General features: G+C 40.9%; 1 protein-coding gene across 1 annotated transcript; it reads left to right on the top strand.

Annotated features, from left to right (window-relative positions):
* Positions 1-16,706: 16,706 nt before the first annotated feature.
* Positions 16,707-46,368, top strand: LOC136882116 (apolipoprotein D). Its single transcript, XM_067154640.2, has 5 exons — positions 16,707-16,845; positions 28,683-28,813; positions 39,704-39,792; positions 43,958-44,050; positions 46,191-46,368. The coding sequence occupies exons 1-5, from the start codon at positions 16,714-16,716 to the stop codon at positions 46,322-46,324; spliced, it is 579 nt and encodes a 192-aa protein (XP_067010741.1). The 5' UTR covers positions 16,707-16,713; the 3' UTR covers positions 46,325-46,368.
* Positions 46,369-72,089: the final 25,721 nt, after the last annotated feature.

The following is a 72,089-nucleotide window of genomic DNA, read 5'->3' on the forward strand; positions in this document are numbered from 1 at the left end:
CTCCTCATTTACCTAGTACGCCTCTTCTGTGACGCCTAGGCTATTTATGACAGCTGTTGGCGTAGGTGCAGAGGATCAAACCAGCCTTCGGTCTGTCAGCGGAGAGATGACGTGGAATGACATTAGTAGACGAATAAGTTTGAGTGGCGTTTATAAAAGTAGGAAAGACAACAATATGAGGATAAAGTTGGAATTCAAGAGGACAAACTGGAGCAAATATTCATTTATAGGAAGGGGAGTTAGGGATTGGAATAACTTACCAAGGGAGACGTTCAATAAATTTCCAATTTCTTTGAAATCATTAAGGAAAAGGGTAGGAAAACAACAGATAGGGAATCTGCCACCTGGGCGACTGGCCTAAATGCAGATCAGTATTGATTGATTGATACCCAACACACAACATACATGGTTTTATCATTCCAAAACTTTAACATTTCTGTCAGAATGTTTGAATTTTATGCCAGCAAGACCACATTGTCGGAAAATGTAATATTGTGAATAATTGTAAGTCGATCTTTCACACCCATATTGGTTTTGTTGCAGCAGGATCAACTCGATAAGAACAATGAAAAATCCTTATTTTTGTTTTGACAGCATATTTTTTATACACTTCATTGTTGGTACTTGCATTATCAATTTACTTACAATGCAAAATTTTCCGTGAAAATTCTATCTACGGTTGTGGCTGGTTTGTGGTTATCGGCTGCATTCCTAAAGGAGACATATCGTAAAATCAGTTTACAGGACATGAAGTAAAGTACACAGTGTTGATGACTACACTATCTCTGCCATGTGAAGAGAGTCAAGGACAGAAGTGTGTGACGTTGAGCAGCGCGCAAAAGACTCAAGGTAATGAAACTTCAGCCACAGTATATAAAGGCTGAAGGCAGGCGAGTGCTTAAACACTTCTCCTGGAGCAACGCGCGGTAACACAGGTGAGTGAACAACAGCATTCTAGCGTATTCAAATGATCCGGAATGTAAGAAAATCCTTTTTCTTCAAAAATATGCAGGGACTTAGTGGTATTTCACGGAATATGAGTAAAGAAGTGGAATCAGAGATGAGGCTTTTTGCGGATGATGTTATTCTTAACAGAGTAATAAATGAGTTACAAGATTGTGAGCAACTACAAAATGACCTCGATAATGTAGTGAGATGGACAGCAGGCAAAGCTATGATGATAAAAGGGGTTAAAAGTCAGGTTGTGTGTTTCACAAATAGGAAAAGTCCTCTCAGTTTTAATTACTGCGTTGATGGGTTGAAAGTTCCTTTCGGGGATCATTATATGTACCTAGGTGTTAATATAACGAAAGATCTTCATTAGGGTAACCACATAAACAGTATTGTAAATAGAGGGTACAGATCTCTGCACATGGTTATGAGGGTCTTTAGGGGTTGCAGTAAGGATGTAAAGGAGAGAGCATATTTGTCTCTGGTAAGACCCCAACCAGAGTATGGTTCCAGTGTACGAGACCCTCACCAGGATTACTTGATACGAGAAGTGGAAAAAATCAACAAAAAAAGCTCAATGTGTTCTGTGTGATTTCCGACAAAAGAGTAACATTACAAAAAAGTTGCAAAGTTTGGGCTGGGACGACTTGGGAATAGGAGACGAGCTGCTCGACTAAGTGGTATGTTCCGAGCTGTCAGTGGAGAGATGGCGTGGAATGACATCAGTCAACGAATATGTTTGAGTGGTGTCTTTAAAAGTAGGAAAGATCACAATATGAAGATAAAGCTGGAATTCAAAAGTCTAATTGGGACAAATATTCGTTTATGGGAAAGGAAGTGAGGGAGTTGAATAACTTACCAAGGGATTTGTTCAATACATTTCCAATTTCGTTCCAATTGTTTAAGGAAAGGCTAGGAACACAACAGATAGGGAATCCACCCCCTGAGCGACTGCCCTAAATGGAGATCAGGATTGATTGATTGATTGATTGATTGATTGATTGATTGATTGATTGATTGATTGATTGATTGATTGATTGATTGATTGATTGATTGATTGATTGATTGATTGATTGATTGATTGATTGATTGATTGATTGATTGATTGATTGAAGGCATACTCGGTTCACCCGGAAAACGTTGGTTCGATTCCCGGTCAGGAAGTCCAGAAACTACATTAGCTCCGCAGGTTAGAGCTGACTTGATGAGAAAAGCACCTCAATGTGTCACCAATTCATTGGACACACACAGCTCAGAACACGGAAATGTTCCTGCAAAGAGGGACTGTAATCGAGGTTGCAACGCTATCAATAATGTAACTTCGGTGCAGGGACGTAACCTCACAAGTGAGCTGACAACAGTTTGCGTCTTAAAACATCATAACATCGGTTCAATTGTAGAAAAAGTAATTCGTACGATTTGTAAATTAATTAGCGTTGAGACTGAAAACAACAGATAAGAACACGGTCATCAGATTCTAAATATAAGCGGCCCTTTCTTTTTCGGCATATCGTTTATTTCAGCACATTTTTACTTACCTGCGAAAAAATCCGAATTGTTACACTTATACCACGCGTTTGCTTCAGGAATCAGTGGTTTTTCACGAGATGGTCATCAAATTCTGAACATATCCAGCTAAGTGTGTTTTAACAATTAATACAACCTTTACAGTTTCTGCCTCAAGAGGTCGTTTTGTTTTTCCTGGTCCAGTAAATATTCATAAGACTGAAAATGAGGTCAGCAGATGCAGTTGTTTCGGGAACAACCCAACTGAAAGAGACATTTTGGAAATATTGTCTACATTTATGTGAGATTTTCTTTTAGGAATGTGTACTTGGAGTTTAAAGAAACAAACAAAATTCGCTGGTAGCCAGATACAAAGTTGGAATTAGGAATGGCAATCGCACGCCAAGGACAAAGAACCCAACACAGACCACCAACTATATATTCCTGGTTTCTTGCTAAAATACCGGTAGTCATTCTTAAATACATGTCCAGAAAATCTTTCCCGGCACTTCCGACAGACGGGATTCGAACCGGCTAAACATTCCTAGGCTATGGATAACTTTTAACCATTCACATTATTGACGATCTATTACGTTTTCACTTAAATAGGAACTATATAAAAAAATAACCGCAACTCTTTGCGCAATAAACATTGCATGTCATCTGCTGCAAGGCGGTTATCGAAAGTTAACTGAGAATTATCGTTCTAATTCATAGCGATAAATGATAAAAACACATCCAGTTTGATTTTCAACAACACATTTTTGTTCAACACAAGCTATAATTTTTAAAAAATATATTCTTCCCAATGTTATGCTTTATCACGGTACCTGGAAATGAATTATGCTCAATGAGGATTGTGAGGATTGTGAGAGAGCCTTTTAGAGCTATTTCTTGTCTTATTTTCTCTTATGGGCACAAAATTCACAAAACAATATAGTAATAGTGCCCTGTTACCGGGAGGTCGTAGTACAGGTGTACTTTATTGCTGCCAATGGCCAAAAGAAATTTACATTCATAACACATTAGTCATCTCTGCTATTAGCGGTTCGTGCCGACAAGTACAACGTTCACAGCTCTTACCACAAAGTTCACATACGCAGTCTCTGTCTGCTTGATGGAATTTCTTAGTTTTACCCAACTTATAATGAAATCCATAGCAAATCGTGTAACCAAAGTGTCTGAGCTCATATTCCCCTCCTTGCCACTCTTTGTAAATCATTTCGTCCATCGAGTAAAATTCATTCCATATCTCTCTCTTCCTTGCTCTTAATTTCTCGATGAACCGGAGATGTGTTATCCAGGAATTAGGTTGAGGCAGATGTTGAGGAAAGTAGAAGAGAGGGACGAGGGGAAGGAGAAGGTGGTAGTGTTTCATGTTGGTACCAACAACGTAAGGCAAGCTGACATAAGTACCAACATAGTTGGAGATGTGTGGGATCTGGTAAATGCAGCACGGGTGAAGTTTAAGAAAGCGGAGATTGTTATTAGTGGAATACTGTGTCGAAGGGATACTGACTGGAGGGTGATTGGGGATTTAAATGAGACTATAGAGTGGGTATGTGGGAAACTGGGAGTGAAATTTCTAGATCCTAATGGGTGGGTAGGAGATACGGATCTGCGCTCAGATGGCCTTCATTTGAACCGCAGTGGTACGTATAAGTTAGGAAATTTGTTTGGAAGGGTAATAGGGAGGTGCATTCAGGGAAACGGGATGGCCTAGGGAGCGGTGATAAGGGAACAGGGAACTGGAAATCAAGTAGGGATGACATAAAATTGTTAGTGTTGAACTGTAGAAGTATTGTAAGGAAAGGAATAGAATTAAGTACGGTAATTTAATAGATATATATATATATATTTACCAGATATTGTAATAGGAGTTGAATCATGACTGAGAAATTATACAATGGATGCAGAAATTTTCTCACGGCACTGGAGTGTGTATCGTAGAGATAGGATAGGAAGGGTGGGAGGGGGAGTATTCATTCTGGTGAAAGAAGAATTTGTAAGCTACGAAAAAGTTAAAGATGAGACACATGAAATTCTAGGTGTAAGGCTCATTTCTAAAGATAATAGGCAACTTCATATATTTGGAGTGTACAGATCGGAAAAGGGTAGCACTGACGCGGATTCGGAATTATTTGATAGGATAGTCAGCTATGTGGGAAACGACATGGAAAGAAATGTGATTGTAGCGGGAGATCTGAATTTGCCAGATGTCAATTGGGAAGGAAATGCGAACGACAGGAAGCATGACCAACAAATGGCAAATAAGTTAATATGGGAAGGACAGCTGATTCAGAAAGTGATGGAACCAAACAGAGGGAAAAATATCCTGGATGTCGTGCTGATAAAACCAGATGAGCTCTATAGGGAAACTGAAGTAATAGATGGTATTAGTGATCATGAAGCAGTTTTTGTGATAGTTAAAAATAAATGTGATAGAAAGGAAGGTCTTAAAAGTAGGACTGTTGGGCAGTACCATATGGCTGATAAAGCAGGCATGAGGCAGTTTCTAAAAAGTAACTATGATCGGTGGAAAACGGTAAATAAAAATGTAAACAGACTCTGGGATGGGTTTAAAGAAATTGTTGAGGAATGCGAAAACAGGTTTGTACCATTAAGGGTGCTAAGGAATGGTAAAGACCCACCTTATTATAATAGAGAAATAAAGAGACTAAGAAGGAGGTGCAGACTGGAAAGAAATAGAGTTAGAAATGGCTGTGGAAGTAAGGAGAAATTGAAGGAACTTACTAGAAAATTGAATCTAGCAAAGAAGGCAGCTAAGGATAACATGATGGCAAGCATAATTGGCAGTCATACGAATTTTAGTGAAAAATGGAAGGGTATGTATAGGTATTTTAAGGCAGAAACAGGTTCCAAGAAGGGCATTCCAGGAATAATTAATGAACAGGGGGAGTGTGTATGTGAGGATCTTCAAAAGGCAGAAGTATTCAGTCAGCAGTATGTATAGATTGTTGGTTACAAGGATAATGTCGAGATAGAGGAGGAGACTAAGGCCAAAGAAGTAATAAAATTTACATATGATAACAATGACATTTACAATAAGATACAAAAGTTGAAAACTAGAAAAGCGGCTGGAATTGATCAGATTTCTGGGGATATACTAAAGACAATGGGTTGGGATATAGTACCATATCTGAAGTACTTATTTGATTATTGTTTGGTCGGAGGAACTACACCAGATGAATGGAGAGTTGCTATAGTAACCCCTGTGTATAAAGGAAAGGGTGATAGACATAAAGCTGAAAATTACAGGCCAGTAAGTTTGACATGCATTGTATGTAAGCTTTTGGAAGGCATTCTTTCTGATTATATTAGACATGTTTGCGAAATTAATAACTGGTTCGATAGAAGGCAATTCGGTTTTAGGAAGGGTTATTCCACTGAAGCTCAACTTGTAGGATTCCAGCAAGATATAGCAGATATCTTGGATTCTGGAGGTCAAATGGACTGTATCGCGATTGACCTGTCTAAAGCATTTGATAGGGTGGATCATGGGAGACTACTGGCAAAAATGAGTGCAATTGGACTAGACAAAAGAATGACTGAATGGGTTGCTGTATTTCTAGAAAATAGATCTCAGAGAATTAGAGTAGGTGAAGCTTTATCTGACCCTGTAATAATTAAGAGGGGAATTCCTTAAGGCAGTATTATCGGACCTTTATGTTTTCTTATATATATAAGTGATATGAGTAAAGGAGTGGAATCGGAGGTAAGGCTTTTTGCGGATGATGTTATTCTGTATGGAGAAATAAATAAGTTACAAGATTGTGAGCAACTGCAACGTGACCTCGAAAATGTTGTGAGATGGACAGTAGGCAATGGTATGTTGATAAACGGGGTTAAAAGTCAGGTTGTGAGTTTCACAAATAGGAAATGTCCTCTCAGTTTTAATTACTGCGTTGATGAGGTGAAAGTTCGCCTTTGGGGATCATTGTAAGTATCTAGGTGTTAATATAAGGAAAGATCTTCATTGGGGTAATCACATAAATGGGATTGTAAATAAAGGGTACAGATCTCTGCACATGGTTATGAGGGTGTTTAGGGGTTGTAGTAAGGATGTAAAGGAGAGTGCATATAAGTCTCTGGTAAGAACCCAACTAGAGTATGGTTCCAGTGTATGGGACCCTCACCAGGATTACCTGATTCAAGAACTGGAAAAAATCCAAAGAAAAGCAGCTCGATTTGTTCTGGGTGATTTCCGACAAAAGAGTAGCGTTAAAAAAATGTTGCAATGTTTGGGTTGGGAAGAATTGAGAGAAAGAAGAAGAGCTGCTCGACTAAGTGGTATGTTCCGAGCTGTCAGCGGAGAGATGGCGTGGAATGACATTAGTAGACGAATACGTTTGAATGGCGTTTATAAAAGTAGGAAAGATCACAATATGAAGATAAAGTTGGAATTCAAGAGGACAAACTGGGGCAAATATTCATTTATAGGAAGGGGAGTGAGGGATTGAAATAACTTACCAAGTGTGATGTTCAATAAATTTCAAATTTCTTTGAAATCATTTAGGAAAAGGCTAGGAAAGCAACAGATAGGGAATCTGCCACCTGGGCGACTGCCCTAAATGCAGATCAGTATTGATTGATTGATTGATTGATTGATTGATTGATTGATTGATTGATTGATTGATTGATTGATTGATGTGTTGGTGTACTGTAGTTGATAACGGAGATCCTCTACGTGAAAGGATCACGGGTTAACTCATACACAAGCCTTGAAGGCGTATGCTTCGAGACACATAGTACTTTTTTCAGAGAAGTAGCTTTCACTTTTTCTAGTTGCTCGAACTGATTCATTTTTATATGTGGCTATACAATTTCTAAACCGTAGGTGATCACGGCTGAGAATTTAGGGTCAAATAGTTTCAGGGCTATTTTGATAGACAACTTATTCAAATTCTGTATGTCGTCGATGGCTCTGATTGCTGCAATTGTCCTGTCGTTGAGGTCTCACAGCATGGCGTCCTCACTGCTTGCATTGTACAACTGGATTTTGAGACAGATTGCTGAAGCCTCTTCAGATGTCGACCTCTCGAGGATGTTACAAGCATTAAAATATTATCGTAAATTGTTTAAATCAGGGGTTTCCAAATGGCAGTCCGCGAGGACTCCAAAATTATTTAAAGAATTGTGAAGTCAATTTACAGTATATATTTCATAGCTCGTTCATGCATTTTTATACCCTTTAGAGACCGAACTCAGAAGTAATTCATTCTTTAATATTATTTCCTTTTTTTTAAGTGTTGACTTGGGCTGAAATGGATATTCTAATTTATAAAATTAAAACCCAAAAATGAGCCCCCCACAAATGCCACTGCCAGGTCTTTACCATTATAAAAATGGCTTAGGATCCAAACCAACTCTTGAACGGGATGCCAACCTCACCACGGATAGCATGCAATACTTTAATTGCCAGAAGCGGTTCTTCTCTCATTGTCTGGTACACACGCCAAGAAGTACATTGCATTGTTCCCTTCACACTACTCCAACTAAACTGTCCTTCTTTAACTCTTGTTCGAATACATTATTAATTTCAGTTTGTTTTTAGGTATTTTATTAAACTCTCTGTGATTTGTCAAATGTCAATTCAAATGAACTGAAATTGTTGGGTACTTTTCTTCCCAATTCAATTGTCTTGGGTATAATAGAGTTTACTTTTAATTTCCCTCTTTTGTGTAAGTGTAAAATAGTGTTTTAAGCAATTAAACCTGCATTTCAATTCAACTATGCATTCTGGTACCTCTGTTCTAATTGCTAAATTTTACAAAAATTGGCCTGTTATTAAAGTTTGGCCACTCGGGTCCTCACAAATTCGAAGCCCCTGGTTTAGATGTATGTAACTGGGCATCCGGCGTGTCAATTGGAAGCAGTAGAATGTTTTTACAGATGTGTTTTAATATTTCATGAAAATTCTTCACAAACGTTTTATTTATTTTAAGTGTGTAAACAGTAAAAGAACAGGTGTGTGCTTCCCTCTCGCCACGACGATACGGCAGCTGCCAACACAAGGCGCTGAACAAAAGTTCTTTGTTTCTGTCGAAAAGGAACAAGAGGCACAGTAACTGAGTGCTTTAGAAAAACAACAATTCGAACGGTATGGAGAAGTAACCCACACGTCAAGAGAACGAGCGGGCAAAGGCGCCATTATCGATCTAACTAGATTGTAGCACGATGGAAAGCACAAAAGAAGAGACACTATTAGCCTTCCTTTCTTGGCTTGGGACACAACTGTAAAATTAACAGCTTACTGGGAATTATTGGTATGTTGTTAGGGGCAGGCAGAACCATTACACACTTCTCCGCAAATATTTGCAAACAATTTGGACTACAACGGAATGTTTTAAAAAATAATCAGTTGTTATCTTGAAAGATTCTCTCCAAATTATATTTTAAAAAAACTGTATGACATATCTACGGGATACCTGCCCGAAAATAATGATTATCAACTTTCTTCAAGTGCAAGTGAAAATGGCTTAAGTGTATTTTTTTAATTGTTATTTTCTCAGAAGGCTGAACCTGCGCATTTCACTATCCTAAAAATCAAATTTTCCCTATAACACTAAATGTGAGAGATCACTTGTACCGCAGTGGAGCAGGAGCTCCATTAGTCCGACTTCGCTTAATCCATAATGCAATCACAGTATAAATATGAGTTTCGAGCACAGACAAGGAGATGGTTGGAAGTCTGATCGCTGCAGAAAGCTGTGAATCGGATCAATATGAGCAGTTTGATACCAGTGAGAACGCAGCAAGCTGAGGAGATATGAAGTACTCGAGACTGAATTTAAAGCAAAATACAGAAAAAGGAATGCTTAAATTCGTATGGGTGAAAGATGAAGTGGTTTCAGACAAGAGCAACATAAGTAGTTTCCATCCGCGTTTTGTCTCAGTGTTTTCCAAATTCGTACGTTCCTCGTCGCCAGATGTTTCATTCCAGGCTTATGTCATGCCAAACACCTGTCAATGCCATATGTTACGTAAACCCGTTATGTGAACCGCTTAGACTGTTTCTGATGGTTCGGTCAGCTTCCGCTTCGAACGCTAGCGCTGTGCCACGTCCTGGGAGCCATCTGGTGGCGAATGAACGTACCATTTCCAATTCTATAATAACGTCTAAATTTTAAAGAGTCATCATTCAAAAACCCTTGTCGTGGACAGTCAAGATTTCTTCTGAGGACACATTAAACATGTTGATGAACAAAATGGCGTAATTCGGGAATAATAATATTAATAATAATAATAATAATAATAATAATAATAATAATAATAATAATAATAATAATAATAGTCGCCAGGAGGCGGAGTCGTGTCACCAACGCAACTTTTACCGCCCTTCAAAACACCGACTTCCCCTACTTCAGCACCTACTTATCGTAGAACCTCTTCCCTATCCGCCCACACTTATTCCCGTCCTACCATGACGACGCGTACCGAGTTCCTCATTTTCACGCAAATCGCACCCCTCCCTCTCTTCTGCCGTTAATTTAATTCTTCAAAGTACCGATAACCTTCCAATTCTTCTTAAGAATAGTGTAAATACAGGCTGGTGGTACAGTAATACTATCTCTTAACACAATAATTACCACCACAATTAGCGTAATAAGAGGATGTTCTATTTCCCCTTGAAACAATAATCACCACCACAACCAGTGTTAATAGAGGATGGTTGTACAGTTCTACTTCCCCTTCAAACAATAATCACCACCACCATTAGTGGTATTAGGGAATGCTGTACTTCCTCTTCAAACAATAATCACCACCACCATTAGTGGTATTAGGGCATGCTGTACTTCTTCTTGAAACAATAATCACCACCACCATTAGTGGTATTAGGGAATGCTGTACTTCCTCTTAAAATAATTATCACCAACACAATTAGTGTTATTGGAGGACGCTGCACTTCCTCTTGAAACAATAATCACCACCACCATTAGTGGTATTAGGGAATGCTGTACTTCCTCTTAAAATAATTATCACCAACACAATTAGTGTTATTGGAGGACGCAGCACTTCCTCTTGAAACAATAATCACCACCACCATTAGTGGTATTAGGGAATGCTGTACTTCCTCTTGAAACAATAATCACCAACACAATTTGTGTTAATAAGGGACGCTGCACTTCCTCTTGAAACAATAATCACCAACACAATTTGTGTTAATAGGGTACGCAGCACTTCCTCTTGAAACAATAATCACCACCACCATTAGTGGTATTAGGGAATGCTGTACTTCCTCTTGAAACAATAATCACCAACACAATTTGTGTTAATAAGGGACGCTGCACTTCCTCTTGAAACAATAATCACCAACACAATTTGTGTTAATAAGGGACGCTGCACTTCCTCTTGAAACAATAATCACCAACACAATTTGTGTTAATAGGGTACGCAGCACTTCCTCTTGAAACAATAATCACCACCACCTTTAGTGGTATTAGGGAATGCTGTACTTCCTCTTGAAACAATAATCACCAACACAATTTGTGTTATTGGAGGACGCAGCACTTCCTCTTGAAACAATAATCACCACCACCATTAGTGGTATTAGGAAATGCTGTACTTCCTCTTGAAACAATAATCATCAACACAATTTGTGTTAATAGGGGACGCAGCACTTCCTCTTGAAACAATAATCACCACCACCATTAGTGGTATTAGGGAATGCTGTACTTCCTCTTGAAACAATAATCACCACCACCATTAGTGGTATTAGGGAATGCTGTACTTCCTCTTGAAACAATAATCACCAACACAATTTGTGTTAATAAGGGACGCTGCACTTCCTCTTGAAACAATAATCACCAACACAATTTGTGTTAATGGGGTACGCAGCACTTCCTCTTGAAACAATAATCACCACCACCATTAGTGGTATTAGGGAATGCTGTACTTCCTCTTGAAACAATAATCACCAACACAATTTGTGTTATTGGAGGACGCAGCACTTCCTCTTGAAACAATAATCACCACCACCATTAGTGGTATTAGGGAATGCTGTACTTCCTCTTGAAACAATAATCACCAACACAATTTGTGTTATTGGAGGACGCAGCACTTCCTCTTGAAACAATAATCACCACCACCATTAGTGGTATTAGGGAATGCTGTACTTCCTCTTGAAACAATAATCATCAACACAATTTGTGTTATTGGAGGACGCAGCACTTCCTCTTGAAACAATAATCACCAACACCATTAGTCATAATAGTGGATGCTGTACTTCCTCTTAAAACAATAATCACCAGCACAATTAATGTTGATATATATATATCGTATGGTTGTACAAGTACACAAAAGTTTAAAAATAATCAAATGGAAATATCCAAATTTGACAACCATTCCAGAGCACATGGTGTCACTTGGTGTTGAGTCTTCAGACCACCGTCAAATGCACGAAGTGGTCACTCTTGAACAATGTGTTGTATTGTTTGGTCCTCCACTCCACAGTCACAGGTAGCAGATGTACGGAAACCCCATTTCTTTAAGGTGTGACCACACCTCCCTTGACCCGTTCTAATGCGGTTCAGCTTCGACCAGTTTGGCGTGGTAGTTGGAATCCCTCTACCTTCTTTGTAGGATCTTCAACCAGGTGAGCATTGTTGGGTGGATGTTCGTTACAACGTTGTTGCCACTTGTAGGTCATGTTGAAAGAATTGATACCTTCTAAATCAACCCAGGGTGGCTTGCGTGATTTCAAACATGTTGTTGGTGGATCTTGCAGGGCATCATACAACGGAGAGTTCTTATGAGAGGTGATCTTCTTGAGCAAGCTTACCTTAGCTGCTTTCCTCCTTAGATCTTGCGGAGCGACATTAGCTAGGACTGGTAGCCACTCTGTGGGAGTAGATCTAACAGTACCAGTGATAACCCTCATGGTATCATTGAGTTGCGCATCAATCTTAGTGGTATGAGCGCTGTTTTCCCATACAGGGGCACAATATTCACCAGCAGAATGCACAAGAGCGAGTGCAGCAGAACGTAGAGTATTAGCGTCTGCACCCCAGCTGCTTCCGGCAATCTTGCGGAGTAGATTCATTCTTGAGCCAACTTTCCTCGATAACTTGATGCACTGTTGTTTGAATGCCAAGGACCGATCCAGGGTGATTCCACGATATATTGGACTGTAGTTACTTCGATTCCGTCAAAAGTCACGTGTAGCTTCCTTTGGGCTTCTTTATTATTTAGATGGAACGCAGTAACATCAGTCTTGTTTGGGTTGGGTTGAAGTCTCCATGTGTGGAAGTAATCACTCAATTTCGCCAGATCACTTGTTAGAACATTCTCACAGTTCATTAAATCTTTACCCTGGATAATTAACGCTAGGTCGTCTGCATACTGAATTTTCATACAATCTGTGTGAGGCATGTCATGGATATACAGGTTAAACAAAATGGGGGCCACAACTGATCCCTGAGTTAGGCCATTGTTTAGAATCCTCCACCTGCTAGCTTGCCCATTCAGAAACACCTTAAAGGCGCCTGTCAGAAATCATGTTATTCATTAAAAGTGCCAACTTTTGACATGGGATGATTTCAATAAATTTGGACATCAAGCCCACCTTCCATACAGTGTCGTAACCTGCTGTAAGATCCACGAAAACTGCAGCTGATTTGAGACCTCGTTGAAATCCAGCTTCTACTAGAGTTGTCAATATTAAGACCTGGTCGCAGCAACTCCGATGTTTCCTAAAGCCACCTTGTTCGATCGGGGTAATTTGACCAATGGCCTGTTGAAAGCGATTTAGAATAAGCCTTTCTAGTAGCTTATATATTATGCTGAGTAGCGATATTGGTCGATAATGAGAAGCATCAGTTCAATCTTTTCCCGATTTCGGGATGGCAATTATCTTAGCCTGTTTGAAAAGCTTCTGTAATTTTCCAGTTTTCAGAATTTCATTGAAAATTCCAATAAGCCACATCTTTGTTTTCGGTCCGATGTTGTCAAGATCAATGAAACACCTATAACACTGAAAGACTCCGTTAAGAACCTTGGAATAATTTTTGATAAGTATTTAAGTTGGTCAGAGCACGTAACAAAAATTTGTCAACGTGTATTCGGTTCATTACACTCACTATACAAACTGAGAGATTTTCTACCTGTCAAAACCAGGAAACTGCTCATTCAAGGACTAATACTACCAATATTTGACTATGGTGATGTAGTCTATAATAACATAAGTTGTTCACTTGGTTCTAAACTTCAACGGGCGCATAATGCCTGCATTCGATTCATTCTAAATGTTCCGCTCCATTCCCACATCAGCCCATTCCTCCATCAGCTGTCCTGGTTAAGATTATGTGATAGACGTAAATACCATGCTGTTTCTCTTCTTCACAAAATACTGCGAACAGGTAAACCACATTATCTGAGAACAGATTTCAACTACCTCTCTCCCTCAAGCAGAACACCCTCAAGGTCATCAGTACAAACCCTGCTGTCCATCCCCACTCATCACAGTAGTACGTTTAACAAGTCATTTGTACCGGGGACCATACGTTCCTGGAATTCTCTCCCGGCTGAAATTAGAGACATAAGCAACCTAAAGCTATTCAGAAGAATGTGCTGGAAATTTTACCTACACTCAGATTGATTTACTCTTAGAAGTACCCTTAAATTTTAGATTATTAAGTTAAATGAATAAAATGTCAATGTAAGGTTAGAAACATTATAGTTTATATTTTTCGAGATATAGCTCTAATAATAGTAATTATTACAAATTAATTTTAAAATGTTAAAATGATTTTTATGATGCTTTACATTTCATACAAATTACATTTCACATTAACTTTAAATTATAATTAACTTATTTTTAAGTAGTTATAATGTTCAGTATATTATGTTTATACAGGTGCATAATTATATGGTTTGGCATAATAGCAGGCTTCATAGCCTGAGCCCCGCCATGTACAGAAAGACATTAATAAATAAATAAATAAGATACTCTGGATATATGCCACCAAAGCCAGTGGCTTTGTTTACCTTTAGCATATTCAAGGCTTTATCAATGCAGAAGTCACGTGAGAAGACTGGGTGTGGTTTTAGATGGGACCTCTTTATGTACGGTTCATTCTTTACAGTTCGTGTCTGTTCTTTGTCTATTTTAGTTTTTGAAATATTCATCAGTCTGGATGCAACAGCATTAGCATTCACATGTGTGACTGGAATTGACAACTGGGATCTGTACCAAGTTTTCTAATGAGGTTCCAGGCTTTCCGATTAGAATGCGTGAAGTTGAGTCCTGCCGTTGTTTTCTGCCATTTTTCTCTTCTGTTCTTATTCAGAGCTTTCAAGACGTCATCAGATGTCACGTTGTCGTGAGATTCTTGATATTTGGCATATAACTCATCGTATTCATCGGACCATCCGGGGATGTACTCCTTCCGAAAACCACGTGGGATACATTTCGTGGTATTTGCTTTAATCATTCATAATTGGATGGTACTGGAGGAATCCATTGAACGGTGTTATCTAGACCTTTCCGAAATAGTTCCCAGTTTGCAAGTTGAAAATTCCATCGAAGTTGAGGTAGGGAGGTGACTAATGGAATTTCAGTACCAAAATGAATTATTATGACTGGCCTATGCTGGTTGTGTGGGAAAGACTTGATGACTTTTCGTTGTGTCATTTCATTATTTCCAGATCTAGATGTGATGCACAAATCAGGAGAATAATCCTTTAACCATCTGCCAGATCGGAACGTTCCAGGATCTTTAGCATTTTACACAAGATAATGATTGTGCATGTCCATCCATTCATTTAGAATAGCTCCAGTTTGGCCTTCTTTCTGGTATCCCCAGACATGACTTTGACTGTTGAAATTACCAACTGGATGACTGAAGAATCTTACAGGTGGATTTGGCCAACTAACTTGCGGTGGTTTTTAAATATTTGCAACCATGGTGCCGGCAACTTCTACACCCAAAACAAAAATATCTGCCGTTCTATTCTGGTAAGTTACTTTGTAGTCAGTAAGATGGGACCTGACTTATGTTGCAATGCCATACTGTTCATCATTTATGGACCCAACCAGAACGTATCCATAAATTCTTCCTCTTCTGTAAAGATCTGCATCATTCTTGGTGTGAGTCTCCTGTATTGCAATAACATCTACTTCGTTCTGCAGCATCAGACGTGAAAGGTTTTGACTCTTAGCAGAGGAAAACGATTTGATGTTCAAGTGACATATTCGTAAGCTGTTACCAGTAGGGATTGATGAGTGTTCTGTGCATGGTTGGTCCTGAAAAGGACTTTTCCTTCGTAAGTTCTCTTGCATACTTGTTGCTGTGTAGCAGCACCTTTGTGGAAGAATTAGCCGGTATTAAACCGTTGCCCAGGAATCGCCCGACTACAGTAACCACAAACTTTGAGGAGGCTCCTTCCTTGGTCTCCAATGTTAATAGACGATGCTGTACTTCCTCTTATAACAATAATCACCACCACCATTAGTGTCAATAGTTGTACTTCCTGTTTAAATAATGATCGCAGTTCGTGTCTCAAGAGGACCAGTCGGAAAATTCCGGCTACGTGACGCTACAAGTACTTGTTAAATGCTGTTCTCGGCCGGAGTAGACATCTACTGCTGCCTCTCCAAGACGAAAGTGATGACAGTAGAGGACAGGACGCAGTAACAAGATGCAGATGTCGCTGTACGTGAGCGAGTAGTTACAGATAGGTGGGAACAATTATAGGTATGTGAATATGAAGGCTGGTGTGATCGTGTGAAGGAGGATAGGTTAATCATCCATGGAGGGTAAGACAAGTAAAGGGAGACCAAGGCGATGCACTTGCTAATGATTGGTGTGGAACTTATCGAGGTACAGAGGTTCGCAGGTATCACATGTATGTATGAACGTGTGTATTGTGTGTACGCACTGTTTACGACATTGTTCTCTTTGTAGCCCGCTTTACCGCTCGCCATGTCCTCCTCTTATCTGAGCGTCCAGGTCTTCAGCACAAAGAGTCAAGGAGAATGTTCAAAATATTTACGCATGTTAATGAATATAACGATACAATGAGTCAGCTTGCGACAAGAACGAATATTACGGTGTTGTGTTAGTGTGTATTTTCGTTTCTGCACGTCTGGATGACTTTTTTCTCTTGACATTTCCGATTTCTTTTCGTGTATGTTTCAGTATTGTCGCTGTACGTTGCTATTTGGAGTTTATAACTTTGTTGACAGTTTGGCTCCGATCATTCAAATTATTATTATTTCACTTCCAGATACAGAAGATGCAGTCGAGAACCCCAGCAATCTTGGTGGCCTTTGCCCTGGTCGTTGTCGGTACGCCGATTACCGCCCAGGTACCATTTCAAGGATCATGCCCACAGATGGAGGTGGTACAGAATTTCAACGCCGGAGCAGTACGTATTAACCTTCAGCAAGTCACTGAGCTATTTCTTTCTTTTGGAGCACAAAGTTACTGAGCTAAAGTTAAAATTTAGCACTTTCAGACATAGATTATTTTTCCTTTAGTAAGACAACTAATTTTCAAGTAATCTGGTCTGCTGGAACGACATAAAATGGACATCATTTTTATATTTTAAACTTTTTTGTCATGTTGAAGTTTGTGTACACAAAATATGTGCTTTTTTGGTGATTACTGGTGATTATGTGGCAATTATTGGACCTTTATGTACTTTTATATATACATATATATAAATGATATGAGAAAAGAAGTGGAATCAGAGATAAGGCTTTTTGCGGATGATGTTATTCTTCACAGAGTATGTTACAACTGTAAAATGACCTCGATAATGTTGTGAGATGGACAGTAGGCAGTGGCATGAGTATAAACGTGGTTAAAAGTCAGGTTGTGAGTTTCTCAAATGGCAAAAGTACTCTCAGTTTTAATTACGGCGTTGATGGGGTGAAAGTTCCTTTTCGGGATCATTGTACGTACCTAGGTGTTATTATAAGGAAAGATCTTCATTGGGGTAAACACATAAATGAGTTTGTAAAGAAAGGGTACAGATCTCTGCACATGGTTATGAGGGTCTTTAGGGGTTGTAGTAAGGATGTAAAAGTGAGGGCTAACAAGTCTCTTGTAAGACCCCAAAAGAGTATGGTTGCAGTGTATGGACCAGGATTACTTGATTCAAGGATTGGAAATAATCCACACAAGAAAAGCAACTCGAATTGTTTTTGGTGATTTCCGACAAAAGAGTAGCGTTACGATAATGTTGCAAAATTTGGGTTCGGAAGACTTGGGAGAAAGGAAACGAGCTGCCCGACTAAGTGGCATGTTCCAAGCTGTCAGTGTTTGGGTATGTACGGTATTGAACACTTCGCACCTCAGTATGAAGGGAGACTTTTCCTGACCTGCTCTTATCTTAATTTCGAGCCACAGAAGAGGTGAAGTGCTGTGCGATTCTCTACATTTAACACTACGTAGCGTTAATTAACTTTTATTTCAACATTCTTATTTCTCTGACACTCTGTGTGTACTCGGTCCAGTTTTAGTGACGTATTTGAGTCATTTCTTGTTGTGTGTGCTGGGAAAAGCACAAAATCCCAGCCGTAAATAATGGAAACTAACCACATTCCGACACGATGGAAGGAACCGGCTGAAATAAGGGTGGCTCGTCTATGAGCGAGCTGCCAAAACAAAGGAAGCCATATCACATAACTACAGTAGAACAATGGAATATGGCTGTTCGGGATCACGGTGACGAAGTTCTCTCTGGTACCATCTAATGCAGACCTCCTGCAGTTACTGTATTCCTCAATTTCCATCCACCCTTTTGAATGCGTTCACGGCAGTTTCTGTTTCATTTACACCAAGTATATTTATACAGTTAGAGAACTTTTGCTTTTACCTGACCTAATGGTTCCCACAGCTACACTCGGCTTCCTGCTGTCCATAGACCACCTGCACATTATGGTCTGTTATGATGGTGTAACCCGCCGTCAGCATGAAGCCTACTCCTGTTGAATAACACCGGCTCAACGTTTCCATAAGACGGAAAGTTTATTTGAACACGGCGTGGCTCGCAATCTAGTGGTTCCATCGCCTCCCCAACATTCACCTGGTGATATTTTTTCCCATCAACGGGACTCGAAAATGTTAAGTATGGTGTGAGGCTATATAGGCTCCAGGGGGTTGTATATGAGGCCATATAGACTCCAAGGGGTTCTATTATGAGGCCATATATACTCCAAGGGGTTGTAATGTGAAGCCATATAGACTCCATGAGGTTGTAATGTGAGGCCATATAGACTACAAAGGGTTGTAGTATGAGGCCATATAGACTCCAAGAGGTTGTAGTGTGAGGCGATATATATTCCAAGGGGTTGTAGTGTGAGGCCACATAGATCCCAAGAGGTTGTAGTGTGAGGCCGTATAGACTCCAAGGGGTTGTAGTATGAGGCCATATAGATCCCACGAGGTTGTAGTGTGAGGCCGTATAGATTCCGAGAGGTTGTAGTATGTGGCCATCTAGACTCCAAGGGGTTGTAATCTGAGGCCATACAGATTCCAAGAGGTTGTAGTGTGAGGCCGTATAGAGTCCAAAGGGTTGTTATGTGAGGCCATGTGACTCCAAGAGGTGTAATGTGAGGCCATAGAGACTCCAAGTGGTTGTAATCTGAGGCCATACAGATTCCAAGGGGTTGTAGTATGAGGCTATATAGACTCCAATGGGTTGTAATGTGAGGCCATATGGACTCCAGGAGGTTGTAATATGAGGTCATATAGACTCCAAGGGGTTGTATTATGAAGCCATATAGACTCCAAGGGGTTGTATTATGAAGCCATATAGACTCCAAGAGGTTGTAATGTGGGCCATATCGACTCCAATGTGTTGTCGTATGAGGCCATATGGACTCTAAGTGGTTGTAGTATGAGGCCATATGGACTCTAAGCGGTTGTAGTATGGTGCCATATACATTCCAAGAGGGTGTAGTGTGAGGCCATATATACTCCAATGGGTTGTATTATGAGGGCATATAGACTCCAAAGGGTTGTAGTCTGAAGCCGTATAGTCTCCAAGGGATTGTATTGTGAGGCCATATCCACTCCAAAGGGTTGTAGTGTGACGCTTTATAGATTCCAAGAGGTTGTAGTGTGAGGCCGTATAGACTCCAAGGCGTTGTAATGTGAGGCCCAACGAGCTAGAATAACATAGAGAGACGGAAGCGCTGCCTGGGTGAAGCTAATAGAACGAAAGTCCGCCATGTTTCCTGTTGTCACACAAGCATGGGGGCATGGCCTTTAAATGACGAAAAGTGTAGAAAATACGCATTTTAGAATCACTGGGGGAGAATTAAAGACCGTTGCCGATAGCTTGAAGCATGAAAGCGAATACCGCCACTTCATCATATTGCGGCACGAGGCCAACATCACGATCAGTTGATTGTAGGGTAGTTCGAAATCATCGCACAGTGACATACGAATAGGCCTCGAAATCGGAACAAGAGCGTTACCCTGCTTGGCTGTTGTGGTTAAGCGTAAATTAGAATAAAAACGATGGACATAAATATTTATGACAGGAAGCCTTAAAATCATAGGGACCTACAATAGGTTACAACCTCATTCTGTTCATATTTTTAAAATTATTGCATCCTCATGAGTACTGAGTTCCTTTCTTAATCTGTTTACCCTGCCGGGTTGGTTTTTCCCACGGACTCAGCGACGGATCCCACCTCTACCACCTCAAGGACAGTGTTCTGCAGCGTGAGACATTGGATCGGGGGATACAACTGTGAGGGAGGGCTGCACCTGCTATGCTGAACAGGGGCCTTGTGGGGGGGGGGAGAAGGAAGCGGCCGTGGCCTTAAGTTAGGTACCATCCCGGCATTTGCCTGGAGGAGATGTGAGGAACCACGGAAAATCACGTCGAAGATGGCTGAGGTGGGAGTCGAACCCACTTCTACTCAGTTGACCTCCCCAGGCTGATAGAATCCCGTTCCAGCCCTCGTGTCTCTTTTCAAATTTCGTGGCGGAGCCGGGAATCGAACCCGGGCTTCCAGGGGTGGCAGCTGCTCACGCTAACCAGTACACCACAGAGGCGGCCCATGAATACTTTACCACAATAATCGTTTAGTGTAATTATTTATTATAATATAGGGGGGATATCATGTTTCTCCCATTACCATATCATACTGGGATTACTAGCTGAAAGGTAAGCTTGAAAGTTGGCCATTATGAAGCGTGGCATAGTTTTAAAAACCAAGGCAACAGACATCTACAATAAAGGCTGTATACATTTCAAAAATTGCAGTAAAATACTGTATTTACCATACTTAGTGTACGTTTGAACGAAATAAGTGTTTTTTGTGGTTACGTTTTCTTGGTGGTGGGCGCTCCATTTCCTTTATTTGTAAATGTGAAAGAAGATTAAATAGGGCTGGAAATGTACAGAGCATAAGCAACTGAATTGAGTGGGCTACCATTTATCTCTTTTCGCCCTCACAACGCATTGTTCCGTTAATTCCTTGTTCTTTAAACGAAATCTGAAACAAAATTCGACAAATAATTACCGTGGCTATCCGTACTTTCGCTAAGTAAACAATAAAATGGATTTAATTACAAACAGAAATTACAAAAAGGAATCTCGGCTATAATTCAGTAATACTTACTTAAAGTACGATATATCCTTGGTTTTATTACTCCGATTAGAACAACCATACGCTGAGCTTACGGCTGGCATTCTTGAAAGCGAGAATCTATGTTTTCACTTCTTAAAACTTAGGGAATTAAATTGGCATGCACGATCTCCCTGTCTCCTCAACATATGCTCTCGCGCCAATTCGCTTTGTTTTGACAACCGTTAACATGGCTGCCCCTTATCAACTTGCTTCAAGCAGGGAGCGCGGATGACAGGCTTACAGCCCCTCTATGTTATTCTAGCTCGTTGGTGAGGCCATATAGACTGCAAGTGGTTGTATTGTGAGGCCATATAGACTCCAAGTGGTTGTAGTATGAGACCATATAGACTCCAAGGGATTGCAGTATGAGGCCATATAGATTCCAAGAGTGTAGTATGAGACCATATAGACTCCAGGGGTTAGAGTGAGGCCATATAGAAGCCAAGAGGTTGTAGTGTGAGTCCATATAGACTGCAAGGGGTTGTAATGTGAGGCTATATCGACTCCAAGGGGCACTGGCGTAGCCAGGGAGGGGGGGGGGGCAGTGGGGCCGGGCCCCCTTCCCAAAATATTTCCTGAAACTTGAGCGAAGTTCAGGCGTTGTTTTACGTACGGAACGAACAACTTAAAAACGTACGCCGAAATGTTAAGTTAATGTAGCGAAAATAATCTACTAGCAGGGCTCAATAGGGTCGTACATAATTCTCCATATTTGTACTGCTTGAATGGAAGGAAGACACTTAGGATTGTGATGCGCGGGGATATTTCCCTGTAGAGGTCTCAGTATTGAGAATGTAACCGTGTGTTGAGAAATGTCAAGACATGAAGAAAGGGGTAATTAGCAGGGGATTACTCAGTAGGGGGCCGGAACGTGACCACCGAGATAACAGGGGGCCACGTCCAGAAACAGTTGCAGGCTTACAACATCGTGTTAGCTTTTGCATATCGGTTCCAGGAAACAACAATGTCCTAGGGATCCTCGGATTGTACCGTGTTTGAGAGATGTGCTGTGTTTAAGTTGCAGCGTTGGGAAGACTCTGACAGGATTGTGAGCTGCACGTTAGTTCCTCATTTTGTGCCATGTAAGTAACTTTTTTTGAAGAGGGACCGTTTTGTCACTGAGAAGCCAACACTATGTGCATCCTCGGTAAGTTATAAAAAAGTCTTTTTATTCTTACAGTAGCAACACAATCGCGGATGCGTGCCTAAGTTCGATAGGTAGGCCTATATATTTTGTCAAATGCCCGGGGACTGATTGGAACCTTAAATGGCACATCAAAATTGCGGGTACCTATTTTGTAATTGGCGGGCGTGATAACTCAGTTCCAATGGTTCTATCTTCTCACCAGGACGGCCCAGGCTTGAATCGCAGTTGATACATGAAACATTATTAAAATGGGAAGTCACGTTCTATTGATACGGATTCTACTTAAAACACTAAATCCCGTCCCTTACCTTTCCTTACACTTTTGAGCCAGAACCGCATCATTTATGGTGGCGTATTTTGAGTATCCAACCATTCTTCGGACTTACCTTGTACCTAAAATGGTGAGTGAATGCAGTGGCGCACCCACAAAATAATAATAGTGGCCAGTAGTGTGGATAATACTTTTCCTTGGAAGGGGCTGTGAAAAGATTTTTTATTTAGAATTTGCTTTACGACGCACCGTAGGTCTGATGGCGACGATGGGAAAGAAAAGGACTGAGAGTGGGAAGAAGCGGCCGAGGCCTTAATTAAGGTACAACCCCAGCATTTGCCTGGTGTGAAAATGGGAAACCACAGAAAACCATCTTTAGGGCTGCTGATAGTGGTGTTTGAACCCACTATCTTCCGGATGCAAGCACACAGCTATGCGCCCCTAACCGCACGGCCAACTCACCCGGTGGATATAAAAAGAAAGCCGGTCCTACCGAGTGCTGTGACGGATCTTCAGTAGATATTGTTGGTTTTGATTGTTACCATGTACAATCATAGCTTCTGTACTCTTAACATACACCGGCTGCATTATTGAAACTGGTCGTAACATTGATAATATTGTTCTTCGTTTGTGAGGAGGTAGAATCTTTATTTAATTTGTCTTCTTAAAAAAGGAACCACTTTGGTACTACACTCCGTGAAGGTGACTACCTTCCAGGCCGTATATATTTCGATTACGAGAGACTCAAGGAAAACTCTACTGCACCCAAAAACAAGGTTGTGTCCTCCCCATCCCATGCCTTTCTTAACTCTGTCAATGCCGGGAATCGAATGCAGGATGCTTTAAGTCAAATTCGAAAATAAGGAGACCTAAAAGTAACCAGCCGGCCCCACGGTGTAGGGGTAGCGTGCCTGCCTCTTACCGGAGGCCCCGGGTTCGATTCCCGGCCAGCTCAAGGACTTTTACCTGATCTGAGGGCTGGTTCGAGGTACACTCAGCCCACGTGTTTATAATTGATGAGATATCTGACGGTGAGATGGCGGCCCCGGTCTAGGAAGCCAAGAATAACGGTGGAGAGGATTCGTCGTGCTGACCACACGACACCTCGTAATCTGCAGGCCTCCGGGCTGAACAACCGTCGCTTGGTAGGCGATGGCGCTTGGGGGCTGTTACGTCATGGAGTTTGGTTTGGAAAAGTGAACAGAGAAGGAAGCGACACCCCTGCAAGGCTCCTTAGCTTCCAGCTAGTTCTTCTGTCCGGCCTCGTGTATTTAGGACAGTAAGAAAACGTACGACTTAATAAATGCTCCTCATAAAACCTTTGTAAAAATACTAACTGCATCTATTTATAACAATAATCACAAACGCCTTCTTTTCATGTGGCTCAGTTGGTTGTATCTCTGTCCTTCTGAGTCCGAGTTCGCAGGTTCAAATCCCGGCTTGGATCGGTAACCCTTAAAACGGTGTTGAAATGGCAACAGCTCAGTGTCGTTCGTTTCTGGCACGTTAATAAAAACTATACATACGAATATTAGCGTCACAAAACTCCAACTTTATACTACTATATTCTGCATCCCAGGCTTGCGAGGAAAGTAATTAATAATTTACTTTACGTCGCACCGACACAGATAGGTCTTATGGCGACGGTGGGATAGGAAAGGCTTAGGAGTTGGAAGGAAGCGGCCGTGGTTTTAATAAAGGTACAGCTCCAGCATTTGCTTGGTGTGAAAATGGGAAACCGCGTGAAAACATTTTCAGGGCTGCGACAGTGGGGTTCGATTCCACTATCTCCCGGATGCAAGCTCACAGCAGCGTAGCCCTAACCGCGTTGGAAACTAATAGGACAAGGAAAACCCTACATAGCATATGTTGTAACGCGTATTTTTCTTTACCAACTAACAAAATATCTATACCCATACGCTTTACATTATGTATTTATTAACTGTTTGTTTGTTTGTTTGTTTGTTTGTTCATTTATTTATTTATTTATTTATTTATTTATTTATTTATTTATTTATTTATTTATTTATTTATTAGTGCCTTCAGTACAGTGGCGAAGTTAGGGCTCCAGGCCCTCTCGTACACTTAACCACATACTAAACAGAATCTTAAATAAAATACTGAGATACTTAAAATAGTTAAAACTACGTAAATTAATAGAATTGAAAATAAATTAATTACTAAATTAATATTAGAACTAAATATTAAAAACTGTTAAAAATGGCTAATCCTCAGGAACGCACACATTCATACTTCAACCATTCAGTCAGCTGTCTTCAGCAGGTAGTCTCGGCAGGTGACCTTAAATCGTGATTTAAAAAAGCTAGTTTTTCTGACCTGAACTGGCAGGGAATTACATAATCTGGCGACAGTCACCACAAATTATCTATTAATTTTATTTGTGCGGTGCAGTGGAATAGAAAGAATGAATCTAGAACGTGTATTTAAGTTGTGAAATGATGATAAAAAGATGAATTTAGAAGAAATATACATTGGCTGACTTTCAGCTGCCACTCTGAACACCATCGTTAAAGTGTGTAGCTGCCGACGTTTATCAGACATCAGCCATGAGAGAGCCTGTTAGCATGGGGTGATATGAACATCGTACCCGATATTGTGAATAAATCGCAGGCAGGAATTCAGTGCTCGTTGAAGTTTAAGTGTTTCTTCTCTCGTCATGTCAACTAAAACATCGTCACAATAATCAAGAATAGGGAGAATGAGTGTCTGTATTAGTTTGGCCTGTAGCTCAAATGGAAATACATCCCTCTGTCGTTTAAGAGGGTGAAGAACTCCAAAAATCTTTTTACGTACCGGTATCTGTTTTGTGTGATCAGACCAATCAACTGCTTCATTCATCATTACGCCGGGATTTTAAACCGTTTTACTGTAGGGAATAATTCAGTAGGATAAGCGGGATTGCGACATTGTTTGAGCAGCTCAGTAATTTTCGTGATCCAATTATAATTGTCTGAGGTTTCTTGCAGTTTAGTATAAGAGAGCTTCATTGTGCACATACAGTACACTGAGTCGTCGGAGATTCCTGTTAATATCTTGTCTTGCAGTGTCGATATATGAAGATCGTCAGCATAGAGGACACGTGTGTTATTTCCTGTCACAGATGGTATGTCATTGATACAAATACAGAAAATTAGGGGCCGTAGACTACTGCCCTGTGGGGCAACACTAAATTTAATTTTCCATTTAGAGGCCTTGTTGTTTACTGTTACACGCTGTTGACGGTTACTCAAATAAGAGCTATAAACTTTAAGCACAGCCAGGTCGAAATTTAGCAGTTCCATTTTCTTTATCATAGTCAGAATTACTATAATGTCAAAGGCGCTACTGAAGTCAAGAAGGATACGTAGTCGTTTGTCTAATGTCTTCAGTAACCTTCAAAAGTGCTGTCGCGGTACTGTGACCCTTCTCAAATCCAGATTGTAAAGGGTCCAAAAGAACATTTTTATTGAGGTATTCCAGAACTTGCTCGTATACTAAACGTTCAAAGTCTTTAGAAAGCGCAGGGAGTATCGACATAGGACGATAGTCAGAGGGTGATTGTGGGTCTAAACTCTTAGGTACCGATATAATATTGTCTGTTTTCCAGACAGTAGGGAAAGTTCCGTTTAGTAAACAGTAGTTCAGTATGTGCGTCAGTATAGGCGAGATAGCACCCATAATGTTATGTATAAAAGTAATAGGAATATCATCTACACCTGTAGTCTTTGATTTAATCGAGTACAAAGCCTTTTAACCTGATTTGGCTGTGACACTGTTAAATGTGAATGGTGAATTGGCTGGAGGGGAGGGCGGTGAGTCGGTGCAGTTAATTTGGGTAGGTTGAATATTTGTTCTACTGAAGTAATCGTTCAGTTTGTCAAGTGGAATGTCAGGAGTTATCTGTCTCTGTTGATGTTTTCCTATTCCCAGATCTCTAAGCTGGTCCCGTGCGCGATTAGAATTTAAGTTGTTAGCTAAATTGTTTAAAATTTCCGATTAACTGCTTTGTGCGATTTCTTAAGATGCGGTTAGATTCGAAGTCTCTGTCATGTAGGGTTTGTTTATAATGTCGAAATAACGAGTCACGATGGGCCATCATTCTCTTGCCTTCATCATCTAGCCACGGACAAGAAGGGCGAGAAACCTGTATTCGACGCGTGTGTGTGTATATCTTACCGCATTATTTGTATAAAATGTCACTTCTTTGTTGCTTATCACATGACCATTATTATAATAACTTTACCGTATTTATTCTAAACCAGAATATTGCATCCTTACTCAAACTGTTTATTCTTGTATTCATTTCACTTTTACTCGGAATATGTGAAATGCTGCAGTTATGTTGGGATGGGAGTAACAGAGGTAGGGGGGGGGGGGTTGTCGTCCAAGAAGTCCAGACACCCCAGGAGTTTTAATGAATGTACTTTTATTTATCATTTTAAACATAATGTACATTATTATTAGCTTACGGAGTCCGACTCATTGGCTGAATGATCAGTGTTGAGGCCTTCGGTTAAGACGGTCCCGGGTTCGATTCCCGGCTGGGACGGGGATTTTAATCGCATCTGATTAATTCTTCTGGCTGGGGACTAGGTGTTTGTCCCAACATATTCATATTCAGACAACATACTAGGCTACCAACCACCAAAGAAACACACAACACTGGTTACATCCCTCTATATAGGGTTGGCGTCGGGAAGGACATCAGGCCGTAAAACAAGGCCAAATCCACATGTGCGACACAGTTCGCACCCGCGACCCCACAGGTGTGGGAAAAGCGGGTGAAGAAGAAAATTACTATTAGCTTCCGGAGTCCGCACGAATCCACCACTCTTACTTGGATCCAAGGACACCCATTTCCTTTTTCGGTATTCTACGCCACCTAAACTATGGAAGTTTGGACACCTATCAAAATAAAATTCTGGATGAATGGACCCCCCCCCCGCCAAACTGAAATCCTGGCTACGCTACTGCCAAGGGGATGTAGTGTGAGGCCATATTGACTTCAAGGGGTTGTAATGTGAGGCGATATCGACTCCAAATGGTTGTAGCATGAGGCCATATAGACTCCAAGGGGTTGTAGTATGAGGCCATATAGATTCCAAAGATTGTAGTATGAGGCGATATAGACTCCCAGGGGTTGTAGAATGAGGCCATATAGACTCCAAGGGGTTGTAATGTGAGGTCATATAGATTCCAAAGATTGTAGTATGAGGCCATATAGATTCCAAAGATTGTAGTGTGAGGTCATATAGACTCTAAATGGTTGTAGTGTTTCGTACAGCATATTTCTCCCTCGAATGCGATGCTCCAGATGGTCCTAGACTTTTTCCATTGGGTTCAAGTCTGTAGCTGCAACGTGGTGCCCTTGGGGGTTGGCATGACGCACTCAAGTTTTCTCCAATTTGCCGCACGTGAGAAGTCGCATTTAACAATATTCCATCGAGAAGTTACGGTTCCTTTGACAATGGTCAGGAGATCGTTTTTCGTGCCTGTAAGATAAGCTACTGAGGGGCTGCCTAGCCGAGGCGGTAAAGGCGTGCTTGGTTCACCCGGAAGGACGTGGTTCGAATCCCTGTCGGGAAGTCGTAAAATTTAAGAAACGAGATTTCCACTTCCGGACGTTCACTCATCCTACACCAAAAATGAGTACCAGGTTAATTACTGGGGCAAAGGCGGCCGGGCGTAGAGGTAACCACTCTACCCCATCACGTGCCGAGGTCACGGATAGTGGAAGCCTTTACCTTCCACCCCTCCTAGGGCCTTCATTATCTGTACGGAGATGGCTTTGCTTTGCTTTCTACATAAGCAAGCGTAGATTGTAACACTGCTCATGTCTTCTCGAGACTCGTAGCCACGGCAGATAACCTGTAGAAAACTGCAGTCTCCTGTATGTCCAGTGCATGTACTACACCTCTCGGAATCTGTTTGGTCACCAACTCGGGCTGCAGAGCTGGTGCTGTGACTTGGAGCGTGTAAATGCATAACACGATCCTGTTTTCCTTTGGCGCCAGTGCCACTCCCCTGGAAACGTCTTCGCAGATATGCAATCACCCCTAGCACTCTGCAAGTAGCGCTCTAGCAAGTTGACGTGTGGCTTCCCCCTCCAGACAGACCAACCTCTGCGAGCACTTTGAATATGGGCACTCGTTCGACCAGTGTATATTTCATTACTGTCATTCGTTATGTTTCAGTATCTGGGTAAATGGTACGAACAAGAGCGCTACTTCACCATCTTCGAGGTTGACGCTGACTGTGTGACAGCCACATACACAGACGAAGGAAATGGAGTTGTTGGAGTTAACAACGAGAATACGAACCTTAAGTAAGTATGATTTCTCTTTCATTAGGAAGCATTTTTCCTTTCTTTGTTCGATTTACAGTGCCACTACCTACTACAATATCCAGAGGCAGATAGCAACACAACCACTCAGTTACATCTTAAAGTTTCAAAATACTCACTTCACATTCCTCACGCTGAAAACTGGGACGTCTCCCGCAACGTCACGTGACGTGCAACTAATACCAATGTTTCAGAAGTCGTTGGTCGTTTTCAGTAGCTACTTGTTTACCATACATTTCCGTATAGGAATCATTGACTGTTGGCACTCCTCATGGCCAACTGAAAATTTAACGTCGCAAAACGTACAGAATGTTGTATATAATGATCCTGAACACGAAACTTTTCTTGAAGCACCTTTCGTTTCGGATTATAGTTGCTGTGCAACTACCAAGAGCGATGACGTACAGCAATACCAAAATCTTAACCCTTACGCTGACCAATTAACGATTCGCCTATTCACAAAGAAATGTAATTATGAGGTAAATCTTCATACGTGGGTTGGGGCAAAGGTCATGGCAACTATTTTTATTTCTTGAAGATACCAGTCCGATTGGAAAATGTGACATATACATACGAAACGACAAGGTGTTAACTACATGTACGGACAATGAATAACACTGAAATATCGCAACACACTAATTTATTACGGTAGTATACAGGGCAATATGGCCTTCCCGGTGCACAAGAATGACAACTAAGTACACATAAAGTTGACATGACAAACCTGGGCCTAAAGACCCTCAAAGTTGTCCCCTGCTACTGACACCACACGCTGCCAACGATGTGTGAGGCGCTGAATACCATCTGCCTCAGCGTTTGCCGCACCATGTGTGAATCGGCTCAGCTGATGGCGCACAGCATTAGCAATGTCCTGTCGTGTTGCAAACCGCCTACCGCGTAGTGGTTCCTTAATCTTTCGAACGAGATCTAAGTGACAGAGCGAAATGTCGGGAGAGTACGGTGGTTGTTCCAATTCTTCCCATCACCAGTGTCGCAGTAGCTGCCCTACACACGTCTTTTCATTGTGGTGCAGCATTATTGCACTGTCCACAAGATCCGGACGTTTTTCTCGAACGCCACGTCGTACCTGTCGCACCAGGAAGTCCCTGTAGTACTCTGCGGTCACTGATCTGTCGTGTGGAACAAAGTGGCAAACAATGACACCCCTGACGTCATACGCGACGAGCACCATCAATCTGACTGGGGAAGGATTCTGACAGACCTTCTGCCTCCTTGGTGATCCAGCATGTCACCACTCCGCGGACTGACGTTTCAGTTCTGGGTCGTATGCCAAAACTCATCGATGGCGATTATTCGTGACAAGAATTGATCCCCGTCCTGTTGCCAGCGCCAAAGGTGGTCAGAGCATATTGCATAGCGCACCGACCTTTGTACTTCCGTCAGTGCATGCGATACCCACCGCGATGCGATTTTGCGCAGTTGCAGCTCATTACGCAATATCTTGTGGACGGTGCGTTTCTTGATGGCACTTGCCCTCTCTAAATCCAGTAGCGTCCATCGTCTGTCTTCATCCAGAGCTGCTCGATGACGGCACGTGCCACGTAGGTCCGCACACTGGCAGGTCGTCCCGAACGTTGCTCATCACTGGTTGACACACGTCCCTGCTGAAACTTTCCTACCCAACGTGCTACTGTACGGTATGGTAGGGCTTTATTCACAAGGGCTTCCAGTAATTCACTGTGACATTCCATTGCATTTCTCCCTCGGACAACGGCTATTTTGATGTAAGCGCGCTGCTCAACACGGGTTACTTCCATCTCGCACGACACTCACCAACTGACTGATTTCATAGCCCTCGTTGCGCTACTACCAGCTATCACAGAGCCATCTGTTGTTCTGCATACACACTATGCCTGCAGAACTTTAACACGACACACATACACTGACTGAACAAATGTCATGGGATAGCGGAGCACTGATCCGCAGGTGTGTTGTCTGCGCACCACACGCCCCCTGTGCCAGCGTCAGTTGTATAGAAGACCTTGTGAGCAGTGGCTGTGCATGTGACAGGTGTAACATGGAACGTCGTCGTGAGCTGACACCGTTCGAAAGGGGTATGGTGGTCGGTGCCCGACGGATGGGAAGTGCAATTTCGGAAGTGGTGCGGGAATTCGGCTTCACACGATCAACCGTGTCCAAGGTGTATCGCGAATAGTTGAATGCGGGTGTCACCGTTCGCAACAGACCGGCCGTCTAGCCACCCTCGAAAACCGTGACCGGCGACATCTGAGACGGATTGTCAGTAGTGACAGACGGGCAACCGTGCAACAAATCACGGTTCAATTCAACACAGGCCGTGCTAAACACGTCTCCCAGTGGACAATCCGTAGGAACATGGGATCTATGGGGTATGGGAGCCGGCGCCGCACACGGGGGCCACTGTTAACCTAACGTCATCGGGCACAACGACGCGCATTTGTCGCCAGTCACCAGGGATGGACACTGGAACAATGGCGTAACGTGATATGGTCGGACGAATCAATATTTCAACTGCACCATGCCGATGGGAGGCACCGTGTATGGCGCAGACCACATGAAGCGATGGATCCCGCCTGCCTCGAGGGTGTGGTACAGGGCGCTGGTGTCTCTGTTATGGTCTGGGGTGTAGTTTCTTGGTATGGAATGGGCCCCCTAGTTGTTCTGGAAGAGACTTTGAATGGTATGCGGTATGTTGAGCTGCTCGGAGACCATCTCCACCCGTTTTTGGCCTTCAAGCGCCCAGGCGGTTCTGCGGTGTTTCAAGATGTTAATGCGCCGCCACATCGCTCCCACGTCGCCCGGGAACGGTTCCAGGAACATGCAGCGGAGGTCCAAAGACTGCCATGGCCACCCAGGAACCCGATATGAACCCTATCGAGCATATCTGGGATGTCCTGGAAGGCAGGCTGCGTGCCATGGATCCTGCACCCACGAACAGACCAGCATTGGCGGCCGCTCATCAAACTATTTGGTGTTAGCTGCGTCCAGAGGACTACCAGTGCACCCGTCATGCCGGGCTCAGCTCGGCCGGTGAGCGAAGATCTCCAGGGTGTAGATCGTTCGCTTATCGGTTGTGCGAAAATTTTAAAGTGCAGGGATAGATGATGAACTAGTGGCAAATGAGAAAAAGCTAAATAGGTTTTACACATTTATTACAACTACTGCTCTTCTTAAACTTTACAATAATTTACAAAATCTAGGGATTTGGTTTATCTGATTTGTCTTCTTTTATGTCGTAATCACATAGACACTTCATCGATAAACGGAACAGCAAATGCCTGAATCTGTAAATATAATATTTATATTTTTAGTTGAAAATTAATTAAATAATTAATAATAATTAATTTGAGATGATCTCTCCCATTGATTATTAAATAACTCGAAAATAAATTTCCTTCCTCCAAGGATTTAACTTTAACCAAGTCTGAAAATGATCATTTTCACTCCTCTTTGAAAATTAAATAAAAAAATTTCTTCCATGAAATTATGGTTAAATCGTCTTCCTTGACCTTTAAATCAATTAATAAACTCTATTTTATAATTATTTAGTAGTTGATTTTCACATAATAGCTTGGAACTTGACATCATGTCAATCTACATTTATCCATTAATTGAAATAATTAATTAAGTAACTCTTACAATTTTGATTTTGTGAGTTCAATCCACTGACATGGCCTATACTTATTTATGTGTATTCGTTAGATAAGATCCTATTCTTCCTTAAAAACGAATAAAATTCACTAAAGGTTTAATTTCAGTCAACTGGTGAACCACTAAAGTTGGCGTAAAATAGGCCAAAAATTCCACGAAACAACGAAGAGGATCATCACAAATATGGATTGAAAAATTACATTAAGCAAAATACAGACAAATCACACACACTACACTCACACAAAGATACACGGAAATATTATATACATATTTACACGAACGCTAGCCCTTGATTATTAATTTTCATGTTTAGTCAAAGTTAGGCAAAATATTCTCATGATGACCCTATCGTGGCGACCTCCTCTCATCAACTTGAAATGTGATAGAGCAATGATTATCACTTTATTAAAGAACTCAGTTATACGACGATGTTCAGAGAAAATTTACGAACAAAAATCATCCAAAAATCATCGACAAATATGCTTAAATACAGGTCAGAATTAACATTCCGCGCACGCGGTTCATGAGCTGCGATATTTATTTTTACTTCTCCACCATAATTGTGACTCTCGGTTAATCTGCACTCACAACGAAGAAAATTACGTCAAGTAACATATTTCCTTCTTAAATTGACTCACTAATGGATGCACAGCTCGACTGCTGAATTCAATAATATCCATCTACCAGTCAACTAATTATCACAGCACAGCAAATATATAAAAATTGTATCGGTCAGATACTGCCATTTCCCAGGCCTAAATTAATATAAATGAGCGCACATCAACCATATTCAATAATAACTAATATTATGCTCATGACCTTAAGTATTCTTTTACGCGATAGTTAAGTTAATTTATTTTTATTATTATTATTATTATCATCCCTGACCGCGCAAGATCATACGTGCGGAAGCTACTGCACAATAATATTTCAGATGACTCTATTGTACTCGAAATTTAACCATACGTCGCATAATTGAGGAATGAACTCTGACATAATAGAATCCACAAAATTACTGTCCCATTTAATCTCAATTTACGTTTAAAAATATTCAAATAGTCCTAGTTTAACGTTGAGGTCATTTTACATTTATTTCTCCTGCCACAATGAACTCGGGACAGTTGAAACACTTCTCGATGACATTCACTCAAACAAACTAATAGGTTCAAAATACTCACACATCCTCAAACTACCGTCACCAAGAAAGAAGAGATGGAAAAATTCTAACTAATAGAAAATTTTCTAAACAAATAAGTAGAGGCTATGTCTTTACAATTACATTTACAGATAGAAAGAAAGAATAACAAAGTTTAAATATTACTTGGTGGTGACTGTCGGTTGTAGAATTCGGGCTGATGACCTAGTGCATTACCACATTACGCACCATCGATCCCGATCACGCCCGTCTGGACTGCCTTACATTTTACTCGTGCATTGAGGACATGCTGGCGCGCTGGAAATCACACCATTCACCTCGTAAGAAGACAGGCATCCTGACTTGAACTCGAACCAGTGATCTCTTCTGTGGAAGTTCTTGTGAAAGCTGAAACTGAAAATTACGTCTGAGACAAGTCCAAAACACACACCGCTGTTTGATAAGATGGAAAAGTAACTTATCTTTTAATATCTGTTGAATTGTAAGTGGAATCCGTAAACATCTGAACTGCTGTTGCAACAAGTTGTAGGCTCTGAATAAGACGAAGTTCCCCAGTAAGCGAAGTGCGTCTTCTCCCGTCCGTAGTTGAAGCTAGAGTAATTCTCCACACGTCGCGTTCAGATGTAGAAATTTCCAAGTAAAGTTTCCTTAGGAAAATCCATAATTCACCGTCTTAAGACAGGGGTGCGTCTTTTCCTTATAAGCGATTGGTTAATTTATTAACTTCGCACCAAATTGATCGCTTGATTGGCTGCCATAGTCAGACGTCATGCACATTCACTAATATCGATCGAGCACTTGACACACATTCTGCCTGGTCACGTGGCATTCACGGCTGATTTGAAGGTTATCTGGCTAGCAGTATCTGCGCTCTCCCCTCGTTCGCCCTTGGTTGGAATTCCCGCACACCTGGTGCTAAGCTCAGCCGACTCGATGTGTTAAAACTCCCTTCCTGGTTCACGAAATAATGTTCCAACACACAGTAGAAATAAAATATTTTCCAATAAATGATTTTTACCACTTTTGAAGGGGACACCAGGGACTTGTTGTCTCACTGCAGTTCACAGGGCCAGAGGAGGCCCCACACGCTATTAGGTGACATTTGCTAAGTCAGTGTACGTTTGTGATCCGTTCAGGTATCTACAAGAATAGTTGCCATGACTTTTGCCCCAACCCTCGTATTTTCTAAATTGGGAGAATGCTGTGCATTAGTATCATGCAAAACACGCTCAATGCTCGGTTCATATTTGTCGAGTATGGCCATGACCGAACATTGCTTCGCAGAGGCAAGGCGAGCTTGCCCCTTGATAGTCGCTGTATCAGTCGCGTCTCTCCTTCCTTGCTTAGCTGTACTCTGTTCAGTTTGTCTCGCGTATCTTTATCTCTCGAAACATTACACAATGACTAGACATGACAATGTCGATAGTTAAACTCATGTTTCTATACTATACTAGGATGGGGCTGCCTTGTATGTAAAAAAAAATCGAAATAATGTAGTAAATATAATTCCTGACGGAGAAATGGTCAATGCAGTTCGCGTGCTGCTAAACCGTGAAAATTAATGTTATTATATCATATAGATGAACATAAACTTAAAAATTTATGTAAAAAGTTAATGTTTGCTCAAGGTTTCCTATTCAAGGAGATATGGCTAGTTCAAAAGCTCTAGCAACTAACTGGGAAACAATTACAAACTAATTGTTTACTGTTATGATTATTATGATGTCCGGCTCCATGGCTAAATGGTTAGCGTGCTGTTCCTTGGTCACCAGAGTCCCGGGTTCGATTCCCGGCTGGGTCGGAAATTTTAACCATAATTGGTTAATTCCCCTGGCGCGGGGACTGGGTGTATGTGTCGTCTTCTTCATCATCATTTCATGGTCATTACGACGCGCAGGTCGCCTAAGGGAGTCAAATCAAAAGACTTGCAGCTTGCGAGCCGAAGTCGTCGGACACACCCCGGTACTAACAGCCATACACCATTTCATTTGATTGTTATGAATTAATAACACGTGATTGACTTGGTCTGTGTCTAGCTGACTCCTACGACCCAGCTTTACTGAAGTTTCTTTCGCTGCTCGCTGGAATGCGCAATTCCTGTCAGAGTAGGTAGACAAGTTTCATGCTCGTCCTACCGTGAGAATGGTAAACCCCAGAAAACCATTTTCAGGTGAGCGGACGGTGTGGAGTGGCTCCTCTCCGTCTTCCGAATGCAGAGTGCAGGGCAGCCAACCTTTGCTCTTTGTAAACATATCACAGTCATAGTCAGGAAACTTCGCTTCGAACATGCCCCATGCATTTAGCTTACATCATGCGTTATGGTTCGTCTTGGTTACGCCACTACTGTGCATGTTCCAACAACTCATTGGAGTGTTGTTGTTGACTCAGTAACACATCTCGCTGAACACTTATGAACAATGGCACAATATTACACCAGTGGAAGAGGCCTGTAGCGAGCGACCTGGCAAAACCTTGCCACCGAAATACCGTTTTTCTCTTTCGGGAAGTAAAGTATACTAAATTACAGTATCAAGTTTTCCTTCTAAGTGGAAAAAAGCCAAAAAAGGGGTGAAAGGAGAAAATCGCAGCATACGGGTTAAATTCGAAAGTCGGAAATATTCCATTTAGGTATGGAATATCCCCGCAGCCCATCACCACTTCTTCTTCTTCCTTCGTTTCACCCTCACTTGTCTTAGTGCCCGCTATTTCCGATCTTCGTTTCCTCTCGTCTTTGGCGTTCTTGTAATCCGGGTACCGTACTTCTTGTTCCCCAAAGAACTGTTTACCACATTCTTGAAACCTATCCAAGCGAATCACAGGTCATCAAACCCTCAAATTGTTCATGTGTCATAACGTTCCTTATCTGTGGTGGCACAGATTCCTTCTTTTAGTTAAGCATCACACAGGAAGGTGAGACAGTCACCATATTAATTACTGGGCGAGTTGCTCGTGCGGCTAGGGCCGCGCAGATGTGAGCTGGTATCCGGTACATAGTGGGACCGGCAGCCCTCAACATAGTTTCCGTGCTTTCCAATTTTCACGCGAGGCAGATGCTGGGGCTGTACCTTAATTAAGGCCACGGCCACTTCTTTCCGGTTCCTAGTCCTTCCCTATGCCATTGTCGCTATAAGACCTATCTGTGTCGGTGCGACGTAAAACACATTGTAAACTCACTGTACAAACTGTTTCATGATCCCCGGTTTAATATGGAGAGGTGGTCATTCCTTTCTATCCCACGACTGTCCCTGTAACCTGACTGTTCTCCAAAAAACATCTCCACTCCTGCTCTGAATACTTTACTAACATTGCAAGGGTTTCATAGTATTCATTCAAGACCTAAGAATATATTAATGGTATCCAACCATACTTATTGGTGATTTGCATCAATAAATAACCTCCATTAATTCTTGTTGTATGTAATTCCGTACTCCCTCAATGCTACTACAGTAAACAGGTGGGCCCTCTACAGTAAAGTGCTCACGAAATTCATCTCCTCTTACCTGCAGGTGGCAATCTTTCCTCCTTTAAACGAGAACCCAACATTTGTGACAACTCTGGTTTTAGCTATTCTGTGGTCATCAAGATTTCACAATCAGACGATAATGATGATGATGATTGTAGGCTTGCAGATGGGTTATGTACAGGAATGCTAGGTTCATGTGCTAGAGATATGATTGCTGATTTCATGTTTGGATATGCAATGCTTTGAATGCTTTTGCCCTGAACTTTTACCATACAAAAATAACAATCATCAATGTGATTTGTTTGCTCTCGCCACATCATCGGAATTCCTGAAGGTAACGACTTCTGCTTCTCCTGGCTCCATTTTCTTAATCTTGTAACACACGTATGACACACACATTTTATCTTGGTCGCCTAACTTGACACCAGATAAGCGAATGGGGTTATGATTTGGCTTCTCGATTTCAAAGTCAATGAGCCGCAAATGAAACAGCGAGTTGGGATTGTTTACACACTGTCGTCTTGAGGAACTCACCATTTGTACGTGTAAAGCACATTCCAAAACGAAGCTAAAACAGTTGAAGTGTTTCTGTGTGAACATAGTCATCAGAAAATATCGATTTTACCACAACTGACCGTTTTGGATTATTCTAATGTACGTATTTTATCGATCAGTGCACATTGTTACGCGCGAATGTTAAAGAAACAAAATTACTTAGTTACATAAAAACTGTGAGTGATAGAGGAAATCTGATCGCATGTTCATAAACAGCTCTAAGAAATGATCTAGTTACGCCCATTACACCCAGTGTAATAAATCGACCTGGTTACGGTACCTTGGCTACGTAAAGTAGATAACATAATTATTATAACAATGAATCATTTAAATACAGTACGTGTGTCTTTAACAAGTATTTTACTCTTGATGCTCTCATGAAAACTATGCAACATTTTCCCTCTACTTTCCTCGTCAAAACCTTAACCACAAGTGTACAATCTCTTCATTTTGATATGCTTATCTTTCTTCCATTCTGTCTATTTGCCTCCAACATAAGTGCTCGAATGCCTCTAGTCATGCCTCTAGCCTCCAGTCAAAAAAGCACAAGGCACACTTTTTTTATCAATTTTATTATCACTTCTTTACATAGAGTTATAATGATCCTCTTATCGTTGTATTTCACCTGCGCGTGTTATTTCGGTTATATTTCATCCATCTGCAGTAATTTATCGTATTTTCCTTTATTTGTAGTGGCGAAGTCCTTAACTAACCTTCATTAACGGCGTACATCAGTACATCTTAAGACTACCATTACAAACTAGAAACAAAATAACATAACATAAGCACAACAAACGTACATTCACACACACATTCAGTCCTCAACATCCATTGATCCTGACGACACACATCGAGCAGATGCTCACGCTAAGACGACTTAAAGGAATTTAAGCGTTTTGAGGCTCTAATGTTATGAAGGAGAGAATTTCATATTCTAGCTCCATTCGCGACAAAGGAACGGCTGCATGCTTATGTCCTGCTGAAACGGATAGCATGTGTACTGCCGGAGCGTGTATTGTGGTGGTGGAAGAGTTGTGAAGGTAGGTCTCCCTTAATACTCGAAAGGTTAATACTGTCACGAAGACGTTTCTACATTGTTCAAATTTTAGTAGGGAAAGTTGACGATAATAACGGGTAATATGAACATCATAGCGTAAAGAGGAGATAAATCTGGTACTCGAGTTCATAGCACGTTGTAATCGGGTTAATTCTTCTTTCGTGGCATCAATCTGTACTACTTAACAGTAGGAAAATATAGGGAGGATTTATAAGCCTAATTCTCACGTTTAGTGGCAGCATATTTTGATGATATTCCATTGGATGAAGGGAGGCGTACACTATTCTACAGACATTGCTAATGTGCTCTCCCCTGTTAAGATTCTAGTTTATAATTACGCTAAGATTTCTTACCGAGTTTTCGTACGGAATCATTTTACCAGATAAAGTTAGTCGAGGAATGTTTTTGTGTTTTACTGCGCTGATTTGTTTCATCTGTCCAACAATAATAGCGTTAGATTTTGATGGATTGATTAAAATATAGTTTTCAGGAGCGTATGCGTAGATATTATTTAAGTCAGAGTTCAAATAACCTATTGCTTCATCGAGTCTGATATTTTGTAGATAATCAGCATACAAGTGGTATTTACATTGTCTCAGCCGTGTCGAGATATCATTAATATAGATAACAAAGAGAAGTGGTCCAAGTACTGAGACCTGCGGTACGTCCTGGATATGTGAAAGTTTACACCTATTTTAGTGGAATGCCCCTGATTTCGACACTGACGTTCATCAGCTGGTCATCACATACTGTTACTTGTGTCCTTCTTAATCTATATCGAATTTAGCGTTCAGAATATAGTACATATATTCCAAGGTTTTTTTTATTAATTCTCCACCTTCTTCAATGAATCCCACATAATTTTCATTATCTACTTTAATGTCGATATTTAATGCCAAATAAATAATTAAATGATTGTTTTAGAATTTTCTAAAGCACATGTTATTGGAGGTTCGATAGAACACATTAATAATACCTCCTTCTTCTTAGAACGAACAAGAAATCCAGCATCCAGGGAGAAGCCACACTTTCTGGTGAAAACGGAGAGGCTAAGTTGAGTGTTGTTTTCCCATCCGTCGGTAAGTAGCATAAATAAGTTCAGTAAAATATTAATTTGTGATAGCAAACTACACTAATATTTGATCTACATGAGACAGTTGTGATAAAGTAATGCTTTATTAAAGTTGAAGTGTTTGTGTCACTGCAAATGACAAGCATTTGGTAGATATTTTTAGTATCTAATACACTTTGCATTGAATTATGTATATGTACGTAATTAAATAGATTTATGCTGTGAACAAAAATTTTAATTTTCCCAGAGAACTTCTCAAAATTTCACTTGTAAAATACATTTCTACTTCCGTGTGACTCTTGTATGAAGTTCTTATTTCAGGTAACAAATTCTAGTCCAGAGTACATTAACGGACCTGAGTTTTGTAGTTCTGTATCACCGTTCAAGAGTCCATGTCATTGCGAATGCAGTCCATTATTGGCTGAAATTTTCAGTGTCTTACACTTTTCGGCATTTGATAATTTGTAAACCTCTGTAACAACCAAGGGACTAATCTCCCCTCAATTAACACACTAATGAATAATGTTTGCAACACAACGCAAGGGAGTACCGTAAGGTTATTTACGCTAATCCAGACGACGTTTTATTCAACAAAGAAGTTCGGTTTTCAACCAATATATGTGATTTTAGCATTCCTCAACAAGTTTATTTAATGAAACAACATCACAAGAGCTCACCCTTATGTGAATAACAGTCTAATGCCATTGAGCGAAGATTATTATGGTCATTGATTTATACGAACAATTAATCACTACATATTATAGTAACATTTTCAAGTCATTCATTCCATTTACATTTTAAGCAATTTTAAAGATCAATGTTTGTTTTAATAGACATAATATAATCTTATTGATTATTTTTAAATGGTTAAATTTCGTATTTTATCAATGTTATATTAGACGTTTTTTCGTTATATATACCGGGATCAGGGCGCTGACCCACCATGGATCAAGTTATCTTTAGCTGATGATGCTCACTAAGATTGAGCGAAACATGTCCTACTTGTAATTTCTATAAATGGTTTTATCCTAAATATAAAGGACTATTGTATATTGGAAAGGTGGTTTTATTAATATAATAACTTCTTATTAATTTTTAAGTGTTTTATAGACGTGTGAGGTACTTACCATGTAGGTACTCAGAACAACTCCCCATTCACTGGACCAGTAACACATACCATTGATGGACAAGCGCGCTTTGTCCGTGGTGGCGGCGTTAGACGAGCTGTCCGCTATGGACATGTGAGGTCCTCAACTTGTAGGTACTCACAACAGCTCCCCATACTCTGGACCAGTAACACATACCATTGTTGGACAAGCGCTCTTTGTCCGTGGTGGCGGTGATAGAAGGAGCTGTCCACTCTAGACGTATGAGGTCCTCACCTTGTAGGTACTCACAACAGCTCCCCATACTCTGAACCAGTAACACATACCATTGTTCGACAAGCGCGCTTTCTCCGTGGTGGCGGTGATAGAAGGAGCTGTCCACTCTAGACATGTGAGGTCCTCAACTTGTAGGTACTCACAACAGCTCCCCATACTCTGGACCAGTAACACATACCATTGATGGACAAGCGCATCATGTGCCATCCTGCTTCCCTATGACTAGAATATGTGCGCAGTGAGAGCGGCTGTCCCCAAGACGTCTGCCCACACGGAGTACTCCAGGCACACTAATTGGTACCGTACTGAACTGCCAGGTTTGTCCAGCCATAGCTTAGTCCGCACATCATCGCCATGACGCAGTGATTTCTCGTGGATATCGAAGGTGCCTTAAAATATGGACATAAGTGTATTTTATCTGGATCGTTCGTTACATCTTCTCAAATCTTTGTTAAAGCATTTTAAATTTGTTGTAAACAAGCTTGTATTTCTTTTAACGTTATTTTCCTTAATCTCATGTTTCACCTTCACAATGTGGGTGATTATAGATCATTTTATATAAGATTACTGTATGTGGAAAATATTTTATCCTGCGATATAAAATCTTTTCTAGTTTTAATAATTCTTCCATGACATGATAATTTAGGGCAATACAGAATTGGTAAACATAAACATTTTTTTTAAATCCTCTTCATCCTGTCATCAACCCTTTACGGTGTGACGAAGAACCGAGGAAACCGCTGAGACCTACAAGAGTAGGTAACGATTTGAAGTGGACCAAACAAGAATATCAATTGTAAAATAGTTCCTTAATAGTTTTCACCAGATCGAGTAAGTCCTTTTGCAGGTCCTCGAGCTAGCTGCAAATTTGGGGTTGAAATAGAATCAAAGCTTCCCAAGTTAGTCAACAGCCGAGAATCGACCAGCATTGGAATGGGGCGGACGGGTACATAAGAGGATAAGTACAATCAGTGGGATACCACAGAAAGAATGTTTAGGGTCTAGCAGGCACAAGCCTGGAATGAAACGTCTGGCACGAGGAACGTACGAATTTGGAAAACACCGAGACGAAATAACAATAGTGAAGGGACAGGGAAGGGAACTAGCTAATTAAATTCTTAATGGCTGGCAACCAAGTATTACTTAATTGATAACTCAGCCCTGTTGAAATTGTTAGGATTTCTACGTATTTCCACAGCTTCCCGTATAATCCTGGACCTGTAATGTCAGGTGTGGGTAAGAGCTCGAGCATCGTGGAACATGACATTATGACCCGACAAGAGAGCGTGTTGAGCTATTGCCGATTTGTCGGGCTGGTTGAGACGAATATTACGTTCATGTTCCTTGATACGGGTACCAATGGACCGGCATGTTTGGCCGATGTATACTTTACCGCAAGTACAGGGAATTTCGTATACCCCAGGATGTGAAAGTGGGGACAATTTGTCCTTGGTTTTACTTAGACTGTGAGCAATTTTAGTGGCGGAGCCAAGTACGGATTTTATATTGTGTTTGCGGAGGACCTTGGCAATTAGATCTGTGGTGTTGTGAATGTAAGGCAAGCAGGCAGTTCCCTCCACTTCTGTGAGCTTTGCTTGGTCGTTTCTCTGTGATGCAGGGATCTATGAATTTGAAAATCGCTGTACGCGGCTTTGAGCGTGTCCGTTTCCACCTGGATATGTGATGGCTCACAAATTCGTCTCGTCCTCTTGGCGAGAGTCGTGAGAATGCCTTGTTTTTGCGCTAGATGGTGGTGAGAATCTGCAAGAAGATAACGATTTGTGTGGGTAGGCTTACGATAGACGGTATGTCCTAAGGAGCCGTCCGGTTTCTTTCTTACTAGAACATCCAAGAAAGGAAGACATCCGTCCGACTCCATCTCCGTAGTGAATTTTATTGAAGGATGTTGCTGATTTAGGTGGTTTAGAAATAATGAAGTTTCTCGGGACCTCCTGTCCAGACCACAAATGCATCATCAACACACCTCCACCATATCATGGGTTTGATGGGCACTGAAGCAATAGCCTCCTCCTCAAAAAGCTCCATAAAGAAATTAGCCACTACAGGCGAAAGTGGACTTCCCATAGCAACTCCGTCCATCTGTTCGTAAAAATTCCCACCCCACAAGAAATAGCTGAAAGTCATGCAGTGGTAAAGTAGCTTAGTAATGTCCTCAGGGAACAGGTGTTCAGTGGCACTTTAGTGAACAAGGACTCCACATCGAAACTCACCAAAAGTGCATTAGGTTGAAGGGTTATGGTTGACAGCTTGTTGACGAAATACTGAGAGTCCCTGGCGTATGATTCAGAACGTCCTATGTGCGGCTGAAGCAATTTGCTTAGATATTTAACCAGAGCAGACGTAGGAGAACCTATCGCACTAACAATAGGTCTGAGCGAACATCATTTTTATGAATCTTAGGCAGTCCATATAATCTAGGCGGCACTGAATCCCCCGGGGACAGATGTTTAGCCTCCTCTTTTGGAACTGAAGAGCTTCACGGTGGCGGTGGACACACGGGCCGTGAAAGCATCAATGGCAGCTATTCTAATTCTTCGTTTTCACATAAATACGTCGTAGAGCTGATGATTATTCGCATATTTGTTTAAGCAAATAGTATGACGTAACAAAATGTGTGAGGCGATGTTACCTAGCAACAGCACCTTGAGATCCATGGCAATCCATCAATACTTCACATCGCAACCTGCACGGTTGCCAGGTAACATCGCGTTACACACATTCGATTTTCCCAAACGGAAATTTAATAACATTTTACTGATATCTTTTCAGGTAATTTCAGCTCCCCTTACTGGGTTCTTGAGACTGACTACACCAGGTACTCCATCGTGTGGTCGTGCAGTGAAATTCTTGGACAGAAAGTTGGTAAGTACAATATTTGGTGAAAAGTGTGGCTCTTTCCCCTTTTTTCACGTGACAGGCATAGCTCCGAAACTGCTCATTGTTGTTTGGTAGTTTCTCCACGTTCACACCACACAGTCACGTCCCAGGGCCTAGCTAATTACTGACTGATGCGTCAATCAATTCAAATTTAAGTAACTAGCAAGGAAACTAGCGATAAAGTCACATGGAAACCATCAATGAAATTTCGCTGAGATGATGAGGAGACCATGAAATAGCTATGTACAAAACTTTAGTTGTCATTTCAAAGTGGAAGATGTTAAAATCTGATAAAAATCCGTGCATTGACGCAGCTACTGGACAACCCTTGCATCTTGCTGGCTGGCGCGGCGCGCTATGGAGTGGAGTTGCAGTTGTGCTGGACGGAGAGAGGGAACGAACTGGCAGGTTACCGCGCGATAAGGTCATTTTGTTGTCAGAGAACGAACGTGTGACTGAAATGAGGTATATCAATCGCACGATAAAACACACATGTTTTGGCCCCATCCACAACGACTATGCACTTTAAGGCCGCATTGTTGTTCACAGTTTTCCCTACTTGTTTGAAGACAATATTTCTCAGGCTCTTCGAACTCAGGAGGTCTCTCCGTTGTATAATTGGTTTCGAACCATGAATATTTTGTCATGTCCTTGAATCGTGGGGAGGAACGTCAAAAATGAATAAAAGATCGCACTTTCAAAATGCTGTTTTCCTAACAAACATATACTGAAAGTCTTTACAAGCTGACGCTATGTCTGTTACACGACCTTCCATTGCCGGAAAAACCCTTCTTCATAGATTGTATTTTCCCTATAGTGTCTTGAGGAATCTGTCAAATTTCTACACTGTTGTCTTCAAGACAGCTTTTATCTCTTTAAGTAGTACTGTAGGAAACACTTGCCTTTCGCAAAGCGAATGTGGAGGATTCTTAAAACCAATATTTTAATTCTTTTTTTCCCCATTTTCTTTGATTTTGTAGTTATTACGATTATGTTTTCGACATTAAATATTTCTTTGAAACTCTTTGACCTAAACTTCCAGTTGTCTCCTGTAGTACAGTGAATCATTTCAGGAAAAGAGTACCGGGCAAACTAATTCTAGGCATAACTGTGTGCTAATGGGTGAGTGCACTAACTGACTGAGCTACTGTATCTGTACATTTCTCGCCAACTAACGATGGAGTTCATTTCGTCCACTCTGATCTGTATCGCATACTGAAGGGGTGTAGTCCATAAAATCGCTCTGTAGCTGCTTCCACAAATTCCTTTGCGACTTTATTTTGTTCCTCTTATCCTTGTACATACGCGCGGGATCAAAATTCGAGATTATTCCAGTTTTTATTCTGCAATTTTCCTCCAAGCTGTAGATGCAATTAGTCCCATTGAAATCTCTCTTGAAAGTTCGCAGGTGTTCGCCGCAAGCAATCCGCTTCAACCTTCTTGCTTCGGAAAAGCAAGAAACAAATTTATACATCAATTTCCTGTGTCCAACGGGACTTACTGACGTGGATTCTAATCGGTTCTCCCACACGTACAGTTGCAGCGAATTACCTTACGGCAACTTTTGTGAACAGTGGTTAATGAAAGCCGCTTCCTACCCCCTTACTTAACCATACATTTACAACTTTCCTACTGTACGCAACAACTTCAGTGTTCTGTGACTTGAAGTGCAGCTTGAACTGGTAGATGTGTCTGCGGTGTAGCTTCGCTGGATTGACGGAAATCAGAGCCAGGCTCCCGTAAATACATCAGGAAGAAAAGCTAGCCTCATGCCGGGGTGCGCTGTGTGCCGTGCAGACTTTTCTTATCCTCAAAGAAAGAACGAAACACTACTACGTTATTGTATTTTTTTCGTAAAGATCACAATCCATACTATGGATATTGTTAAACAGTGGCAGGGCAATGTGGTCTAAGTGCTAAAGGAATGATTTGAGGGAAAATTAAAGATAGCATCAAAATCACTTACCGGGGACTTGATACAGTATGAACTTTATTTGAAGTGTTGAATTTGTGTGGACGGTAGCATGTGATACATGATAAGGAACGTTGGCCATGGTGACGATGTTCCACTGATACAAGCATAAGAAATGTCAAAATATAAAATAAACTCTTTTTCTTTCCCCAGAGTTTGCATGGATACTGACCCGGGAGAAGAATCCTGGACAGGAAGTGCAGGACGAGATTAAAGAACAACTGGAGAAACACAGTGTTCCCACAAAACCTTTCATTAAAACTAAGCAAGTTTGTGAAGATAACTAGTGTTTGAGTAATGCTTTTCTTATGTTTCAATAAAATGTTCTCTTTAAAAACTGTCTCTATTTATTACTTTCCTCACATTTCTACAAGCGACGGAGACAAACAGCGCTCTCTGCCTTGTGTCGCCTAACAGCCAGCAAAAACAGAACTATGTTTCAAGCTAGGGAATAGAGAAATTGTGGACTTAGTAGAAGATTTTGAGATAATTGCTCTAGTGAAGTCGTGGTTAGGGAAAGGGGTAGAAATTGCATGGGACGCTTATAGAATAGTAAATGTGATAAGAAAAGATAGGGAAGAGGGGAATAAACCGAGGGGGCATAGTGTTTCTAATATGAAATTAGGTAGCCGAGTGGGTGGAGATGTTAATGTAGAGAGTAGGGTAGAGGGAGTAGTGTGGTTGAGAATAAAAATGGGGAAGGGGACACTGGAGGCAATTTGTCTGGCCCGGCTTTATAACCATCCTGGCGATTCAGTTTATGCAAATAAATATTTCTTTGACGCATTGATTGAAGAAATAAACACAATTAAAGGGTTGTATGTAGAAGACGGGATGAATTTAATGGAGGATTGGAATGCTAGAGTGAGCAATATAGTACCGGATTACGGGAAAGAAGATAACGCAGGCTGGGGCTGCAAAGAAAGAGTAAGGATAATGGTGTAAATAGCTGTAAGGTAAGGTTATTAGAGTTATGTGCTATAGAACATTTATTTATTTTAAATGGGTGGATGAAGGGGGTTAGTATGGGAAATTTGACGTACATTACAACGAATGGAGGGAGTGGGGTGGATATAGCAATAAGCTCAGAGATACCGTTAAGGAGAATAATTCGTTCTGAGATGTTAGAATGTGGGTTAAAAGAACATAGCCCATCAAAATAAAATTGAGAAGTGAGGAAGCTGATCTTTCTTTATTCTTTATTCGTGTCAGAAGTATCAACTTTACTTACAGATATTTAACACAAAGCAACAAGATATCTACATTCCTACTATACAAATATACAAGTCTATTATACAATCACAGATAGAACAACAATATTCGAGAGCTAGATGATGCTTGCCCGGTATTGGCCGACGTCAATAGCGTTGGGGGAGGCTGCAATCAAGTCTTTCATAGTGCACATTGAAAGACATAAAACACACTGACATAGATGTTGGATCGTCTGCTGCTCTCCGCAATCACAAACTGATGAATCACTTGAGAAGCCCCACTTCCGCAAGTTTACTTCTGTTCTGTCGACTTCCGTACGGAGTCTGTTAAGGGCTTTCCATACTGTCCACTTCTCCTGGTGTCCACATGGAAGACTTTCCTTCGCCAGGAAGCTGATGAGAACGGTAAGCTGGAGGAATTGGAGGAGGGATGAAAGAATGGAGGATGGAAGTATGTCTGGAATGATACTACGAGAGAGAAACTGAGACTGGAGCTGAGAGAGAGGGGATAAATATTAAGGGTAGGAATCGAAAGGGAGTTGGAAGGAAATGACATGGATAGAATGCTAGTAATAGAACTACCTGTATGGAGGGTGGGAAAGAAAGTGAGGAGAAGGTAAGAGGGAATGAAAAACAGAGTAAATGGGTGGTTTGATGAAGACTGTAGGAGGAAGCAGAGGTTGTAATGAAGCCCTAGTAGTGTTTAAGAAGAAGGGGGGACAAGAGAAGAGGGAGGATTATTGTAAATTAAGAAGAAAATACAACGAGGTATTGAATGAGAAGAAAAGAGGATGGAAGGAGGCGGAAGCTGAAAAAATAAATAGATATCGTAGCAAGAAGAAATTTGAGAAGATATGGGAGTCTATAAACAAGATTAGAAGAACGAAACCGGCGGGGAAGAGGGTAAAAATAGGAGAAAACGAATGGGTTAGCCATTACAAAATGCTTTTAGGAGTGTGGAACGGGGCAGAGAAATGGACAAGCCATATATAATAAGAGAATTGGAAGTAGGAATTTAGATACTGGATGAGGAGATAACAAGGCAGGGAATAATGAGGGTATTAAATAATGCAAGATCCAAGGCTGCAGGAGGTGTGAACGGTATTACAAATAGTGTGTGGAAGGGGGTATTATACCCAATTTATAAAAATAAAGGGGCTAGAAGCGATCCAAACAATTATAGAGGAATAATACTCCTAGACGCTCTGTAGAAGGTGTATACAGGGGTTTGGCAAATAGGATAAAAAATTGGGCGGAGCAGTATGGGAGGATATCTGAGTTTCAAAATGGATTTAGGAAAGGAAAGAACACAGTTGGTATAGTTTGGATCCTGGGCACAGTGATTACAAAGTTTGTGAGGATAGCAGGGCGTAAATTATATGTAGCAGCGATCGAGCCTTTTGATACGGTGAGTAGGGAGGCGCTATTTATGAGATTAAGGGAGGTTTGGATGTCGAAGAAAATGAGGGGGGGGGGAACAGAAATAATATATGAGAAAGTGTTTGTGACGATTAAATTGCACGGTGGAAGGATGAGTAAGTGTTTTGAATCGAAGAGTGTGGTGAAACTAGGGTGTAAGCTATCACCGATATTATTTATATTGTTTATAAATAACATTTTAGAGAGTCACGGGGAGGGAGGTTGCAATGTCCTTGGATAGGGAAGATGGAGGTTCCAGGGTTGCTATTTCCTGATGATCTATTGGTTTTGGCATTGACGGCTAGTGGTTTGCAAAAAGGGTTAGACGAAATAGTTGAGTATACTAGAAGGTAGTCTCTTAGAGAAAATGTAAGAAAGACACAGATAATGGTTTGCAGGAAAAGGGGAGGGAGGAAAAATAAGGAAGTCTGGAAGCTAGATCAGGAAGAAATTAGACCAGGGGAAAAATTGAGTATTTAGGGGTAATAATTAGTAAGAATGGATCTTGGAAAGAACACTGTCGGAGGGCTAAATTATAGGGAAGAGGAGCGCTTGCAGCAGTGGGAGTATTAGAAAACAAATTCACAGATGTTAAATATAAAATCCATAAAATGGTGTTTCAATCATGGTAATGGGCAAAATGATATTTGGGGTGGAAGTCTGGGGATTGGAGGAGGGTATGGTAGAAATTTAGTAAGTCAATGATGGGCCTTCCAAACTGCACAGCCAATGCAGGTGCTAGATTAGTGTGTAAAGAAACTACGGAGGTTGAAATAGCTAAGAGGGTGATCAAGTATTGGATTAGATTGGAGGAAGGGAAGGGAGGGATATTATTACAAGAAACGTTTAGATTTCAGAAAAGTTTGGTGAACGAAAGTTATTGGGTGAATAAGTGTAAAAAAAAAGGTTACAAAACATTGGCTTGGGGGAATGTGGGGATGTTTGTGCGGGAGAAAGGAATAAATGGGTATGGAAAAGGGTAAAGAGAAGACTGATTTATATAGAAAAGCGGAGTTTAATAAGGGAATGTAGAAAGAGATTCTCTCTATCAGTATTAAATAAATTGGCAGAAGTAACAAACCCGAAAACTGAGTTCGAGGGCAGAAGAGATAGGAGGTTTGTATTGGGGGTATTAGAGTTCTGAGAAACAGCGGATGGGTAGGAAGAGAAAATAAGGATAGATGTGTGTTATGTGGAAACGGGTGGTCGGACTTGCATATGTTCAATCATTGGCGATCTTTGGAGGAGAAAAAAAAATTACTAAGTAAGAAGGACATGGAAAAGGTAGGAAAAATTTATAAGATGACTTCTTGGTTATGTAGGGAGTGGGAGAAAGGAGCAAATATATCGAAATTCTTAAGTGTGGTTAGAGCAACATTTTTAAAGAAATTGAGGGAATAAAAGGGGTTTTTAGATAAAGAAAAGGAGGTTGTAAGCTGTGTGGTGAATGAGGGAATACATCTTGTTGAGATGAATGGTTATCTGCCCTGAGCAGTTGCTGGAAGGTTATCATGTTGAGCATGTTAATCTTAGAACGAGGCGATGGCTGTAGTGTTAGGAGAAGGGGGAGAGCACCTTGCCCAGTGGAATGGTGGGAAGTGGAACGAGGAGAAGTATTATGTGATTGTTGTACTATATTTAAGATATGTATAGTTCTAGAACTGATTTGATTATGAAAAGAGCTTGTAACAAGGAAAAGGCTGATAGAAGTAGGAAGGAGTTGATAAATGGGGAGGTTGAGCTTGTAACTGTTCCCTCTCGTCCAAACACTTGGGGAGATGAAAGTTATTATCTTGGGACACATGAATATTAAATAAACTATTTGTGGCTTGCCCGCAAATTGCCACGCAAATAGAAACAATTAACATTCCATGGTTCCCCATTTCTCTATGTAATGTTTGGGCGCCATGGTTACAGTTTTAAATAAAACTGTCAACCAAAATTTATATTTACTAGCATAGAGACTTATACTTAAATCACAGGGGTAGGATTTTAAATAATTAACCATTAAGTATCGCTTAAGAAAGAAAATTAACGCAATATAAAATACAAATGAATTTATTTTAAAAAATGAGATGAATCGGAAAAGTTTCCTTAAAGCCTGGAGGAATTTATAATTTACTGAATTTACTGAATTTACTATTGCTTGCTTTATCTAATTGAAGCTCACAATTGCAGCTTCCGTTGAAGTCATCTGGTTTCCGTGGTTACTCGTTCTCTCCTTCTCGATGTAGAATTTGCTCCATGGACATCCTTCCTTCCTTCTCTGATATGGTACGGGCTATCTGGACTAGCACTCCCTGCTTGCCTAGTCTTTAAAATATACATTGGCCCTATTCTTGTAAAAACTGATCAGCGTTGATCGTAAGAGGAGAAAATTCAGAGATATGAATTTTTCCATATTACTAGAAATCTCAATCCAACTGAGCTATACTATTTATACGGTACAGACTTGTACCAAAATTCCGTAGACTTGAACTAAACATAGTTCTTCGTCCACAATATTTACTGAAAATAACACAAGCCGTAAGCTTGTTTCGTTTCACGTAGATCCGATAACATAACCGCACCTAAGTACTGTATCGAAGCGACAATACATTGTACAAAAATAACTCTGTCGCGGAGCGACCACACACTGTTTCAAAAATCAAATCACATCGTACAAAGTACATGTTCACAGTAGAAGTAGGTGATGGAGTATCCGTAGTTAGGTTGTCAGGTTGTAAGATCGTAATGTTGTAAGGTCCCGTTCTCGTGTTGAGAATCAGTATATATCCGGGCTCGCCCCCACTCTTGGTAACAGTTCAATCTCAAAACTCATATACAACGAAGTATCTGATTCGATAGATCGAAGCATCAACTCCCTTTCCCTTCTTCCTCGACAAGTCCAGAAGGCGTGGCGATGATATAGCTGACCAGCTTGCAAGCCTCGCGCACGGGTCACTGTCTACTAGCCTTGGTCATAAAATAAACCCATGACTCACGCAAAATCCCAAGCTTCAAGAATAACCCTCCTTATACACAAACATGAGATGAAATGAAAACAACTATGTCTCAACATATTGACCGTATTTACAACATAATGAATTCTTATCCTACATAATATAATTTTTTAAATAATAAAACGATGTTATCATGTATACAATATGCTTCCAAAAAGCCTTGATTACAAATGATTGACGTTGAATAAATATGTTATTACAAATAATCGCCGATGGCGGATAAACTTGATATCAAATGATATCGCGTAAAATGATATTATATTAAATTAGTAGGGCTGGAGAAGCCTGGACGGTTACATACGCCCTCCTGGTATTTACAGATATAACATATATGAAAATAACACACTACAACAAAACGGCTGATATACACATCATTACATCTTACAAACACCTAATAAAAAACATACATAATTAAATCGTGTATCTCACTGTAGAGTGTCTGTTTCAACGATACCAGATAACATTAGTAATAATTCCTGCCAATTTTCTTGCGAAAGTTTGTCAGCGACACTCATAATATTTACAACAACAGGTAAATAACTCTATCTTTGCACTTCACCATCAAAGTGCTCGGCAGTTCCAGGTTATAATATATATATATATACACCACGCACACACGTAATCACACGTGGCTTACCTCCCTTAGATGCCCGCAAGCAATTTCTTGTTTTCATTGCAAAAAATATATACTAAGAAAATTATTGCATTAATTTCCTTCTGCAGTTTCAAAAAAAATCCCAAGTTACTCATGGCTTCTACAATGGTGTCAGGTCTAGGTTCACAACCTATACATGAATTCACGTTTACAAACTCAAGTACATTTAATGTTGTCACAACAACATCTGGGAGACATTACACTTAATTCGCAGAAATATATCGTCTCAGAGAGCGAATATTATAAGTGCCCAACATGACACGATTACCATCTTTCAATCTGTATGCACAAGGACCAACCCGACAGTGAATCAGGAATGGACCCTGATACAACAAAAAGAATTTCTTCGTCACTTTCTCTTCATTGGACGAGAGCATAGGAACACGTAACAGAACAGAATCTCCTACCTGAAATTCGTCTAACACCTGACGTTTCTGCTGTCTGCTACGCTTCTCAGCCGCTTTAATCAAATTCTCTCTCGCTAATCTCAAATCAAATCAAAATCTTTTTATTTGCAAATGAGGTGTCTACCTCGGTGGCAAATGGTACACTAAAATACATTATTGTCAAGCACTAAATTTTAAATTAACAGGAGACGTAGAAAATTTTCCTAGAATACAATATTATACAATTTATGCTAATAATTTTTTCTGTTAAACACACACATCATCCTTAATAAATTTATATTGTTTACAAAATTCTACTTATAATATCTTACAAACATAGTCAACTCATATACAGTACGGTATGTGAAATTACTTCTAATAATACTATACAACTGGTATAAGATTAAAGTTAACACGGAATTTATTTACATATTTATATTTTACCCATTCTGGAACCTAAGTAGCATAACGACCTGCTGCGTCTTAACCAGAGCCCCTTTTGCCACCACTTTTCGGAGTTCCTGAAGGGCCTTCACAGCTACCGTAGCGGTCCCAGGGCCCTCGAAGTCCCCACTGTACTTCACCCCTACAGGCAGTCCCCTACTTGGGCTGTCCAAACTCCTTAGACCAGGGGATGGAATTAATTTAATCACACACATTTATTATTTACAATATCCTGCACTGGTCGAATACCCTTTAACATTTAATTTATTATCTCTGTTGTTTATTCTCTTCTTGAATATCTGTACAGATTTTGGAAAAGGATCAAACACTACCCCTGGTAAACTGTTCCACTCCTTCACGCCCTTCCCAATGAAAGAAAATTTACCCCAATCGCTTCTGCTAAAATTCCTTCTAATTTTGTACTTGTGGTCAGTTCTACCAATATAATTATTTTCCAACCGAAGCCTCTCACGGATATCTCCCCATGCTTCTTCTCCTGTATAGGCTCTATATAATCCTATAAGTCTAGTTTTCTCCATTCTCTTACTTAAAGTTTCCCACCCAAGTTCCTTTAACATTTCTGATACACTACTCTTTCTCCTGAAATCCCCTGTTACAAACCTTGTTGCTTTCCTCTGCACACCATCTAGTTCTTTTATTAGGTATTCTTGGTGAGGATTCCAAACACTGTTTGCATATTCCAATAATGGACGAACCATACTTAAGTAACTTTTTTCTTTTAATTCTTTGTTGCAACCTTTAAGTAGTCTCATTATGACATGTAACGATCTGTATGCTTTCCCAACAATGTCATCAACATGACCCTTCCATTGCAAATTACTTTCAAATCTCACACCTAAGTATTTGCACTTGCCATCTTTTGGGATAACTACCTCATCCAAAGTACATTCAAATTCAGTTTTAAAGCTCCTGTTTGTAAATGTTGTAACAGTTGATTTGCCTCCATTAATCTTCATATTATTTTCTTCAACCCATTCTTGGATACTGTCAAGGTCCCTTTGTAATTCTGAACAATCCTCAATGTTATTTATTTCCCTATAAACAATTATGTCATCTGCATACTGTTGTAACCAAGGTTGAAGTTTACAGAACACAACTTTATTTGCTTCACTTTATAATATTTACACAAATAACTGAAATTTATTTTGAAGCAAAAAGGAATATTGAATCTTGAGAAAAGTCTGTCTTTATACAATATGTACAGGTTTGCAGTCTTTATATACACTTCTATCTTGAAAAGATAGTCTTTGTGAATTGACACGTTGATAGTCGAGAACTATCTGGCACACTAACATAAATGTTCATGAGAGTCCTTGTTTGTTGAAGTGCCTGAATTCCTAAAAAGCAAGTTCAATTGATTGAAGAAATTCCACCTAGCGAAACTAAGGGAGCTTGCATACATTAGGGAATGAAAATGGCTTGTAAAAGAATTACGGGACATAGGCAGCGGAAACAGGTAAGGGAGCGGTGACCAGAGGTGAAACCTCGTACTGCCAGAAATTCAGTCCACCTGGTCGAAGCACATTTTCAAGAGGAGTAGCCTCCGTGCTCGACGTAGGGTGTATTCTGGAGCTGGACACCGGGGCAAGTGGGCAAGTTAGCAGGCAGGGAGCTCCTATTTATAGTACACTCGATGGTCAGGCACGCGCACTGAGGGCTGCGCGTCGAAGCTAGCAGAATGATACACAGGCGCGCGTGCAGCTGGCAGGCGGAGCGAGAAGGGAGCGCCGGACATACAACACCCTCCCCTCCTAAATGCGCCGGTACGGCGTGAAACGGCGGCGGCGCTGGCGGCGACTGCGATGCTGGGGCGGAGCTGCTGATGACTCTGTTGTATTGTCCGGAGCTGGAACTGGGCGGAGTGGCGCTGTCTCGTCCTGAAAGGAACCCATTGTTATTAAATGATCTAAAGCTCGTTCAGCAATAGATTTATCTGGTTTAGCAATAGCATCAATAGCTGGACAGGGGCGGTAGCGCAGACGGATCTGATCTTGATGGTGGCAGATACGTTTCTCCGTAGTCTGTATCTCGTAGAGACGATGACCCAAAGATCTGCAGATGACTCCAGGTATCCAGAGTGGGTTGGATTTGAATGTCCTGGTGTAGACCTTGTCTTTGAGGGAGAACTTCGTTGGTGAGGTCTTATGCTGGGCCGGAAGAGGCTGTAACAGAGAAAGTAAAGTTCTGTGAGGTCGTCCATGGAGCTTCTGTGCAGGAGTGATATTGTCAGCGCCGGGTAGAGTTCTGTAGTTGTTTAAGAGTTGGAGCAAGGCTTGGTCTTTAGTTAAGCCTGAAGAGACAGCTTTCTTCATACTTCTTTTAAATGTTTGTACGAAGCGTTCAGCTTCACCATTAGATTGAGGGTGAAAAGGTGGTGCTAGGATATGACGAATGCCATTATGTGTACAAAAGTTCTGAAAAGCAGTAGCTGTAAATTGAGGTCCGTTGTCCGAAATGAGTACTTGCGGTAAACCTTCTGTAGTAAAGATTTTCTGGAGAGCACGAATGGTAGCTTCGGTTGTAGTAGTCGAATGCATATCCACGACATATGGAAAGTTTGACAGTGAATCGATGACTATTAACCACATGGAATTGAGGAAAGGACCTGCGAAATCGATGTGAACTCGTTCCCATGGAGTAGTAGCAGGAGGCCATGAAGCAAGATCAGAAGACGGGGCGTTCTGATTCGTTTGACATTGCTCACAATGACGTATTAGCTTTTCGATGGCGGCATCAATACCGGGCCAGTAGCAATGTTGACGGGCGAGTTGCTTTGTTCTGGAAATACCCCAATGGCTTTGGTGTAATAATTCGAGAACTTGTTTCCGTAGGCTAAGTGGGATAACCACTCGGAAGATGGTGCCTGCTTCTAGTAGTACAACTCCGGCACGAGTCGTGAGACGATGCTGCATACGATGATAAGGTGCCAGGTGGGCAGGAAGTGTGCTCTGAAGAGGCCAACCGTTGCGGATGTAAGTACGTACAGTAGCAAGTGTACTGTCCTTATCCGTAGCTTTAGCTATGCAGGTAGCATCAATAGGAAAACTGGATACAGTATCTTCAAGTTCTATGTCCAACTGAAGACATTCAGATTCTTGAGAATCGAAGGCAGTATCAGGACCAACGGGTAAGCGGGAGAGGGCATCAGCATTACAATGCTGGGATGTGGCTCGATATACAATCTGATAGGAATAATCAGAAAGGAACATGGACCATCTTTGAAGCTTTCTGAGGGAATTCTCTGGGATCTTATTACCAGGATGGAATAAGTGTACGAGAGGCTTATGATCGGTAATGATCAGGAAATGGTTGCCATAAAGATATTCATTGAAACGGCGAATACCAAAGATGATGGCTAAAGCTTCTTTCTCTATCTGTGAGTATCTACGTTGATGGTCATTAAGTGTTTTCGAAGCGAAGGCGATGGGGCGTTCTTGTCCATGACGATCCTTCTGGGAGAGAACGGCACCGACACCGTAGTCTGAAGCGTCAGTAGCTAGCGTGATGATCTTGTCGGGCTGAAAATGAGTGAGTTGTATAGCTTGAATTAAGGCGTTGTTGATTGTTTTCCATGCCTGTTGGCATTGCGGAGTCCACTGAAACTTAACACCTTTTTTACGTAGAGCGTTTAATGGAGCTGCCACTGTAGCGAAGCGTGGAATGAACTTATTATAATAGTTCGCTTTGCCTATGAAGGACTGAAGCTGCTTGAGGTTCTGAGGTGCTGGCATGTGAACTATCGCGGAGACATTCTGCATACTAGGACGAATTCCATTCTTATCAAGTATATGTCCGAGGTAGTGAACTTGAGGCTGAAAGAAGGTACATTTAGCGAGATTCGCTCGTAGGCCATTGTCTTTCAATTTCTGGAGAAGAAGGCGGAGATTGGTTAGATGTTCCTGATGATCTTTTCCAGTAACAATAATATCATCCAGGTAGTTAGCACAACCGGGAATGGAGGCGGTGAGTTGAGCCAAATAGCGCTGAAAAATAGCCGCTGAGGATGAAACACCGAATGGGAGCCGCTGGAGCTGGAGCAGTCCGAGAGGAGTGTTGAGTGTGAGAAATTTCTTAGATTCTTCGTCTAAAAGTAGCTGGAGATATGCTTCTTGAAGATCAACTCGAGAGAAGAATTGTCCACCAGAGAGACGACGGAATAAGTCTTCTGGACGTGGAATAGGAAAGATATCGGTTTCGAGTTGTGCGTTGACTGTAGATCGAAAATCGCCACAAAGTCGAACATTACCATCAGGTTTCTTGATTACCACGAGTGGAGTAGCCCATTGACTAGAAGTAACTGGTACGACAATTCCAGTTTGTATCCATCTTTCTAATTCTTTCGTGACCTGGTCTTGAAGTGCTAGGGGTACTGGACGTGCTTTGAGGAAGCGAGGCTTAGCTCCAGATTTCAGCTGTATGTCTTTTGCTGTTCCGAGCTGAGAGTCGAAGACTTCAGGAAACTGCTCTAGGAGAGCGGTAACGTCAGAAGTAGGATGCAATGTAGATACGACGTTAATGTTGTCATGTATCTGGAAACCAAATAAGTTAAATAGATCCATGCCCATAATGTTTGATGCAGTGTAGTTGTTAACTACGAGAAGAGGAATGGCCTTCTGAATTCCTTTATAACTAGCCTGAAGCTTAATTTGACCTTTGATGTCAATTTTCTTCTTGTTAAATGTCACGAGCTGGATGTCAGCTGGAGAGCATGAAGGTGAATCTAAGTCGTGGTAGGTAGTCAGGTTAATAATAGAGACAGGTGATCCAGTGTCTAATTGAAAATCGACAGATCGATCAGAGAATGAGAGAGGAATGATGATTTTGTGAGAATCCTTTGTGGGAAGAATAAGATTGATCTGATCAACTTCCATGTCTTGGCGGGGCTGTATATGCTTCCGGCGCGCTGCAATAGTCTTAGCAGGGCGGAGCGAACTTTGACAGACAGTCTGAATGTGTCCAAGTTTATTACATCGTTCACAAGTAGCTTTGAAAAAACGACAGTCACGACGTTCATGATGCTTGAAACAACCTCGGCAGGAAGGCAGGAGTTTCGAGGTGCTTTTAGAATTGGGCTTCCGGGTAGCATTACGAGAGGGAACCTGGCGAGAATGCTTGGTGGAGAGCGCCTTATCCGTACGGTTCACTGTAGCATAGGACTTGCGGGCCTGAGGCGAGACTTGTGCAACTTCGTGTGGAGAAGCGATGGCTGCGGCAGTCTTGGTAGTAAGCTCATAAACCGTAGCAATACGCTGGACGTCTTCTAAAGAAGGGTTACTCTGCTTGACAGCGTCAAAACGTATTTTATCTTCAGGAGTATGTAAAATTATCATGTCCCGAATGAGAGAATCAGTGTAGGATGAACCACAACCGTCCTTGGAGCAGATGAACTGGCAGGGGTTAGCTAGACCACGCAATTCAGTTATCCATTCAGTATGTGTCTGATGGGGTTGCTTTCTGCTCTGAAAAAATTTATAGCGAGCAGCCACTATGTGAGGAGCTTTGGCATAGTGTTCCGTGAGACGGGCCAAGAGCTGCGTGAAGGGTACCTCAGATAAGTGTTCTTCTGGACTTAATTTACGTAGTAATTCACACGTAGCATTGCCAACCGAACTAAGAAATAGTGCGCGGCGGCGTTGATCATCTGTGACAGAATGGCAGATGAAATGCTGTTGCAAGCGGGCTAAATAAACTGACCATTCTTCCTTAGCCGGATCAAAAGCAGAGAACGGAGGAATAGCTGATGGCTGTGTAGAGACAGAAAGAGCTTGAATAGCCTGAATTAATGCTGCCTGTTGTTGTTGCATAAACTGTTGTTGTTGCTGCTGTAAGGCTTGGAAGACCGTAGCGAGTTGTTCCGCAGTAGCCATTGCGAGATGCGTGCAAGAAAGAGTAAGGTAAGCTGTGTGTCAGAACTGGTTGGAGTGTCGTTGTTGTTTAGCACGTCGCCGTAGAGTTGACAACTGGGCCCGTTGAATGGTAGTGTTGGTTTCGTGTGTACCTCGTCGCTATAGAGTTGGCAACTGGGGCTGAAGAAGTGTAGTTTGTTGCTTTTTTACCTCGTCGCCATAGAGTGGGCGACTGGGGCCGATGAATTGTAGTGTCGCTTTTTTACCTCGTCGCCATAGAGTTGTGTTGTAACCAAGGTTGAAGTTTACAGAACACAACTTTATTTGCTTCACTTTATAATATTTACACAAATAACTGAAATTTATTTTGAAGCAAAAAGGAATATTGAATCTTGAGAAAAGTCTGTCTTTATACAATATGTACAGGTTTGCAGTCTTTATATACACTTCTATCTTGAAAAGATAGTCTTTGTGAATTGACACGTTGATAGTCGAGAACTATCTGGCACACTAACATAAATGTTCATGAGAGTCCTTGTTTGTTGAAGTGCCTGAATTCCTAAAAAGCAAGTTCAATTGATTGAAGAAATTCCACCTAGCGAAACTAAGGGAGCTTGCATACATTAGGGAATGAAAATGGCTTGTAAAAGAATTACGGGACATAGGCAGCGGAAACAGGTAAGGGAGCGGTGACCAGAGGTGAAACCTCGTACTGCCAGAAATTCAGTCCACCTGGTCGAAGCACATTTTCAAGAGGAGTAGCCTCCGTGCTCGACGTAGGGTGTATTCTGGAGCTGGACACCGGGGCAAGTGGGCAAGTTAGCAGGCAGGGAGCTCCTATTTATAGTACACTCGATGGTCAGGCACGCGCACTGAGGGCTGCGCGTCGAAGCTAGCAGAATGATACACAGGCGCTCGTGCAGCTGGCTGGCGGAGCGAGAAGGGAGCGCCGGACATACAACACATACAATCTTATTTTCGATGTTATATTGTTCCCTAAATCATTTGCGTATATTAAGAAAAGTAACGGACCGATTATACTACCCTGTGCAATTCCCTTCCAGACTTTCTCTTCCTGTGATATATTATTTCCTACTTTGACTTTCTGAACCCATGAATTTAGAAATGTTCTTATCCAACGTATAACCCTTACGTCCAATCCTATTCCCTCCAATTTCTTTAATAATATTCCATGTTCCACTCTATCAAAGGCTTTGGAAAGATCTATGGCTATGCAATCTAACTGGCCTCCTGAATCTAACTCATCTGATATGTCCTGCTGAAATCCCACCAGTTGTGCCTCGCAAGAAAATTTCTTTCTAAATCCATACTGGTTCCTCATGAACCAATTTTTATTATCACATATCCCTCTGATGTACTTTGATATTAAACTCTCCAGTATTTTACAAACTATACTGGTCAGGCTGATTGGTCTGTAGTTCTCTGGTTTCCTTTTATCACCCTTTCCTTTATAAATTGGTATTATTATAGATTCCTTCCATTCCTTTGGTATCACACTATTATTTATGACATAGTCAAAGAGAAATTTTAAATAAGGCACTATATACCACCCCATTGTCTTTAATAGCTCCCCAGTAATTTGATCACTTCCTGCTGCTTTTCCTTGCTGAAGCAGTTGGATTTCTCTGAAAATATCTTCATTTGTGAATGAGAAGCTTCTTGTTTCCCTCTGTGTCTCTCCCTCTCTATCTTCTGTTACAGTTTCCAAGTCCTGACAATCTTCTACTGAATCTCGGAATTCCCTACTAAAGAGGTTTGCTTTCTCAGTATCTGTTAAATAGTGTTCACCCCCTTCTCCCACCATTGTAGGAATTTGGATTCCTTTCCCTTTTTGATTCCTAATATATGAATACAGCTTTTTCCATTTCCCTTTGTGGTCATTACCCTCTTGAAGAATGCCATTCATATAATTCTCTTTTGCTTCCTTTTTCACTCTATTCAGTTCCCTCATTAGCTGTTTTCTAGTTTCTCTATTCTCCCTACCTTTTTTGATTTTCCTGTTTACTATTCTACATTTTCTTTTTAATTTTCTTATTTCCCTTGTGTAATAAACAGGGTCTGAGGTCATTTTACCCTTCTTAATAGGTACAAATCTCTTCTCTCCTTCCCAAATGATTCCTTTAAATTTAGCCCAAAGTGTATCCACATTATTCCCTTCACTTATCCAACAACTGAATTGTGATTTAAGGTAAGTCCCAAATTCATCAACTTTAGTTTTTCTGTATAATTTCTTGTCTTTTGTGACCCTCTTATTAAGCATTTTTGGTACAAGTCCTACATCCATTATTACAGCCTTATGGTCACCTATTCCTTCAATTACTTCAGTTTTATCAACACTTTCCCATGGTTTAACCAAGAATACATCTAGCAAGTTATTGAGATGAGTTGGTTCTTGTACTACTTGTGTAAATCCTCCCTCCCAAATTAACTTATTTGCCAGTTTCTGTTCATGAGCTTCACTTGCAGCTCCATTCCATTCAACTTCAGGCAAGTTTAGATCTCCCCCAATTATTACCGTATCATTATTGTTTTTGTGAGTATAATCTATTATTTTCTCAAATATTTCCATGTCTCTTTCCTCTCTTCCAGGCCTATATGTTCCTATAATTCCCACCTCCTTCATATTATCACAAACTAATTTTATCCCTAATATTTCATCCCTTTCATCAGTAAACCATTCATGCGAACAATAAGTTTCCTTCACCAGAATAAATACCCCTCCTCCCTTTTTATCTCCTCGGTCTCTACGATAGACTGTATACCCTTCTGGAAATACTTCTGTATTACCCACCCCTTCTCTCAACCACGATTCCACTCCTATCACCACATCCGTCTCATAAGATTCCATCAATGTACCGAATTTTAATTGTTTATTTACTACACTCTGACAGTTTACCAAGAGCAATCTCACACCTCCTTCCTCCCTAAAACTTGACTGTTGCAATTGCGTAACGTTTGACTCATGAGTTGAGAACTTCCCTGGAACCCAGATCCTTGTACATAAATCTTGATTTAAGGGTCTGGGTTTTCTGACATATATCTGAGAGTCCCGCTGAGGTTCCTGTGTAATACCTAGTACTTTTGTCAGCTCATTCCTTGGATTGCTGCCAAAATGAACCTCTAATGGGGTGAATTTCGTACTATCATGCTGTACCATATTAATCCATTTCTCAATCAATGCTAAAGAACCAACCCACGCAGTGTGCTTGTCATGAACTAAAGATCGAAACATCCTACCTAATTCCTTCATCGTGCGTTCACACATATTCCCTTGCGGATTCCTAATTGAGGAAAAACATGTGTGATACCTAACTCTGTCATCACAACCTTCCACTTCTTCGACGTAAATTGAGATCCGCTATCAGATAATAACCTACTAGGCGTACGTAATTCCTGAACATACTTGTCACTAATAATCTTACTACAACTAAGACCTGTCGCTTTTCTCAATAAAAGATTGACAAACAGACTACTCGAAACTTCAATAATACCATCCTCTAACATAGCTTCAATTTGATTGTCTACTGCTTTAGCATACTTATGTGGAATCCGATATCTCGGTCCAGCGAATATACTTTTATCCAGCACTGAAAATGAGTGTTCATACACATGTGTTTTGCCAGGTTTCGATGAAAATACTTCCTTGTGTTCTCTCAACACATACAACAATCGGTCCCTCTGACCTTACTATCTACCGCTTCTCTCAAAGCATCATCGTGGTTCTCCTCTAACCACACTTCACACAACTTAAAATCCGCTCTCTCTTCTTCATCTTTTGAAACCTCATTAACACACCACATGTTACAAACCTCCACTTTCGTCTGAACGTCGGCATCCCACGTGACTTTAACATCCTCATTATCCCACCTTAAATATACTATCGCCTCATTGTAATTTAACCGAGCTGAGTATAAACTTAGCCAGTCAGATCCCAAGATAACATCAAATATAAGATTCGGAATAACAAGACAGATCTGAATTTTCGACTTCCCGTTAATACAAATAGGTATGGCAACTTGTTTACATATTTGCTTGGATCTTTTACCTACAGCAGTGACGATATATGTGGACTTGACAGGCATTTCTTCAATCTCAATATTCTCCTTCTTTCTGTCCTCATACCACTTCAAACTTACACATGATCTTTGACTGCCTGAATCCAATAAAGCCTGATACTGCGCCCTCCATATAACGATCGTAACAACGGGGTTATCACTTTTACTACCAACTTCGACTTGATTCACTTCAACCTCCCGTAATAACTCGTCTCTAACATCGAGATCATAATTCATGTGCGTCATTACACAATTTCTCGCAACATGTTCTGAAGGCTGATAATCTGATCTCTCATTACCGTCTACTATCAGTTTAAATTACTGTGTCTCCTTGTAACCTGATTTCGGCTTTTACCTTCCTCTACATTGCGTTCCCTCTGAACATTCCTATTTTGCTGGTGTGACTGATTACCTACAGGTTGTTGTCTCGGTTGAAACTGACCACGGTGATTGTGTTCTTGTCTTCTGGGTGGTGTCTGATAGTTTGTGTGCTCACGTGTACTATTACTACTTCCTAACGCATCGAAACTTGCTAGCAATCTTTCCATTCCCTGAATAGACTCTATCTGTTGCATACAGCTAGCTTCGCGAATTTTGTTGGGAAAATGTCTGAGTAATAACTTAACAAAATCTCTCTCCGCTGACATCCCATCTACGTTTTTACAAATCATAACGTGGGCTAAAAAATATTCGGTCATAGAAACTCCTTCGTGTCGCCTAAATTTCCCAAAGACAATGCGTTCTCTTTCCCTGCTTTGTGTAGCTTCACTCCAAAATTTTTCCGTGAAATATTTCTGGAATTCCACCATACTGGGCATGCTGCTCTTATATACCGCAAACCATGATTTCGTTTCCCCAATAAAAGCTTTACCAATTATTTCTAACGCTTCTTCCCATTCAATGATTCCTTCTTCGATTCGCTTCTCAAACCGTTTCTTAACAGTGTTTAAAAAATCTAAAGGGTTTGTCTGCCTCCCATTAAATTTAGGTAGTTCAGTTTCATATATGAAATTTGTACCATGGCACTGACTTCCTATATTACCTTGTTTTTCTCTGATTTCTTTACGTATTTGTGCCTCCGACCTATCAATACGTTCATTAATTCTTTTCACGTCATTCGCAATGTGTTCCTGTCTTTCCTTGGTGGCTTTAATTTCAACAGCATATTCCTCTGCTTTCTTAAACTTTTCATTACATATTTTAGCATTAATCTCTACCTTACCACACAGATCATCGTATTGTTGTTGTACTTCTTCTCTAACTTTACTAACTTCTCCTACTTGTTCCTGAATTTTACAATTAATTGCTGTGATCTGCTGGTCTACTTCGCTCCTATGTTCAGTTAACTTACTTTCTACCACTTTCTCATGTTGGCTACGTCTCTTCTCCTGTTCCGCTAACTGATTCTCAAAAATTTTCTGCTGCTCTAGTGCTTCATCTAATCTATGATCTAAGGCATCCATCCTAGCATTCACTTCTCTGCTAATTTCGGTTTTCGTCTGTTCTATCTCCTTTCTATTTTCTTTAATCTCTGTCTGTGTTCTCTCTACTTCCTTCCTGATTTCATCTATCCCTTTCGTTTCCTTCCTAATTTCATATATCCCTTTCGTTTGCTCTAATATCCTTTGCATCATCACAAACAGTTGTTGAATATTCTTATCACTATTCGTATTACTTTCTTTCTCGCCCTCCATCCTAGCTACATCAGATTCTGTGCTATTTTCCATGCTCCCACCACTCTCTACCGTTTTATCTACTTCAATACTTTCATCTACAGCATTCCTAGAATTCAGTGTCTCGCCTCCCTTTACTAAGTTTCCGCTACGTAATTTCATGTCCTTTTCACCTTGTGCAGCCATGATTCCCCCAAAATCACACATACAAATTATATGGACACTCACTTAACCCCCACAAACACAGACTCTACTTTACTGCTTTCCTTCCACGAATACTTAATGGTTTTCGAGCTCCACGTTGGTGCGACAAATGTAACTGTTCCCTCTCGTCCAAACACTTGGGGAGATGAAAGTTATTATCTTGGGACACATGAATATTAAATAAACTATTTGTGACTTGCCCGCAAATTGCCACGCAAATAGAAACAATTAACATTCCATGGTTCCCCATTTCTCTATGTAATGTTTGGGCGCCATGGTTACAGTTTTAAATAAAACTGTAAAACAAAATTTATATTTACTAGCATAGAGACTTATACTGAGTGGGTTGTGTTTCAACATTGTGGTGGTATTTATATTATCATTATTATTATTATTATTATTATTATTATTATTATTATTATTATTATTATTATTATTATTACTGTTGTTCCGGAAGGTACACCTCAACGCCGCGCATTCAAATTCAGCGCCTAAAGAACTCCTCTATTGGTGAAACAGTGAAGCTGAAACTACACCAACTTAAAACTTTACTCAGAAAATGCCACCACTAAAATCTAATGTAATTTTGTTAATGTGAAGTTTCCTGAACTGTGTGAATTTCTACTTGTTTTGTTTGCCATTCATCAAGAAGTTTGGACATTCTCCCATAGATGACACTACCAAAAAACTATGATCATGCACCCTGGTGGGAGGTATAAGAACTTATAATTCGAAGAAGTTTTGTATTCATAAGGTTTTATTACTGATTGATGTTCATTTACTTTGGGTTGGCAATATTTCCTTTTTATTTCCGCCAGTTTTGAATCTAGCCAATCCCTAATTTCTGTAATTAATTTTCTACCAATTACAGTCTTCTTCTTATTATTATTATTCTTCTTCGATTTTGAGTGTAAATTTTAAAATGACCACTAAACATGAGATGGTGTGGCTAGTTTGATCTTGAATGGTCTCGAACTTTCCCCGAGGGTTTATAAACTGCGGATTTTCTCGTTTCTTGGCCAATTGATCGTCATCTTACTAAGTGTGTGTGTCAAAGTAGGAGGCGGGCGGCCTCTTTCATCAGGCAGCAGTACATCTACCAGGTAATGGCCACATAACATCTTTAGTTCTTCCTACCTCCGCATTTTAACCCGAGGGAAAGGTAAGAAATCGTCAACTGTGTAACCTTCTTTTCTAAAAATGTAACTTTCTGTCGGCTAATGTAAAAACTTCATAAATCATTAACTGTAAATCGGGGATAGAGAGTGATGTACCCTCTCCAGCTCCCCTTCATCTTGGTTTGAGGTGCCACGTTTTTGTAACCTTTCGTTTCTGGAATGTATTAAAGTTAAATCCATCCAAGCAACCTCAGTAGTTTGGGAATAGCCTCTGTTTCGTCGGCCAAGTGCCCTATAGGTTTTAAATTTTTGGAGCTCAGTCGTCGCCTCCATTCAAATTGTACTCGGGCCGTTTATTTAACCTGAGCTTTTTCACTAAGGTCCTGTAGGTTGGGTACTAGATACCTCTGTGTAATAAGATTTATATTTGTAAATAGTGCCTTGTAAGGCCAGAGATTATTAGATTTTCATGCTATGTTACCTTGAGTAGGCTTGGAAAACTGAGAGCACATTAGCTCTTTTTCAAGTGTTGTAAAAGTGCCTCTGGGAGGCTTGATATTTTAATTTAGGGAGCAAGTGCTCGGTGTATTAGGGAATTTCTGCCCTTGTATAAATTTGTGCTCTTTTGTAGATTTGAGCTAGGAGCTCAGGAAAAGTAAAGCGAGGGCTTGAAGCCCATGATCTGTTAAAACCACTAATCTTGGATTTTTTCCAATCTTATTTAATGTTTGCTACTTGTACCTGTAAAAATGGTTAAATTTTGTGTTCTGAAAACATAACCTTTAGTTTAAGTTTTAAATTCAATTCTTGACGTTGTAGTTAGACCCATTCACCCCGGCACCTTCTTTCACCTCTGCGTTCCACGGATAACCCCGGAACAATTATTATTATTATTATTATTATTATTATTATTATTATTATTATTATTATTATTATTATTATTATTATTATTATTATTATTATTATTATTATTATTATTATTATTATTATTATACAGCGGTCGTACCCATTGCTCACTGGTTAATTATCTTCCTCGGGAGATCAGTGGTGGTGTCCGATCCATGATCACGGGTTCGATTCCAACCAACAAAATAAAACAGTAAATCTCAAAGATTGCATTTCATTTTAGGAGATCTACCAATACAAATAAAACTATACTGCTCCTCTAAAGCAGCCCTGCAGTCTCTTACTACATGGATGTAGAAGTGAACGGGAGTGAGGTATACCCGCACTCTGTTATCACTAAGCAGCAGCGGCTCCTGATGGGAACTGACGGGGGCAGGGGCACGGCACTACATTTTACAAATTTACGTTCCTACTAAGCACACATGAGTAAAGAAATGCATACCTGGATACACACCATACAGTAATAAATACTTGATCATTACAAGCTTACTTCACTGTCATCTTCTTCGTTTTAAGAGAAACTGTGGAATGAAATGTTGGTGTCCATTCGAAGAAGTATCTTGAACTATCTAAATGTACAGTACTGAAGTACGTTCACAGCGCTACCGTTGGATGACCGCGTAATCCTGAAGTCCATTCAAATTACTGTACCGACTGATAGCCTTTCTACTGAGTCTACAGGACGAATGAAGTAGAGTGTACTCGCCCTGGCAGTACAAATGAAGAACACGCTAGGGCCGTGTTATTCCTTTACTTAAACACGAATTACATTCTTCTATGCCGTAAATGCACAAACTTAGAAGTGACTTTATCGTGTAAGTCAGGCATATCGTAAATGAAGACTTTCGCATTGCCAGAGCAGACATTGTGTTGCGTAGACGTGTCGGAAAACAGCGCTCTGCTTCGGCTGTGGACATGCGTGTTGTCAGAATTATCCTGGGAAGTTTTAGCGTTTCTTTCAACGTTCATTTCAGATTATTTTCTAAAATAAAAGTGAGAAGCGGTTGAGCTCCTTTGACTTCTCTGAAGTCTGTCCGTTTATGAATCACTTCTAATTCCGTCTTCACCCTTTCTTTCTGCAACATTGGATCATGTAACACAGTAGAATTTATTACATTTTCTGGAAAGTTTATAGAGAATTTGTGAAATGAATTGGAGTACAGTAGTATTGCAGCTTCAACATACCCGGTAAATGCACCTGGTTCATTACAACGTCACATACTTCTTTCGCTGCAATGGTCCTTGTGTCACTTACTCAACGTCTTTTATCGGAATTATTGCAGTCCCTGAGATTACATGCAATTGAGTAGTATAATTGGATGGTTCGGACGCCTCCTCCCGCGGGAAATTTGAATTCTGGCGGGAAATTTGAATTTTGGCGGGAAATTTGAATTTTGGCGGGAGATTTGAATTTGTAAACAAAGCCACGTGCTTTTTGGCAGCTGTCATCGACAACAACGCATCGCTAACCTCACTGCTGCCATCTTGACGGGCCTAAACCTCAGTAGTGCCAACTTAACCTAACTAGCGCGAGGTAAACAAAGCAACGTGTTTTTTTTTTACAGCCACGTGCTTTTTGACAGACAACAACGCATCGCTAACCTCAGTACTGCCATCTTGACGGGCCTAAACCTCAGTAGTGCCAACTTAAGCTAACTAGCGCGAGGTAAACAAAGCCATGTGTTTTTTGACAGCCACGTGCTTTTTGACAGACAACAACGCATCGCTAACCTCAGTACTGCCATCTTGACGGGCCTAAACCTTAGTGGTACCAACTTAACCTAACTAGCGTGTGGTAAACAAAGCCACGTGCTTTTTTTACAGGTGTCATCCGCCATCTTTAAACCACAGAGCACTGTGCTGCCCTCTTTATCGTAGTAGATGTAAAATTCGTAACCTGTCATCGGCAGAGCTGCCATCTTGGCGGGCCTAAACCTTAGTGCTACCAACTTAACCTCACTTGCGTGAGATAAACAAATCCACGTGCTTTTCTGACAGCTGTCATCCGCCATCTTTAATCCATAGAGCACAGTGCTACCCTCTTTGTGGTAGCGGATAATTTTAAAAATGCTTTTTGACAGCAACCATCGTTGAGCACCGTGCTGCCCTCTTTAGCTACTTACCTTTGAAATGTGGTGGCGGTAAATTCCACGTCCTCTTGTTTGGAAATAAACCCATGTGCTTTTTAGACAGCTGTCATCCGCCATCTTTAATCCAGAGAGAACAGTGCTGCAATCTTTAGTTTGAAATGCGGTGGCGGCAAATTCCACGTGCTCTTGTTTGGAAACAAATCAACATGCTTTGTTGACAGCTGTCATCCGCCATCTTTAATCACCGTGCTGCCCTCTTTAGCTACGTAACCTTTGAAATGTGGTGGCGGTAAATTCCACGTGCTTTACAAACCTATATGCTTTTCTGACAGCTGTCATCCGTACATCTTTAATCCAGAGAGAACAGTGCTGCAATCTTTAGTTGAAATGTGGTAGCGGCAAATTCCACGTCCTCTTGTTTGGAAACAAAGCCATGTGCTTTGTTGACAGCTGTCATCCGCCATCTTTAATCAACAGAGCACCATGCTGCTATCATGCGGGCAATTTCGTCAGCTGTCATACGCCATCTTTAATCCACAGAACACCGTGCTGCCCTCTTTATGGCTACTACCTTAAGCACGTAGTAGCGGGCAATTTGAAAAGTTCTGTTGCTATCATCTACCATCTTTAATCAAGAGAGCACCGTGCTGCCCTCTTTAGCATCTTTAATCCAGAGAGAACAGTGCTGCAATCTTTAGTTTGAAATGTGGTGGCAGCAAACTCCACGTGCTCTTGTTTGGAAACAGAGCTATGTGCTTTTATGACAGCTGTCATCCGCCATCTTTAATCAACAGAGCACCATGCTGCTATCATGCGGGCAATTTCGTCAGCTGTCATCCACCATCTTTAATCCACAGAATACCGTGCTGCCCTCTTTATGGCTACTACCTTAAGCACGTAGTAGCGGGCAATTTGAAAAGTTCTGTTGCTATCATCTACCATCTTTAATCAAGAGAGCACCGTGCTGCCCTCTTTAGCATCTTTAATCCAGAGAGAACAGTGCTGCAATCTTTAGTTTGAAATGTGGTGGCAGCAAATTCCACGTGCTCTTGTTTGGTAACAGCGCTATGTGCTTTTATGACAGCTGTCATCCGCCATCTTTAATCAACAGAGCACCATGCTGCTATCATGCGGGCAATTTCGTCAGCTGTCATCCACCATCTTTAATCCACAGAACACCGTGCTGCCCTCTTTATAGCTACTACCTTAAGCACGTAGTAGCGGGCAATTTGAAAAGTTCTGTTAGCTATCATCCGCCATCTTTAATCAAGAGAGCACCGTGCTGCCCTCTTTAGCTAGATACCTTTGAAATGTGGTGGTGGCAAATTGAAAAATTTCACGCGCTCTTGTTTGGAAACAAACTCACGTGCTTTTTTGACAGCCATCATCCGCCATCTTTAAGCAACAGAGTACAGTGCTGCCCTCTTTGTTGTGGCGGTAAATTCCACGTGCTCTTGTTTGGAAACAAAGCCATGTGCATTTTTTTGACAGGTGTCATCTGCCATCTTTAACCAACAGAGCACTATGCTGCTATCATGCGGGCAATTTCGTTAGCTGTCATCCGCCATCTTTTAATGAACAGAGCACCGTGCTGCCCTATGCGGGGCAATTTCGTCAGCTGTCATCCGCTCGCTCTACAGCAGCCATCTATCGACGCTAATTGCACAAGATGGTGGCTATACATGACTCCATAAAGGTGCTTATGCGAGATGATCGCTATACATAGTTTCTTATGAGACTCCCTTGGGATGCTTGCGCAAGATGGCGGTTATACCAGGCTCCTTATGAGACACCCTAGGGATGCTTGCGCAAGATGGTGGTTGCTCTTATGAGGCGGCTTAAAGATCCTTGCATAAGATGGCTAGAGACGCCCTAAGGATGCTTGCGCAAGATGGCGGACGCAAGATGGCGGTTATACATAGCTCCTTATGAGACAGCTAGTACTCGATACAACATGTGATCAGAACATTGATTGATGTGTTCAGAACACAAAATAAGTGATCAAGACTAGAATCGAACACTGTACTCGATGTCGTTAACTTCAGCATGTGATTAAAACATTGTTTGGTGTGTTCAGAACACTACATAAGTAGAATCGAACGCTGTACAACATGTTAGGGGGTACCTTTGTTCTAAGAAGATCAGATTGAAATATAACAAGACTAGAATCGAACACAGCACTCGATGTCGTTAACCTTAACATGTGAACAGAACATTGATTGATGTGTTCAGATCACTAAACAAGTAGAACCGAACACTGTACAACATGTTAGGGGATACCTTTGTTCTAAGAAAATTAGATTGAAGCATAGCAAGACTAGAGTCGAACACTGTAAGAACATTGTTTGATGTGTTCAGAGCAAAAGTACAACTTCAATTATTTACCTAGTGTAAAACACACACTGTGCACATATCGCATAGCTATCTCGCCTATCACTTGCCTAGTATGAAAATCAAAAAAACACAGTGCACATATCGCATAGCTAACTCGGCAACACTTCAAATGATTTGCTTAGTACGAAAATAAAAAATTTATACCACGTAGCTAACTCGTTCATCGCACTGCTAAGACGCTTAGTAATTGCATATACACTGATATATGTCATACGAAAATCAAGAAAGCACACTGCGTAGCCAACTCGCTCGGGTCACTCGCTTAGTAATTGCAACACGACTAGAACACTGATACACACACGGATAAGAATGTTGCGAGATACTACATACTTACATGTTTCTTTAAAAAAATATTGGGGGTGAAAGATCATAAATTATATGTACACATGTTGTCTCCTCCAAGTTGTAAGACGAAATAGACGCAGTACTGCGAGTTTCCGCTATAGCTGGCGAACGGAAGTAGCATGATATCTCAGCAAGAAATAATACGCGTGAGCTTGCAAGTCAGACACAATGATGGATACCGCGATTCAAATCCTGGCAACTTATGCCGTCAGGAAGGGCATCCGGCGAGCATCTAGCTGTAAATCCCCGATTCTCATGTTAG

The sequence above is a fragment of the Anabrus simplex genome, chromosome 10, assembly GCF_040414725.1.
Source record: "Anabrus simplex isolate iqAnaSimp1 chromosome 10, ASM4041472v1, whole genome shotgun sequence".
Classification (NCBI taxonomy): domain Eukaryota; kingdom Metazoa; phylum Arthropoda; class Insecta; order Orthoptera; family Tettigoniidae; genus Anabrus; species Anabrus simplex.

Bases quoted from the DNA above. Each gene is read 5' to 3' on its own strand.
- LOC136882116 (XM_067154640.2), top strand. From the start codon at position 16,714: ATGCAGTCGAGAACCCCAGCAATCTTGGTGGCCTTTGCCCTGGTCGTT. The intron at 16,846-28,682 runs GTACGTATTAAC...GTTATGTTTCAG, and splicing joins AGAATTTCAACGCCGGAGCA to TATCTGGGTAAATGGTACGA. The intron at 44,051-46,190 runs GTAAGTACAATA...TTCTTTCCCCAG, and splicing joins AATTCTTGGACAGAAAGTTG to AGTTTGCATGGATACTGACC.